General features: G+C 32.0%; 1 pseudogene; it reads right to left on the minus strand.

The window, feature by feature from the left end:
- Positions 1-16,088: 16,088 nt before the first annotated feature.
- Positions 16,089-39,195, minus strand: LOC114097607 (hepatoma-derived growth factor-related protein 3 pseudogene; annotated as a pseudogene).
- Positions 39,196-72,089: the final 32,894 nt, after the last annotated feature.

The raw sequence follows: 72,089 nt of genomic DNA on the forward strand, positions 1-72,089 counted from the left end.
ACAACCTAATAATTTCTCCTCTGAAACTTCTTGCATTGTCTCACACATGAGCTTTTGGGGGTCACCTCACATCCAAATCCTAACATTCTGCTCCTGGCCCCTAAAAGCTCACAACCACCTCACAATGTGAAATATATTTTGTTCATTTCCAAGAGTCCCCATAGTCTTGACAGTTCCAAGATTGCTCAAAGTTCAAGTTCAAAGTCTTTTCTGAGGCTCCAGGCAATCTTGCATTGAGAGTTCCTATAAAATTAAAAACAATTTACAAATACCCAATATATAAAGATACTGAGTAAACATTCTCAACTACAAAAATAAAGGCATGGAAAGAAGGGATGGGAACAAAGCAAGACTGAAATTCAGATGGGCAAACAAGTCTTGTAGTTCTGTGTTTGTCATCTGGAGCACAGGGCATGATGTCCTCTCCAAAGGACTCATGTAGCTCAGCCCTGGTGGCCTTGTTTGTTGTAGCCCAGTGGCCTTTCTTTGGCTTGTTTCTGCATGATTCCTGCAGCTTTCCTCAGATGATCTCCCACACAATTGGCCTTTGTTAATCATGGTGTCTTCTTGGCACCTTTGGCTTCCTCCTCTCATCTCCATTTGACTTCTCAGGGGGTGCCCACAGGGCTCTGACTCTATACTTTGCCTGACTTCCCAGACCTCCCTTTGAAATCTTGGTGGAAATCTCCATGAACCCCTAATTCCAGCATCCTGCATTCCTGCAGAACCAGCACCAAAACCCCATGGTTGATGCCAAGGTCTGCCCTCATCTAGAGCACAAAATGTATGTGAGTCTACTTTGTGTACAATCAGAGATATGAAGCATTGTGCTCTATATGTATAATATGAATTGTAATGCATTCTGTTATCATATATAACAAATTAAAATTAAAATACAAAAAGATAAAAAAAGTTATAAAAAATGTAGTTTATTTTTTTTACATGCATAAAGACTGAACACAGAAAAAATGTTTTAGGATAGTCAACATTTCACTTTTCACAGCCATTTCTGAATGCCTAGTTGAAATCTCAGACTTCTCACCCATACCATTACCAGTGTGCAGTAAGTCAAATTGTGCGCTCCACCAAATTGGGTCTAAGTGAGGTCTGATATCCCACTAAAAGACAATGAGGGGTGAATGTTGATTACTACCTTATTGTGAAAGTGTTAACAGGACCAAAAAGGAAGTGAAACATTAACCCCATCTATCTGCAAATAGGTGCTAGTGGATGTCAAGCAGACCTAACAGAAAGATGAAAATGTACCTGTATACTTATAACACCTAAAAAATAAGTATTAAACATCAGAAAAGAGGACTACATAAGGTCTTACTGAAGGAAATACTTAAGACAATTATATTTCAGGAAATGGTAAAATAACTAAATGTAAATAGATTTATGAAATTCACTTGAATTTTTAAAATATTGATATTTAAAATACTGATATTTTAAAATACTGATAAAATAAGATTATGATGTTACATCTATATAAGAACAAGAGCAACCACTAAGAAACCCTTGAAACAAACAAACAAAAACTGAATGAACACTAGAATTAAATAAAAATGAAATCCTAAAGAAATAAAATAATTTAACTCACAGGAAGGCAATACAAGAGAAAGAGAAGAATGACAACCTGAAGAAACAAGTGAAAAACAAAAAAATAAAATACTGGTCTTAAGTTCTACTATATCAATAATTACCTTAAATGTAAATGGTATAAATTGCCACTTAAAAGGTAGATGTTGGCCAAACTCTTAATTTTACTCTTGGTAATTAAGAAATTTGTCTCAAATATATACAAACTGCCAAAATATCATTTAAAATATAGTGTATTGTTAGGTTGAAAGCAAGCATGTGGAAGGAGATACACTATATAAATATCAATTTTAAAAGCAAACAAAGAAAAAGTAGACATGTTTATATTTTATTAGGTAAAGTAGAATTCAGAGCAAAGGAAATCATTAGAGATGAAAAGTGATATTATATAATCAAAATATAAACTTATAAGTACAACCTAATTATTCTAAATATGTATTATCCAAATAACACAGCCTCAAAGTACAGTGAGTAAAAATACATTTTTAATGGAAATAAAGAAAAATAGCATGCAAAAGATAGTGTAAAGAGAATATCAAATATAGTATAAAATAAAGAAAAAAAACAGATGTAATCCCAATAGTACTATGGGAACTAATTTCTACAATTAAAATAAAAGATAGTAAGTGCTGGGGATCTAGATCAATCACAGGGTGTAAGCATTTCATGCTAAAAGACGTGGGTTCAATCTCAGCACCAAAACAAAACTAAGATTAAATAGTAAAAACTTAGCAATTTATTTTAAAAAGGAATTAATAAAACAAAAGTTAACATGTCCAAAAGTTATATATGTATATAGTATGTATACATATATACTATGTATGTATTTATCATAGTAATATGTATGCATATATGTGTGTGTATATATATATATATACACACACACACACACACACACACTTGCATTACCTATGTATATCTTCCATATATATATATATATATATATATATTTATTTATAAAATGTCATTATATTGAGATTTCTGAGTGTATCCCTAAATTTTTGATAGGTCAAACAAAAATTTAGTAATAATAAAAAGGTAACAACATCACTGTAAACAAACTATTAATCTGTCTGCAGTCCTTCAAAAAACCTTTTACTTTAATTTTGTTTCTCTTCCATAGTCATTTTTTTTTAAAAATGATAATGGAGGAGGCCACAGAGCTAATAACAAAGAATTTCAAAGACTTTATTTTACACAGATATTTTATGAATTATAATTAAATTAGAATTTCATTTCAAGGAAGTAAAAATAATAACCATATGTTGTGAGCTGAATTGTGTCCAGTCAAAGGATATGTTGAAATTGCAATACCAGGTATCTATGAGTATGACCTCTATGAGAAATAGGAGAAAGCTGACATAATTCAGTTAATAAGAGATCATAGTAGGTTAAGGTGAGCATTAATTCCATGTCTAATGGCTTTTTAAGAAGAGAAAAAGTTGGACACAGAAATTTACCAATTTAAGACAATGTGAGGATATAGTTACACAGAGGACTATCATGTGAAGACAGAGGTTGAGATTGGGGTGGTAAAAGTACAAAAAAAAAAAAAAAAAAAGCCATACCAAGAACTGTTAGCAAAGGCAGCATGCAATGAAAGAGGTAATGGCAGATTCTCCCTTGGAATCTCTAGAATTAACAACTCCTTCTGACACCTGGATTTTGTTGTTCTGGTTTCCAGAACTGGGAGATTATATTTTCATTTGTTGTAGTCACGCAGTTTGTGGTAATTTGTTATGGCAATTCTTCAAAAGTAATGCATGATAATTTTGAATATTAAAAGAAAACAATAGTAAACAAGTATTTGAGTACAGAACTAATTAAGCTGAAAAGTTAAAAACACATAACTAAAAATAATTTCATATGATTCAATTGTATATGTGAAATTCACCAGAAAATAAAAGAAACCAGAACATCAACAATTTTTTTAATTAATTTGAAATCACTAGAAACATACATATATATGATCTGACATGTACATTAAGATATCTAATTATGTAAAACTTTCTAATATTTAAAATCTAATTATACCTTTCCTAAAAATACCAGATTACAGAATAAATATTATGTATTTCTTAATTTACTAATAATAAATGTATAGCATTTTAGAATTTAGGATACATTTAAGCATTCTGTATTTCAAAATGTATAACTACTCTCTGTCATGTTGGCTTAGGAACCAAATTCCTCAATAAGACTGCTAAAGTGCAATAAGTAAAATCAAGAATCAATAAATAGGGTGTTATCAAACTAAAAAGCTTTTTCACTGCAAAGGAAACAATCAAGAATGTGAACAGAGAGACTTTCTGAATGGGAGAAAATTTTTACCACCTCACATCTGATAGAGCATTAATCTCCAGGGTATACAAAGAACTAAAACAAACAAACAAAAATAATTAATGCAACCCGTCCCCAAAAAAAACCTAATCAATAAATGGGGAGAGAAAATGAACAAGTGCTTCACAGAAGAATAAAATCAAATGGTCAAAAATATATATGAAAAAAAATTGTCAACTTCTTTAGCAAGTAGAGAAATGAAATTAAAACTACACTGAGATTCAATCTCATTCCAGTCAGAATGACAATTATCAAGAATACAAGTAACAATAAATGTTGGTGAGGGTGGGGGAGAAATGTACTCTCCTATATTGCTGGTGGGACTGCACATTGGTACAACCACTCTGAAAAGCAGTATGGAGATTCCTCAGAAAAGTTGGAATGGAACCAACATTTGAACCAGTCACCCCATTCTTCCATCTATACCCAAAGGAGTTAAAATCAGCATACTCCAATGACATAACCACAACAATGTTTATAGCAGCTCAATTCACAATGGCCAAGCAATGGAACCAACTTAGGTGCCCTTCAACAGATGAATGGATGAAGAAAATGTAGTATATATACACAATGGAATATTACTCAGCCATAAAGAAAAATTAATTTATGGCATTTGCCAGTAAATGGATGTAAGTAGAGAAAGTCATGCTAGGTGAAATAAGCCAATCATTAAAAACAAAGACAAAATTTTCTCTCTAATGTGTGGATGCTTGCCCACAACAAGGGAGACTGGGGAGGGGAAGAATAAAATCCTTTGGACAGTAGAATTAATCAAAAATAAATCATCTATTTATTTTATGTTTATTTTGGTTAGTTATAATTTTGTAACAGTATGCCCTTTAAAATAGATGATTTAACCATTCTTATTGATTCAAATAACTTAATTCTTAATTAAAAATTTTTACACAGATTAAACTACATACTCAGATATTTTCTCTTTCTTTGTTGAATTCAGTCAAATACATAATGAATGTGATTTAAGTTTGAAATTTCAAAAATGTGATAACTTTCCCAATATATACATAAATCAAAACCATATAAGGTACCTCAAGTATATCTAAAATATTATTTGTAACTCAAAACAATATGATGGATTTTCAAGAAATAAAATGATGAAGAAAACACTGTTTAAGGGCTGTGGCTGTGGCTCAGGGGTAGAGCACTTGCCTAGCACATATGAGGCACTGGGTTCAATCCTCAGCACTACATAAAATTAAATATATAAAATCAAGTAATTGTGTCCATCTACAACCAAAAACAAATAAAAAAGAAAACATTATTTAAATGTTGATTTTTTTGAGGACAACAGGGAAAAATAATGTGTGTGTGTGCGTGTGTGTGTTTTCTCAGAAACATATGGGTGAAAAACAGAAAATCACTATTGCTTCAATTGAACTATGTTTTTTTTTAAATATATTCCTATCCCACATGCTTAGGAATCAGCACAAACTAAAAGATTAAAGTGAAAGAAAAAAAGCATTAAATTAATGTAATTTTGAAGAGTAAATATAATTGCCATATTAGAACCAAACCTAATTTTAAAATAACATTTACTTTATATTCTGATGCAACATAATGCTGAATCCAAGTCTTTCAAAAATACAAGTGTAGCCTTAATCTGTGGAACACAGTAATTAATTGTAAGAGAAACTGTTTTTTCAAGTGAAATGATCTATTCTGTAACAAAAGTCATTTCAGTCTTGCAGAAATAAGTCTTTATTGTGTATCCAATTGATATTTAACCTATTGAAACTTTGACTCCTTCATATGCAATGAATAGGTATCTTTTCTTGGATATCTACTCATTAAAATTAAGATAAAAATGCAAAACACTTACAATGTTATACATTAGGTTACAAATGAGCATTATTTAAGCAGTTACATCTTTCAGCTTTTCAAAATCTCAATATATTCTACACAAATTAGAGATCACACTCCTTAGGTATTTGGTTTTCTAACTGCCTTGTATTCTCATAGTTGTATTGCATTTTTGAATCAGAAGTACTTGTTGTTTCTTTACACCCTATCCAAATGCTTTCTCTTTTCACATTTATTTTCATACATAAGCAAGTATCATCCCAAATATTAAGCAACACTCTCACTCCCACAGTTTTTATTATGTATAATATAACCTCTGATATGTACATTTCAAATATAGTTGCAAAGAACAAGGCATTAGTGATAGTTCCACACATGAACACTCATATTTTATGTTTCTGAAGGATTCTTGTCATTTTAAATGAGTATTTTCTTTCCTTCAAATTTACTTTGAGCCTTTTTAGTACAATGTTTTAGTCAAATTTACATTGATGAGACCAATATACCTGAAAGGAAAAACTTAAGAGATGGAAAAGTTTATTGCATTTCAAGGTTTCACAGGTTCAGTCCATGGCCAGTTGATCCCATAACTCTGGGAGTGAGTTGAGGCAGAAAAGAACAGTAGAGAAAAGCTGCTCAGTTCACTATAGCCACAAATGTGGGGGCAGGGAGAGACCAGGAACAAAATGTAAATGAAAATGACAGGCCTCAAGTGACATGATTTCTCTAGACACACCTAACAACTCTACAGTCTACCACCCAGTTAGTCCATTCCAGTGTATCAATTCACTAATCAGACTATAGCTCTCATAATCTAATCATTTCACCTCTAAACATTCTTGCATTTTCTCACACAGGACATTTTGGTAGATACCTCATATCTAAATCATGACGTTCTTCCACTGGCCCTTGAAAACTTGTGCCCACCTCATAATGAAAATCACTTAGTCCATTTTCAGGGGTACCCATACTCTTAACAGTTCAACATTGCCCAAAAGACAAAGTCCAAAATCTCATCTGAGACTCAAGGGGAATTCTTGGATATTCTCTCCTAGAAAGCTCAAAAGGAAGTTAAGTATTTTTAATATATAATGGTACAGAGTAAATATTTACATTCCATTAGTGAGAAATGGTGGCATAGAAGAAAGGATGGGACCAAAGCTGGACAAACAAATATAGTAGCTTCTTGTCTAGCACCTGGGGCACCTGTCACTGTGACATTCCCTACAAAGGGCTGTGTTTCCAAAACTATGACCTCTGTGGTTTCATCCCACATTACCTTTCTCTTTGGTTTTATGTGGCTTGATTCCTTTAGCTTTCAGCAACAGATATTACACATTACTGTCAGGTATAAATAATAGGGCTCTCCACAACAGTTGTAGTTTCCTTCTTACGTCTTCAGGCACAGCCCACTTGGGGGTTGCTTTCCAGGATTCCAATCCTGCCATACTTTGCCTGTCTCAAAGGCCTTCCTTGAAATCTCAGTGGTAACCTTCATGACCCCTTATCTCTAGAATCCTTCCTTCCTGAAGAACTAGCACCTAGTGGATGATGCCAAGGACTACCACAATCCCATTCAGTAGCCAAGCCTCCTGGGACCATGGCTGCAGTTGCCTCTGAGAGCCTGAAAACTGAGTATAATGAAACAAATTCCTCATGTTCTACTCCCTACCCCTGTGAAAGCAAAGTACTCCACTAGTCTTAAAGGAATTTTTACTTTATGCTGCTGCAAAAATCAAAGCCATATATTATGGATGTGGTCTTGCCGAGTCCTGACATGCCATTAACTATCTTTCCTATTTTCTTAGTGTAAATAAATTATCATCTCTTTCATATTTCGAATCACTTCAATAACCACACCTTCCTGAACTTATTAAAAGTTTTTTTTTTTCCCCCTCTGCTTTATACTCCTTATTTTCAGAGTGAACTTGGCTCAAACCCAAGAACAATACCCATTCCACTGGCTGAATGTTGTGCTGTCTGAAAATTTCCTTCACCAGATTATTTAGTTTATCACATTTAAATTTATCCTCACAGAAAATCTCAGGACATGGGTCAAATATACGCAAATTCTTCACCAGGATATAACATGAATAGCCTCTAGTTCAATTTCTAGTAGAGTTCTTCCCCTCTGAAACCTCATGGGCCCAATCTTTGCTGTCCGGTCCTTTTAGCATTCTAAACTTCTGAGCTCCCACCAGGATTACCCATTAAACTCTGATTAAAAAAGGTTTTAATAAAACCTCCTCCATCCTGCATCTCCAAAATTTTCTAAATTCTTCCCTCAAACCCATTTCAAGTGTTTCTGAATCACATGGTCTGGTTGGTCACAGCAATGACCCTAGTCCCAGTCACAATTTCTGTTTTAGCTGACTTTGTTTAGGTGTGACAACATTTTGGTTTAGATATTAAATATTTCCCAAAAGCTCATTAATGAAATAATCAAGAAAGCTTAAAGGTGAAATTATTGGATTATGAGAATCTTATCAGTAAATTAATCCCTGATAGGGATTAATTGAGTGGTAGCTAAAGGCAGTTAGATGTGGCTAGAGGAGATTGGTCACTGGGGATATGTCTTTCAGATATATATTTGTCCCTGGCCACTGAAATCTCTCTCTGTTCTCCTAGTGCACTGTCCTGAGCCACTTTCCTGTGCCGTATTATTCCACCATGATGTTCTGCCTCACCTTGGGCTCTGAGGATTGCAGTCAGCCATCTGAAACCATGAGTGACAAATAAAATTTTCCTCTAAAATTTTTCTTGTCGGGTTTTATGGTCACAGCAGGGAAAAAAATTGAGAAAAACAGTCCAATACACTTGACAAAAATGACTTAGAGGAGGAAATGTTAATTCTGTCTCACAGTTCCATAAATTCAATCTATGCTTGGCCAACTCCATAGCTTTTGGCCCAAGTTGAAGCAGAACATCATGGGAGAGGGTATGGGGGAGGAAACCTGCTCAGTTCACAATAGCCAAAGGTACACACCCAGTAATCTATTTCCTCCAGCAACATCATGCCTTTTTATACTCAGCACCCAGTTGATCTAGTTCATTGGCTCAATCCACTCATTAGGGAACAAATCTTATAATCTAATGGTTTCACCTTTGATCATTCTTGCATTGTCATACATAAACTTTTGGGGATACAATGTATCTAAACCATAATACATATAATATAGTTTACAACTAACCAAGAAAAAAACAAAAACACAAGGAATTCAACATCTCCCAATCATTTCAGTTTTAAATGTATTGTAGTTGAATTCTTATCACCATGTGATGAAATATTAGCATTCTTTATATTGAAAATAGGGATTACATTTTGTGCAATTTTTATGTTCTATCATGATTTTTTATGTTTTTGCATAAAACAATTACTGTTTCATTAATAGTTCACCAATATATTTCTGCTTCAACTTTGAAATCTTTCGAGCCCTAATTTCCCACAACAGGAATTTCAAAATCTCTTTTATTTGCCCCTTGAAGGAAATATCACACATCATTGCATGTTATGTATTTACCACCACCACCATTGCCTCTGAATACTGACAGTTAACATCTTGGAGGACCCCTCTGTAGAATGTATAGAATTCTTCTTTGAGTAGAGGTGGAGTTAGAAAAAACTGCATCTTTTCTGAGTCGACAGAAAGTGAAATAAAACAGATTTCTCTCAGATCATGTGGCCAGAGCTAAGAGAGAGTGATTTTGAAAGCACTTCTCCAAGTATATGAAACCAGAATCAAGGAAGTCACTTATACTCTCCTGATCTCATGTTAATTAAAAAATCCCTACTGCATACCATAGAAATCCAAGAGAATCAGATGGTAGTTGTCAGAGTTACACTGTATACTCTTTTTCATGTTTAATTCATATATTTTGTTTCATAGATTTTTTAAACACAAAATATGTTGTACAATAAAAAATATACAATTAGCCACTGACAATAAATAAAATTTAAAAATAATAGCTCTGAAAAATTCCACATATATACATCTATATGTGTGTGCTTAAATATGTAGATATATGTATGTGTATGTGTATGTATATATGTTTTGTGAGTTTTTTAAATAATATTTTTAATAAAAGATGTATTTTCAAAATGTATGCTGAAAAACATTATTGTCATTTTTAACCTGTGTGAAAATTGAAAATATTTAAACTCTCATGGGTGGATATATCATCTCCAGTTTTAAAGCTACTGGAGCTTGTATATAATACATATTGCTGAATAGTGGTTAACACATAATGACTTCAAGGTCCTAAAATAAAGGACTTGTACAACAGGATACTTTAAGAAAAATGAGTTCTCTCTGCTCCATCCCTCTGGTATACTGACAAGGCATAGGGTTACTAAGATAAATAAGAATCTAGAAAACACTGAATAACTGTTGACTTGGTCCTTACTTTCTGAGCACTGGAAAAGAAAAAAAAATAAAGATGGAATTTGGTGCAGAATAGATCTGGGGAGATAATAGAAAATATTTAGCAATGTACTACATAACTTGTGAGAATCATCACCTGAATTTTGTAGATTAATAGTTTTTGTCTCTAACTCAAAGGATGTATCCAGTTTCAGTTGCAAACATAATAATGTTTGTTAGGTATTAGCTCAGCCATATTACTACCTGAAAAATTAAATGATAGCTTTATATAATATTTTTTACATAAGATTATACAGTCAATAGGTGTTCAAATAAAAGGTGAATAGCATAGAATATGGTTCACATATTGTTTTTACCCAGGATGTTGACCTAAATTTCTACTCATTTCTACATTTTCCTGCTAAACATTATATTTCCCCCTTACCATCCTCTAACACTTTGACTATCTACTTGATCATGTGACCCAAATTATTATTCCTACTTAATTAAATTCTTTTGTGTCCTTGTCTTTATTAGAGATCTGAAGATTTCCATTGAATTATATTATTGGACAAATAAGTAGTAAGAACAATCACTATTTAATCTACAGTTGCCAACAATTTCCTTCCTGCTAATATGAAAAATGTTCATTCACAATCATCAATATTTCCAACACACAGACACCTTTCCATTTTATAGTGTGGCCCCATTCATTAACAATTTGAATATATTTCTTTATCTGTTGATTACCGGTAAGCCTTTGGATTTGTTTTGGCAATAAAATACATCAGATTTGACATGTGTGATTTAAATGCAGGTCTCTAGGTAGCTTCTTTATTGCTGACCTCCTTAAAGGAATTTTGTTGAATTGCCATTTTCAAAGCACTAAATAATTGAACGATTAAATTTCAGACAAAATAATCAGTGAACTTTGCATTATTCAAATAGATGAATTAAAAGGAAAAAATATCACCTATACATTTCTAAAGACATCAGTTGGCTTTTATAGTTTTTGGAAACTTTCTGCAGTTTCCCCATAAATATGGCATTGTTTTAAATTCACTACTTTGACTGAAGGACTTCCATTTGGTCATGTTATAATAATCTCCCTCACTTCATGGGGTAGGTAACCAAACTGAGAATTCTGAAAATGTGCAAAGTCCAACTATAAATTTAAATAAAAATAGAAAATAATTTGAGGGGAAAACCCTGATCCCATTTAATCTGCTTGAACTCTAATAATTCATTTATCAGATAATTTTCACAAAACTTTACACTGAGTCAAAAAGTATAGTAACTCTTTTAGAGTGATCAAAATTCATTGTACATTTGAGGTCTATTTTTATCATCCGTTAAAAGGTTATTAGAGTAATCATTCCTATGGTCAAGTTAGTTTCTGCTCAGCAAATAGAATTATTCTTGCAATACTTTCAGACACTAAAATTCTGTTTAATTTCTAGGAAACTTAAGTTCATTTTGCTATTGTTACAAATCCTTGAGCTTAAATACACCTAATTATATTTATGCTAATGTAGCTTAATTTGGGTAATTGCACTCATGCTGTCCCTGATGGTTTACTATTGCCATCTGGCCCCTTATATCTCTAGATCCTATTATTCCCAAGATATCAGGCTACTTTGTCTAGTGTATTATAGTCTAGACTCAGTATAATGTGGCATACAGAGCACTTTGAGAATTAGGGACACACCCTGAAAAAAAAAAGTCACACCTAATGTTTGATAAAGAAAGGCCTTATTAGAAGATATGCTTGGAAAATGCTGAGCAATGTTCATATAATAGATTGATTTAAATATTTTGAAGTTCCTAACTCCTATAACTCCATTGTTTTCAATATAAAAGAAAATTTCAAAATTTTCATGCTATTAATTACTGCTATATTTGAATTTGGCTTTGAATAGCACTTTTAATAGACTATTAGACCCCTGTTAATTAAATCAAAACTTTAATCTCAAATTCTGAGTCCCCTTTTTAAAATACATTTGTCTAAATCAAGTCTTTATGAAGTTTAATTTGGGGTATCTCACTATAATCATTTCTGAAAATGCCTTCAAGTTTTAATTCTTTGAATATCAAGGCAATTTTCTCAAGGTTCAGGACTTGAACTTCTCTATCAAAGCTCTATTGTGTTTTACTTTCATTAGGGACTTGTCAACAATGAAAGTTACATCTAACAGTAATTGGCCCCAGTTTGGGAGGAAACTGTCACATGTAGCAACTGAAATGCTTGTAGGCAGAGATCATGTCCCTGGGTAGGGGTAGAAGACAAAGGAAATTCAGAAAAAATCTTGAACTACAATGTTCCTAAACTCATCCAAGTCTTCAGTTATCATCCCTTTTCTTAGGGTCCCATTTCTGTAGCAAGCAGTATAATGTAAGTATTTAAGGGAAAAATGTCTAGAGTGATAGTAAGTTTAATTCCTACTGAAATTCTGCAAGTTTTATAGACTTGCTTCTAACCCTAACCCTTATTATTATAGAAAGTGAGGGGCCCCTTCAAATCTTCTGCTTCAACACATATTCTTAATTGTATATTGATAGCCCTTATTTTTTTGTTTTGTTTTTCTGTACTTGTTCTGTAGAACTATGAGAAGAAATCAGGTGATTTTACTGCCTTTATAATCACTCTTGTTGCCATAGTAACTAAATACCACAAGCACTTGTTCTCTTATTATTTTGCTCCTACCTATAATTCATCCCATGTCACTGCTTGTGACAATATGAGCAATTGTGAGATGCCTTCCTCATGCCATTGCCCAATTTTCTGTTGAGAAACAGATTTGCCTTAAATATTTCAGGGATCCAAAACAAAAATCCCATTTTGAGTTCATTTCCTGGAATATACTTAATATCAGTTATTATATCAATTACAATAATAACTGGATAAATATAGTACAATCATATTGGGATGACTATTAAATTATAAAAGTATAGGTGGGGTGAAAGTAACCACAAAGATTAGTGTGGCAATGTAGAATTAGACAAAATGGACTATCACTTCCTTCAAGTCTGAAGAAACAAAGGGAAGGTGAGCTTACTAGAATTCAGAATAGGTCAGTAAAATTGAGAATGTTTTCTTGAAAGGAGTGATCTTCTGCCAAAGGAATATAATGAATCCCTATAAGCTATACTTCAGATACTTGGTAAATGAAAAAAAGACACAGGGTACAGAATCCACTGATATAATTAAGCATAGTGATCTCTTCTTGAGGAGAAAACAAGATGGACAAAGGTGAACAACACATAAGAAAAGATAGAAAGCATTTAGCATGCATTTATAAAACTTTTGTGAAAATAAATATACCCAGAGTTTTCTGTAGAATGATGAATCTCCTAGGAGAAAATCTGGAGAGCAAGAGTTAATGTTACTTGAAATAAGAATAAATAATCAGTATTTTTAAAATAATTCATATGGATATTATTGCAAATATATATGCACATACACATACAAATACAGACAATTACACTATTGCACACACACATGAGCACAAGAGTATGTGTATGTGTGTCTACATGTATGTGTATACATATATATACACCCACACATATGACCTTGACATATATATATATATATATATATATATATACATACATACATACACACACATGTGAATGAATATATGTGTATTACCAAAAATGAAGTTATGAACATACAACTATGTATACATATGGCACTTGAGGTCAAGAGATACTCTTGGCCATGATGGCATGTTAATGACTACAGTAACTATCACCAATTCTGCCCACATTAGCATATTGTCACAGGTACCTACATTGTTTTGAAGTATGAGATAATCTGATATCAAAACAGCTCGATGTACGTTTTCAGCTGTGGCAGCTAACATGAAGAAAATATATGAACAAATAAGTAGGCAGAGACAATTCAGGTAGTTGAGAAGATATCACATACTTACGGGTAAAATTTCTACTCAAAAAATACAAACACATTACAGACACAATATCTAATAAATAAGTAAATATTTACATTAATTATTTTTAAATTTCCCATGTTTATACTTAAGAAAAAATATGGTACTTTGGTATATTAATTTTTATGTATCTAGATATCTAATTAATTTTATATATCTAGATATCTATATCCATTTATATGTATATCTATCTATCTATCTATCTATATAGATATATAGATTAGGTAGATAAATATATATATATATATATATATATATATATATATATACACACATATATACATATATCTATGTGTACAACAGATACACATATATTAATTTTTTCAAGATATGGCATGGTATGATATGTTCATCAAATAGCTTACTTCATCTTCTAGCAATAGCTAAGGTGTACTTTCATTGTTGTGCTAATCAACTTTTCATCACTATAATAAAAAATAGAAGACAATCAAATTATAAATAGAAAAGGTACATTTTAGCTCCTATTTTGGGAGTTTTCAGCTCATGATTGGTTAGTTCTGTTGGGGCCTGGGCGAAGTAGCATACCATGGGGAAAGCACCATGTAGTTCAGCAACACAACTAACCTCATGGCGGGGAAGTAATGAAGAGAAGGAAGAAAAGACCAGGGTTACACAATCACCATTGAGGGCATTTCCTCAGTGACCTAAAGAAAGACCTAAAGAACTAGACACTACCTCTTAAAGTTAGCAGCTGATAGTGCCAAGCTGAGACTAAGTAAGCCTTTACATTGTGGGCCTTTGAGAGACATTGACAATATAAACAATAGCACATGCTTGATTTACTTAGTATAAATTATCATGATCAATATACCTCAGATACATACATTTGTTTCCAGGCTAGATTAATACCTTAAACTAAATTACTAAGACTTGAGGCTAAGTCATAAAACTGATATATTATAAAAATAATCCCAAAATGGCACACTATGAGATGCTTACAATTTGCTTCAAAAATATTGCCTCCAAAAATATTATTGTTTTTGATTTTTTTAACAGTAAACTCTTTAAGTACAAACCTTGAATATGCAAATGATGTTCCAAGGACAAGTATAACATGATTAATAAAACTCTAATTGATTAAATGTATTTTTACAATATAAGCTGGCATAAAAAATTCTCTATTATTACAACAGCAACAATAATGTACACATAATAATGGTTTATGGGTAAATATTAACTATTCCAATTCTAGTTCCCAAATAAAAGAGTTCATTTTAAAAGTCTCTTTTTAAAAGTCCATGCTTTGTCTTGTTTCCCACAGGGCTGCTGGTGATTCCAGCCTTAAAATATAAAGTATCTACCTTGAGTGACTGACTCAAATTGTGCTGGCACTGGAAAAAAATAAATCACTGCCTTTATTTTGTAGTAACACAAAAAGACTAACTTCATATATACAAACTCAGCTTGTGTACATAATTATATGAGTTTTGAGAAATATAAGCTCTCAACTAGCTATTTCTAATACAGAACAGATGTTGTAAAATATAGTTAAAACCTTACACAAGGTCTCAGAACTGAAGGAAAATTTTAATTTCATCTTTGATATAACAACATATGCCAACATTATATATCTAGTAATTACTTCCTGGGTTCTGTCAAAAAGAGGAAATCCCATCTTTGAGCATTTTGGCATGGTCATCTAAAATAATGCTAATTAATATGTAACCAAATGTTTGGTGGTTGTAGGGTACAGGCAGGAAAATGATGAACATAATCGCCTTGCTAAAAGGATCCTAGAGGTGTAGTCTGTGCAAAAATCTTGACAATTCTTAGTGTTAAGGGCAACTGCATGCAACCAAATAACATGAAATTAAATCAATAACCTTTTTAAAAAGATTATAAGTTCTCTTTTCCCAACAAAACAGAGAGGAATGTGAATAATGTACATACAAAATGGGGTTCTGTCAATGACAACAAGGACTATGTGTTGGTTCATATCAAATCCAAGAATATTAGACAACCAAACATTTAAACTTCTGTTTCTCTTAATATGCAGCATTCTTTACAGTAATTCAGTCCCTTCACTGATTTTCTGCAAGTCTGAAGTGCTGTTTCTTGTGTCCCTGCTGGCACCTCCACCCTCAGAGATGCTTTTGTTTCTTCTTCTTTGCAGTTTTTATTATTATCTTCAACTTCTGGAGTTTTCCGGGATTGTTTTGAGGATTTCTTTGATGTATATGACTTTTTCTGTTTTGAGGCCCTTTTTTTTTCATTTTTTACTTTTTCTTTTTTTTCCCATCTTCTACTCTATCACCTTCTTCCTCACTGATTGCATCTGCAGTGTTTCCACCTTCTCTCAGGTTTTGGAGAGCTCTGTTTCTGAATTGCCTGATATTCAGTAAACTTGACTCCTGCGTTATTTTCTCTTTCTCACAATCCTTCATTTAATCCTTTCCCTTTGACTTCCCAAACTTGTCTTTGTATTCCTTATATGGAAAAAGGTCTTTGGGACCTAAAAAATCAGTTTCATGTGTGCCTAAAGCGACAGGATACTTGTTTGCTGGAGACTTCATAGCTTTTTCTGGGACTTCATCCATCCAAGCTGGCCCGTGCCATTATCTCTTCATTTTGCAAAGACGAGGTCGCCTGGTTTGTACCGAAGGGGCCACAGACTCCCATCCTGAATGCCTCTTCCCAGCTACTCTTTGGTCACTGTGAAGATAATTGTCATTTTTATACTTTGATTTTTTTTTTTTTGTCATGAGAAGTCTTTTCAATGTTTTAACTTCTATCACATGGAAGAAGTTTGTGAGTTTTGTAATATGTAATTTCTTATAATGTTTTTATTATTATTTCAAAGATAATTTTTTTTGTGTTTATACTAGTATTTTGGATTTTCTATTTTAACAAAGTTGTATTAAATAACAGTAGACTAATGTTTTCATTCTACATGAAGTGTCAACTTAGCTTTAATGTGGTGGATCTCACTCATTGATTTTAATTATTCATCAATATACAATATATATTGTATGTATATGAACACTCTGACCAGGTAGTTCAGTATTTAACTAATCCATGTCAATAGCTGGCATATATACATTAGGATATGAACAAAAATACAGCCACAGCAATACTGAAATTTCGGTTTTTTAGACCTCAGTTCCTCTGGCTTTTGCTTTCAAAATCAAGTGGGAAGAATTACATTTTAATTAATGTTCACTCTTTTAATTAATTTATTGATTTCCAAGGTGCTTCCATTATATTACTGAAATTTTTAGTGTCCCACCCTGTATCCTCAATATAGTATATCTAATTAAATGGCATCAAGAAAGTGCTAAATAAGCACTTAAAATTCAGCCTCTAGACTGTAATAACTTAATAGTACAAATAACTACTTGATCACTTACCTGTGAGAAGCACCATACTAGTTTATATATATATATATATATATATATATATATATATATATATATATATATATATAATGTAATATTGCTTTCAGTGCTTATAATAATCTATTTTGAGGTGAGCAAATTGAGAGCTTAAAAAGTGGTATAATTTAGTCTAAATATTACTGTCATAATAGAAAAATGGAAATTAGACTTCTCTTATCCATCATGCATGTTTTTAAGTTAGCCAAAAGTATATATGCACATATATTAATAACTGTTTGGGTTTTTTTTTTTTTTGTATCCCAGGAGATTATATAGTACATGAAAGGACAAAGGTTGTACTTTGACTACTTTATTCAGAGAAACTTGAACAGCACTTGGAATATGTTACAGTATTTTTGAATCACAAGTATACTATTTACTAAATTTTACTCTGAATTCACATTGTGGAATTGTGTGGATATAATACATAAATTCAAAGTTGTATTCTGAAAAATGGGCTTGAACATGTTTCAACATATATGTTTGTGTGCATGTGCACATGTGTGCAAATGATACACAGCTACATTCTGAATTCCTGAGTTGAAACTACAACTTCTTCACTATCTTTGTTGTTGTTGTGGTTTTATTTGTGGTTGTTTTTATTTTCTTTTTTCTTTTATAGTGCTGGCAATCAAACCCAGGGCCTCCAACATTCAAGGCAAATACTCTACCACTGAACTATGTTCCCCAGCCCCATCACCTTTTAATAGTTTTATCTTGGTTGAAATACACTGATTCTCTTTTGGCTAAGAACACAACACTTTTGGCTAACTTAAGTACATGTAGGATGAATAAGAGAAGAATGACTTCCATTTTTCTATAGGGACAATAATATTTAGAGTAATTTTTTCCAGTTTTTTAAGCCTCAATTTCTTCACTTCAAAATAGGTCATTATAAGCACTGAAAACAATAATCCATAAAATATATATTCTCAGCCTAAACCAAATAATAAAAATAATAAAGCATTTAAGAAGGTAGTTGAAAATAATGGGATAATAGAAAAGAAAGTGTTTTTTTAATGAAAATTAATCTATAACTGTTTGCTCTGATTATTACAATATCTCTGTTGTTTAAAAATTTTTAAAAATTGTGGTGGCAGGAGATACATTTGTTAGGAACAAAAAAGCTTTTGAAAAGGGAATGGGAAGAGACTGTTCTGTAAGGAGTTTTCATCAGGGCTAGAGGATAACATCTGTCTTATATTCTGAAAAGTCAAACAGCCTGGCAGAGAATAGCAAAATGAATGAGTTTGCTAATGAGCACTAATTAACCTGTTTGGGTGGAAAATTTGGTTTAATTTGGTGGATCTACCACATGCTGATATCAGACTGAAGTTTTATACTAAGTATGACTCTTAGTAATTTACTTGATCAAAGTTTGAATCTGTAAACATTTATTTGATCATATGTATACAGATTTAATAATTAGCTACAACCCTAAAAATCAAGGAAAATATTTTATTATTGCTGTTTTTATTGTAAATACACATCTTAAAGGAGTTTTTATTTTTTATTTGATACTGAAAATGCAATTTGAATAATTCAAGGAAAATGACTGTTGTTGGTAATTTCATCCTGACAAAAATAAATTGTATTAGCAGTTTAACACTTGCTTTGGAATGTTTTATAGATGATACACATTTTTGATGTGGAATAGATACTTACTTTGCTTTCTGGCTTTCAAAATACAAATGTATTCTGAGTGAAAAAACTTAAATAACCAATAATTCACTATTTTTTACTTAGAATGTAAATTAAGAGATTCTCTATATAAGCACTTTCTGTAGTTATTAAGAGTCTTCCTTAATTTTCTCTCAGTTTTCATCAAAATACACATATTGCTTTAAACCAAGCAAATAACTATAGTTAAAAAGTTTTAACTTGATTAATGTGATATTCACACATATTATATTTGCACAAATATCATCCTACAACTTACAGGAAAAAAGGTAGTTTTTATTTTTAAAATATATTATAATTTCTGTTTAAATACTTTGTTTCTGAAAGCATGGTTATTATTCAGTCTCTATGTATAGGGCTTTAATATCTGCGACAATCCCTTGGGATTATGAAACTGTTGTTAGGGACATAACCAGTCTGCATTAATAATGCCACAAGGTATTCATATGATCTTATTCTTTGATTGTAGAAGATTTTTTTTTCCTATTTGAATACAAGTACAGTGAATAGAAAACATTCTGTAGCCCGTATGTCAAACTGTGACAAAAGTAACTATGGCATGATTGAAAGTTTTATTTTGCACAAAGCCGTGTTTTTGTTTTGTTTTATTTTGTTTTTTCTTTTCATCTTGATGTCTTCCCATGATGGTATAGGGGAATTTTGTTTCAGAGCTCCTTCATTTGTGATATTTTCAGATTTACATTCTTAAAATATCATATTATCTGTATCAAAGAACTTATTGAATTTGGGAAAAAGAGTTAATGCAGAGAAACTTGCTAAAATGATCTGTTAGAAACACTGTTGCCTGGTACTAATAGAGGAAAACAGAAACCTTCTTTTCTTCTTTCTTTCTTCCTGTCTCTCCTGCCTCCATCCCTTCCTCCTTTCTTCCCTCTCCTACATTCCATGTCTTCAAATTTGACTTTTACAAAATAGATTTAGTTAAAATGATATTCAATCTTGCCTCCCAACTTTTACTCTAAGTTGGAAGAAATTCCTGGGTCTTTGAGAAGATAAAATTTTCAGATTAAAAAAAATTAAGATGGTATGGATATTTCTGAATCCAAGATTTATGCTGTCTCTATCCTGCTCTCTGGTTTACGTTCCTAATAAGCTTAAAAAAAAAAAAAAAAACATGAAATTTGTGTGTGTTGGGAGGAAAGATCTATCTGTGAAGTAGAGGGAGGGGATTAAAGGGTAGGGAAAAGGGACTTGATAAGGAAAAAATAATGGAATGAATCACCAAACTATTCATGTTTACATTCTCTACAATGTTTTATGCTCCACCTTACTTCCCTTCTTTCAGACTAAGAATTTAATTAACCATTTACCAAAAGAGTTCAATAATTCATGTGATCAATCTCTTCCTATAAATGAGTATGGGGACTCCACACAGAGAAGATTGCTCATGGTAAGAGGAAGTATTTAAACAAGTGGCTCTTTTGTGAGCTGAAATTCCTTTTCATTCAGTCGCTCTTTTTTCCTTACTTTCTATATTTCAAATTTGGTTGCAAACATTTTGACTTATACATTTCCTTCACTTTGAACTTTTTAAAATGGGATTTTATGTTTCACTAATTGGCTTCAAGTAATTTAATTCTTTTATATATATATTGATACTTAGTTTTTAATTTTTCCCGTGTTCTCTCACCTAATATATGAGTTATTTGAGTTCTGGTTTAAATTGTTTTTCAGGTCTGATATTTTTCTTTTGCTGACTGACTGTTTTTAGCTGTTTTGAAATAGTAGGATATAACTTTATCTCATTAATGGAAACACCTCTCTGACTTAAATCTTAAGTGGGATGCCCTTCTGTGTTGTATTCTTTGTCGTGTTTTATTAATAAACACGAGATTTTACTACAATAATATTTTAATGTCTATTTTTTTATGTAAAATTAGTTTTATGGAATGTGAAAAATGAAGCAGGGTTCAAAATTATTTCAGTTCTGCCCTACTACCTGCGGGGACTTCCTGACTTTATTTTGGTCTAGAGCCTTCTCTTTTCTCCATTTCAGTTGTCACTCTCCTATTCAATTTGATCGGACAACCAAAGGCTTGTTTGCCAATGTTTCTTCCTGTCTTAGAGTGAATCAATTACAGGGAAGGGTGAGTAGCCCTGAGGACTAGATATTTCAGCCTATCAGCTCATCTTGCTGTAGGATCTTACAGTCACCCCTTATTGCAGAAGCTTGCTGCGTCTAACAACTAAACCGGTCAGGGTCCCTCCAAGTGAATTTGGGGACTACAGACAGACACAGACACAGAAAGTACCTGTTTTGGGGGGTTCAGTGACTGCTCCTCAGCCACAGCTCCCACAAGGGGGCAAGGCAAGCAAGAAAGAAAGCGAGGAGCACCTGCGGAACCCTTTTATTGGGAGAAGCCATTCAGATGAGGCAAAGGAGCAGGTTTTAGGGGGTTGAGTCTAGCTTCCTGATGGCTTGCTGTCAGCAGTTTGACTGACATCTAGGAAGGCCACGCCCTTCTCATGTGCTGTGTGAGGATTATAGGCAGAGCAAGAGAAAAGATGTGCTCCTTGCCTGCCCAAACATAGAGGCAATGTATGTTCAGTCCACTTTGTGTGCTCAATGCTTATAGTTCTCAAACACAGCTCATGGCTGACTTGCCACATCTCCACGCTCTCATTGCTCAAAGCTAAGGGGCACTCGGTTCCTAAGTGGCAGCTTCGGACAGAAGCCAAAATGCACTTTTATGTTCCTGTTCTTCTTCAAGATGTTCATACATATCTGTTGCTTATTTTGAATTGCGTTTTTAGGTGTCAAGTACATTATTCTTCTGCAAAAACATTACAAACAGTACATCTACATAATTTGTGAGACTTAGTTCAAAACTGAAAATGTGGGACTCCTTATTCCAAAATAATTAAGAATTTGAATATAAGAGTAGAGCATTAAACCAACTCTGAGACTCTTCCAAGCAAAAGGTGAAATTTCTGGCTGACATCGTGTATGTATATCTTGGACCTGTTGATGATTGGACTTCTCTCACTGTTATTTTGTTTTTCCTAGGGAAATCTTTCAGTTCTAGTTTTGCTGATAGGATTTAGTTTTGCTGTGGTGTGAGTCTTTCTTAAAAGTTATCATGCATTGAAATACCACACTTTTGTCACTGTACCATCATCTCAAATACATTTTAAATAAACAAACAAATAAATAAAACAGCAAAAACATAAAAAATACCCCACTGAAAGAGTTGAGTTTTAAAGTCCCCTTTAGTTAAAAAATAAATTTATCTATTGAATTAAAATCATCATATTTGAAAGTTGCTTTGTACATAATAAAGTTTTCATTTTATTTTATTTTAAAAAAGTATAACTACACTTTCATAAGTTGTTATTGCATGTAATAATGAAAATAGTTTACCATAACATACTATGAATCTTTGCAACTGCACTTCCATACTTCAAATCTTCAGTTTATTATTTAATACAAAACATAAAATTATAACAGCATAGTAAAATAGAAGGCTATTTCTTGCAAACATAATGGTTGAATGCAGCACTGTAGCTCAGCAGTTTCAAGGGCTATATTTCATGGAAACCTGAGGACTGAAGGCTGATATATCACAAGATTATCCTAGTAGGCTATCAAGCTAGAACAGAGCAAAGATGAAAAATTGAGTACAATATCTTATGTCTCATCATTTAGTCACACTCATTGTTTCCCCTATATTCCATTAGTCAGAAATCAGTCAGATGGTCAAAACCAAGATAATTTGGAAAATGTTGTCCAATAGCATACCCAAGAAGGAAAGCATATAGATTTAAGGAAGAGTGAATATGTTATTTTCTCAGGGCTACCAAAACAAATTGTCACAAACCAAGTGACTTAAAAAACATAAATTTATTCTCTTACAGTTCCAAGGCTTTAAATTTGAAATCCAGGGGTCACTGTATTACACTCTTTCTATCTACTTTAGAGAAAAAATCCACCCATCACTATTTTGACTTCTGATAATTGCTGTTGATCCTTGACATTCCTTGGTTTGTGACAGTGTAACTCCATGCTATGCCTCTGTCTTTGCATGGTCTTGTGTGTGAAACTCTCTATGTCCCTTTGTCTCCTAATATCTTTTTCCTTATGAGAACACTGACCACTGGAATCAGGACCGACCCCAATCTGATACTTTTATCTTGATTTTATCTGAAAAGTCCCCATTTCCAAATGAAGTGGCATTCACAGGTACAAAGGATATTCAATATTTTCTTTTTGGGGGAAACCCAATTCAGCCCATACCACTCCAATCATCTCTGCCCCATAAAGTTGTGACCTCAGCTTTCTTATGGGTAAAGTAAATTCTCTTCAATTTGAAAAGAGACACCAAAGATTTTATTTGACCAATAGCATAAAACTATTTTTAGTTTTATCTGGGCCCAATGGTGCCTGCCTCTAATCCCAGTGTATGGAAGACTGAGACAGAAGGATCACAAATTCAAGACCAATCTCTGCGAATTAGCAAGGTCCTGGCTCAAAAGTAACAGAATAAAAAGTGATGGTATGTAGTTTAGTGGTATAACAACTTTAAATTCAATCCCTAGTACAGGGTTAAAAAAAAAAAAGATTCCCTAAGACCTTAGTTGTGAATGTTCTCTTCAGTTTAAAAGAGTTCAATTTAAATTTCTATAAAGATCACATTGTCACATTTGCAATGTAATGATATCTAGAAAGAATGTGATAAGTCCTTTTTCTTGTCCATTAATATCCTGCCAAGAGAATATGAATACTTCCAAAGTTGAAAATTAAAAAATAAATCAATAGTAACAGTATATTTTTCTGCTGAAAAAAATAATGATAAAACCAAATTACATCTTGAAGTCTAGCATCATACTTCTGGGTTGAATACTTAGAAAAAAGAAATTATTATTGAAATTTCTCCTTGACGAGGACTAAGATTTAAGCTACCTATTTGAAGAACAAAATTACTGAAAATGATTCCATTTGTCAGCTGTTCACCAGGTAATGACTTTTCCTTTTCTAGGAATGAACCCTTAATAATATGACACCATATTATAGTATAAACTTTTTTTTTTTACTTACCATCCAAATAACTAGATTAACCTTTGACTTTACTTCCCAACTGAAATGATCCTTTTTTTGTTTTTTTGCTAGCCACATGATAGTATTCCAATGAAGAATAAACAATCAACTTTTTACATGATATGCAAGTGGCCCACAAAGTAACATTTAAAGAAATAAAATTCTCAAACATTACTTTTTGTATATTTCATGCATTACATATCTTAGAATTGTTATGTCAAAAAACAGGTTATGTCAAAGGCTTCTGGCTCTTTTACTTTTCCATAAATAAATCTCTTAATTTCCAAAACAAATTCCCAACTATCTTGAATTGAAGTGCATCATACCTGCTGGAGTACAAACAAAGAACATGTTGGTACTCATTGTCATGTTTAAAATGTTATAATATTAATTTTCTGGGTAAATACTTTGACTTATTTTAATGTGTTTTCCAGGTTTTTGCTTTCAAAAATCCTAAGGGAGTATATAATTATGTGGTAAACTGATGGAAAATTTAAAAAATCATAGATCACTGTATGACTGCTTAGAATTTGAAAGATGTTTGAAGTTACAATCATCACTGTTGTAAAAAAAATCCTCCATTCTTATGGTCTTGTTTATTCGAGCAAAGGTTTTCAGCATTTATATGTATTAAGACTGAAAAAAGAATTAATGTTATATTGAAAATTGTTTAATTCTAAAATTTTAAGACTAATAGTATCTACAGTGTATAAAATACACAAATAAATGAGAATTCCATGTAGTGAGGGTGTGGGTTGCAAATGAGAAACACAAGTGTTTGTTTTGGTTATGGGTAGAGGTGTTGAATTGCCAGTCCACACTAATACAGCTTGGTTGAGATGTGCCATTTTTAAAATTGATATATGTTTAAAATAAATGGGCATCAGTGAAAATGATGAAGTAATAAGCTCTACCCCTTTATAAAAAGAATGAAAGAACTGGCAAAAAAAGAAAGAAAGAAAGAGAGAGAGAGAGAGAGAGAGAGAGAGAGAGAGAGAAAGAAAGAAGGAAAGAAAGAAAGAAAGAAAGAAAGAAAGAAAGAAAGAAAGAAAGAAAGAAAGAAAGAAAGAAAGACACCAACAAAATTCATGATATTTCAACTTACCATACTGCCATTTTCAAATCAGTGGTAGCTCTGGAAATACCAGTCAACATTTTCAGCAACAGTGCCAGAGAGAACATAATGGACGTCATTTTCAAAGAATTGTGATTTTTGTTTTGACCTATAGGGAGCCTCCCTAGAAGGCTGACTTAAAAATGAATGTCTTTATCTTGTCTAAATGGAATGTGCCCAGTGCTAAAATGACTAACCAGGGATGTTTTAAGAAACATAAGCAAAAGTTGTAGTCAATTCTTTCTGATACAAAAGACTTCAGTTGGAGCAAATAATACATTAAAAGTTTGGAAGAAAAGGCAGAGGAATAAGATGTTTTGGGGAATGAGTATTTTTAAAAGATGTAACATATTAACAGGAATTTATAGGATCAGACACAAAACTAAGAACTGGAAATTCAGGACATTTATTTGATGTAATAATACCGTTATAGAATTACATATGATAATGGGTGCATAAGTTTGTGACTACACTTAAAAACACTGAATTTTATATTTAAAAATCTTTAAAATTATAGATTTATATCATATAAATTTTTATACAAAATTAATAATCATACCTACCTTAATTATATCCAAAGTCTTTGTGGGATGTTTATGTGAAAAAATAAATAAATAAATAAATAATAAATAAATAATAACAGAATCATTAGTATCCAAAATAATATTTCGAACCATTGCAGAAAAAATAAACATCTTACTTTCATAAGATATTTGCAGTAGGCACCATTCTTTTTTTCCCATAATTTTGTTCCTTCCTTAATTTAAGGCAATGTATGGAAAAGTAGAAGGCACTTGATGCAATCAGATTTGCACACATTGAAAAGAAAATTTCAGGAAATTTTTATGTACCGGTATGTATTTTAGAACATTGGGATGCATTAATGAACAGATTTATATCTTGTCCTCAATGATCTTATATTTTTAATTCAGAAAGAAAACCAATAGCTGATAATAATATAAAGGAATAAACATCTATTACATAGCATGGAATAAGTATCTAATTGCTACCCAATGAAAGGAAAACATTAAGGTATATTTTAGGAGACTGAGAAAACTAGGTTGGTAAGGATATGAGGCATAAAAGAATCATGGAATTTTGGAGTTGTTTCTCATGTACTTACTCAGATAAGCCTGCATCATGTCCAGTTCTGATAGTCCTTACATTCCTTATTCCCTGTGCCATTACTCATAGTCATTGACACAAATATCTGAGTCTAATAAACCTAGTTTGTACTGTTGATAGCAATACTAATTCTTCTCTGTCTCTCCACACCCAAACCTTCACCACACTCTCCAGATTATAGGAACTAATCTTCTTTTTTCTTTGGCATTAATACCTTGATCACATACTGAAATTTTGTAAGAAACATCCTAATTATGTCTTTCTGCCTCCAGGCGTCTCGCTTTTCTTTCTTAGTCTGTCTTGTAGTCATAATGAATAAAAAACACAAATGATTTGACTGTCTCTCTCTGTATGGGTTAAAGCACCCAGTGGCTCTAAGTTGCTCAGAACACGTTTTAAATAGTTTCACAAGGAACCTGTCGCTTTACTTCATTTCTTGCATCAACCCATTTCAATGTCTTCTTTCTTTATTTATCCATATCACCACTATATCAGATATCGTTTTCCAATCTATATATAACAAAATTTTTCTGTCTCTTGTTTATACTAGGAAATAGATGTTTTCTCTTGCTGAGAATGCCTTTTCGTCTACTTTCCGTAATTATAAGAAAGTTGTGAACCATTTATATGGATGGGTGCAATAAAAATAAATTTTAGTTAAATATAGTATAAATCAAACATTCATGTAATTCTTCCCTAGTCCGGAAGACAAGCAGAGAAAATCCAGAAGTTACAAGAATTTAGTTCTCTTACATAAGCTTTAAAACTTCTCATAGATAAAACTACTTTGATCTTTTTAAATTATTATTATTTTATTTGCTTTAATTAGTCATACATGACAATAGAATGCAGTCATGTACTTTGATATATCATACATAGATGGGATATAATTTCTCATTTTTTCTGAGTGTACGGTGCAGAATCATATTGGTCATGTAATCACATATATACATATAGTAATAATGTATGTTTCATTCTACTATCTTTTCTATCCCCTCCCTCATCACTTCTCTCTACTTAATCTAAGGTAACAATATTCTTCTCTAGTGCCCCCCACCTTATTGTGAATTAACATCCATATATTAGAGAAAACATTCAGTCTTTGGTTTTGGGATTGGTTTATTTCGCTTAGCATGACATTCTCCAATTCCATCCATTGACTGGCAAATGCCATAATTTCACTCTTTTTTAAAGCTAAGTAATATTCCATTGAGTATTCCACATTTTATTTTCCATTCATCTATTGAAGGACATCTATGTTGTTTCCATAGTTTAGCAATTGTGAATTGAGCTGCTATAAATATTGATTTGGCTGCATTACTGTAGTATGTTGGTTTTAAGTCATTTGGGTATTTAAAGAGTTTAAATACGTAGGAAATATCCCTACATATTACAACTGATGATTGCTTATTGTTGAATATTATATAAATTATATTACACTGAATTCATCTTCTTGTAATATGCTATTCTGCACTAATATTTTTTGTGAGATTCATCTGTATTTTTACATGTAGTTGTTCATCATGTTTTTAAATATTTAATCACTGTTAATGGGTCCCAATTTATCTATCTAGCATAATCTTGCTGAACATGTAGGTTGATTCTTTCTTTGCTTGTTATGAAATATCAAGATATCATTTTCTTCGTTAAATAAATCATAGAAACCTGAAGGTATTTACATATAGATTCTATATTTTCTGTATCTAGTAGTGAAATTGCTTATATATACATAGAGGTTCTTGAAAGTTAATAAAGAAATATACTAAAGATTCATATTGAATGAAATATTATTTCTTTTTCTTTCTTTTTTTTCATTTCTATTAGAGTTGTTAGAATCAGTCTGTACTTTTTTAGTCTTGTGTTTGTAATAGTTATACATTGTGTTTAACTGCTGGACATGTAATTCATATACTGTACTAGGAAGCCATTTAAATTATACAACACTATTAAAACATTTAAAAGTTTCTACTAAAATTCTTTAGATTTAAATAGATATGTGCAACCATTACCACAATTTTAGAACTTTTTATTACCTGAAAAACCAATCTCTTCACTTTAAACTATTATTTTCTTAATTTCCCCACACTCCTCAACACATCCTTAAGCAGGTATTAATCTATATTCTATCTTTGCATATTTTCCTATACTGGAAATTTATATGAATGGAATCATATAATATGTGGATTTTTGTTATAAGCTTTTTAAACTTAGAATAATATTTCAAAGTTGTCTAATATTAGAACATATTTAGGATTTAATATTTTTAATGTTCAAATAATATTACATTGTGTTTATATATCATATCACACTTTGTTTATGTATTATCAATTGTTGGGAATTTGTATCACTTCAACCTTTAAAGTGTGAAGAATGCTGCTAATGATATTCATGTATAAGTAAGAACACATGATTTCATTCATCCTGAGTATATATCTACAAGTGAAATAACCACACCAAAAGGTAACTGTGTTTACTAAGTGTCAAATGCTTTTTCCATCTTACATGCACCCTTTTTTCATTTGTACCAACAAGGTATGAGATTTTAACTACTCCAAATTCTTAATAACATCTATTAGTACCTTACTTTTTGATTCTAGCTACCATAGTGGCTTTAAAATAGTAGCTCACTGGAGTTTCAATTTGCATTTCCTTCATGAGTAATAATGCTGATCATCTTTACATGAATTTAATTGGCTGACCATTTGTCTTCCTTGCAGAAATGTCTACTCAGAGCTTTGATTAATTATTTTAGTTGGGTGAGTTATTTTTTTTAAGTTAACTTTTTCCTTTATATATTTTAGAGATAATTCCCTCATCAGTTAGATGAATTGCAAATAGTTTATCCCATTCTGTGTATAGTCCTTTATCTTTTTAGATAACGTCCTTTGAAACATAAGCATTTTTAATTTTAATTAAATCCTACTTGCCCATTTTTTTCTTTTCTTCTCCGTTTTATTTTTATATCTAACAATATTATACTTTTTCACTAGAAAAATTTCAAACTATTTTCTATTTCAAAATATTTACTCTTAAAGTGTAAATATTCAGGTATTTTATATTTTAGTACTATTTACAATGAACTATATTTTATTGATGTGATAAAAGCATATTCCTTTCTTCTGTTTTGTTCTGTGATTGAGTAATGCCCACATGGCTATGATATTAATGATGATCACTTGCATTCCAGGCAGAGTGAATAATGCAGTGGTTGGAAACATCCTCAGATAGTATTCTGAGTTTAAGAAGTGTTGGGAGAACTTCTTATCCTGAGTCTCATTTTCTTTGTATAAAAATTGGAAATAAGAACATAAATAGCATAATGAAAGACAAAAGCTCAACAGAGGAGATGATAATGGATAGTAACTGCTTGATAAATCAGTATCATCACCATCACCACCACCAACATCACCATAATCTGCTTTCCAGAAATTAATAAAATGTAAATTAATAAAATGTAAATATATTTTTGTCCATTTATTCAGTAAAATTCTTAGTGCTGTCTTTCTTTTAATGAAACAAATCACAAAAATTAATGGCCCAAATTCATGAAATCACAATCTATTTAAAAATATGATGACAATATTTCTGTAAACTGTTCTATTTAACATTCTGTAATTCTGTTACATACTAACTCAGAAACAATTATCTTTTTAATTTGTGTCAATAATATTATATACTTTGGAATTGGATTTATTTATTTCAGGTAGTGTGCCTCCCTGGGTGTCTTAGCTAGCTTTCTTTACCCTTTCAAGTCTCACTATTATACAGTGGATCTGGAAAGCCCCCAAATGTTCAATTGTTGAAAGCTTGGACCCCAGCTAATAGCATTACTAGGAGTTTCTGAAATCTATAGTAGTAGAGTCTGGTTGGAAGAAGTATGGGATATGCCTTTGAAGGGTTTATTTCTTTCATGGCATACCCCTCCCCTATCTTTCCTGGCTGGCATTTGGTAAGCAACTTCTCTGTAGTACATACTCCTCATCATAATGTTTTCCATATCAGGCCTAGAAATGAAGGAACTAAGTAACCATGGATTAAATTATCTGCAAACACGAGCCAACATGAATCTTTCCTGCTTTAAAAATTTGATTTTCTTGGGCATTTTGTCATAATAGCAGAAAGCTGACTAAAAAACTATTGAAGATAATCTATGTTAAAATATTGTATTAGTACAGTATACAATGCTAGGTTTAATTTATAATTTCAAGTTATTTGTATTATAATTTTATATCCACTCCCTGACATATTATTCCTATCACTAGAACTTCTCCTTCTTTTCATCTCATGTATCTGTGTTTACCATCACACAAATATCATGTATTTTTTACTCCGCAGAGCAACTTCAACACTGCAGGATGGTAGCTTCAGACTTTCTTCTTTTTATTATTGCTTTAGATTAAATAGTTTTCATATTTATTATGCTTATTTTTGTATCATGATGAGCTGAAGAGCAACATTTTAAAGCTTCTTTTCATCTAAAAAAGTAAAATGAAACAAATCTATTTTTCAATTTAATATAAAAATCAAGCTGGCCACAGTGGCACATGCCTGTAATCCCAGTGACTTGGGAGGCTGAGGCAGGAGGATCAAGAGTTGAATGCCAGCCTCAGCAACAGCGAGGTGCTAAGCAGCTCAATGAGACCCTATCTCTAAATAAAATACAAAATAGGGATGGGGATGTGGTTCAGTGGCTGAGTGCCCCTGAGTTTAATGCCTGGTACCCAAATAATTAAAAAAAAAAGAAAGAAAATTGAGCTCACACAACTGAATTGGAGTAAGCATAAAGATAATTATATTTAATTTACTAATATTTGGTTTGATATATTTAGTCCCTTGTATAATTAAAGGCATATGAACTCAAATTTCAAGTTTATTTTCTTTATAATAATCTGTAATATTAAATGATTATGAAAGAATGATTTTCTTTAAATAAAAGACACTCATTCTTTCACAGAGCTAATGTCATTAAGCTTGATTTTGTACTATTGGTCATTGCTATAATATTGATTTAATGTCATTAGATTTTATAAAAATTCAATCTAATAAATCTCTACACTATTTTCTTGGAAAACTTATAAATGATGTTATGTCTCATGTCATCCAATGTAAAATATACAATATTTAATTGGAAAAGAGGATTTTTAATCAGTATGTTAAGCACATAGTTCGGAATTACTTTGGAAATTTATGAACACCCATGAAGAATTATCTTTTGTGTACTGGGAAAAGAAAATTTTAGTACTTGTCTTCCTTAAATACTTCTTTTTATGGGACACCACTGCATACCTAATGAATCTCTAAATTAAAAGAAAATAAAAAGTGAAACTTTCATTTGCTATTGAGGATGCAGAACAAAAGAAATAGTTCACTGTCAGAATACGAAATCATATGGATGCTTTAGAAAACAATTGGACAATTTCATACATAGCTAAGCATAATCTTACCTTGTTGCTATGTAGTAATAATCCCTAAGTATTTTCCTAGATGTTTATTAACTGTTTCTACAAAAATATGCAGAAATATTTATTTTTAGTTTATTCACAATTACTCTAATCTGTAAGCAACCAAGATATCTTTCAATAGGTACATTCATCTGAAAACTGTGACTCCAAACAGTGAAATATTATTCAGCAAAAAAAAAGAATGAACTGTGAAGCCATCCAAACACATGTGTAAATGCACGCCTGTTTCTAAGTGAAAAAATGATATAAAATGATATATTGTATAATTCTAATCATATAGTATTCTTCAAAAAGGTAGTTTTATAAATATGACAAACTGATTGGTTGCCATTGTTCATGTTGAGTGTGAGTTTGGAAGGGTGTCTGAACAAATAAAAAGCAATAAATTTTTAGGGATCATATGAAATATAACGTTCATTTAACTATTTCAAATGATCCTAGAATGAAATTACATTGTGCATTTTTCAAAAGCCATTAGCAAAGAATAAACTATGTTGTATGCAAATTTAATTATTTAGGAGATTAAGGATTCTAGGGTGAATTCACACTGTAATAAAATCATCTATTTTATATATGTATGAAACAACCCCACTGAAGAAGGTGGAGAGTTGCCACCCTATGTAATTGATGACTATAACACTAAAATACAAAGGTGCTCTCTACAAATTAATATATTCTAGTTGATAGTATTGTTCCTATGACAGAAGTGTGATTAATAATTATGATTTTTCTGTACCCGTATAAAACGAACTAAATGGCTTGTGAATATTAAGAGCTGATTTTTTACTTTCTTAGTAAGAGGTTAAAGATTAGTAATGGGTAAGGGAAAATGCATGTGTAATGGACTAGACTTGGGAACATTTGTATGAACTCATGTTTTGCTTGATGTAGAATGGGATGCTTAAATACAGAAATACTTTTAAGTATGTGTACAAATGCACAGAAGTTAGTACATACACAAATATGACTTCCCTACCAGAAAAACATTCCTACATATAATGCCAGCTATTAGCGATGAGGACAACCTACGCCCCAGATCTTGGTTTAGAATACCATTCTTAAACAAACAAACAAACAACAAACAAACAAAAAAACCGCAAGTATCTATGGAGAATGGCTGAATCTAAGACGAGGGGAGGAAATCTATAAGATGAGCCTGCAGCATGTTATGTTAGTAGAAGTTAATGAAGTTCTTCACACATATACTCATTCTTTAACATTCTTAGCATCAAGGGTATGTCAAAGAGAGACAGAGTCAACTGAAAGATCTTCTAATGTCCAAAGCTGGTACAATTTGAGTAATAAATTAAGAAAGTTAGTATTGGATTGCAGTTCTAAGTGTAAAGTAGATGTCTATGAATACAACAGATATAAGTAAATGACTGAATACATTTAAAAAAGAAGAGAACATACCAAACTCCTGTGCAAAATTCTAAAGAACTTATCTAGCTTCTCCTCTCTCAAGATGTCCAGTATTGCTCCCTCTTCCTTAATTGTGTGTTGCAACCATAATGATGTATTTCCCAACTGTACAGGGTGGGAAGAAGTATAAAAGAGCAGCTTTACCGTGGAGATTACCACTAAACACTACCTCAGTCATCAGGCTTAAAACTTGAAGTTTGTCCTGTTGATACTTAATACTGGTCATATTACATGATGAGAATGACATGTTTCTTCTTAATTATTCCTGTACTCCCAAAGTGCTAAACATAGCATCATCATGAGAAACATGACACACAAATTCCATTTGATGGACATTGTAGTGTTCCTTAAAATTGTCAAAGTAATCAAAACTATGAAATTCTACAAAAATTGTCACAGCTAGAAAAGCCTATGAAGACAATTGAAATGCACACACACACACACACACACACACACACACGCCTGGCCTGTAAAGTCATTATAACTAGTGTTCTTCCTGGAGTAACCTTTTTATTCATTTAAAGTTAGCAGCTGCCTGCACATAAGCTATTATGACAGTATAACATGTAACATAATTTTGAAGAATAAATAAAATTCCTCATAATATATGAATTTTTTGTTTTTATCTGAATTCATGCATTGATTTCCACTGCTTTAATCACTAAGATATTTTAGAATAATATTCTTGCCTAAATACTGTGGAAGTTTAAATTATCTGACCCAGTTTTCACTTTCTATTTAAATTCTACTTTCCAGGGTTTAAAATGCGCCATTTATTTTCATCTCTCATTATTAAATGGAAAAAGGGATACTGAAAAAAAGTAATAATAATATATGTCCAACTCCATTTTTTTCTCATTCTTTTTTGTCACTATCCTTCTGACGAGACACAGAAATAGAAGAGAAGCAGAAGAGGGAAGAAGGAGAGGACAAGAAAAGTTTTCCTTTTTCCTGTCTTCCAAATATTACATTCTATTTTTATCTAGTGAATTAATTATTTATGTTTGATATGAAGTAAAATAAGATCTTGACATATATGTTTTGTACATGGAATCATTGAACATATTTTTCCATGTGAAGCTAAAGGGTTAAATGGTGGTACCATATATACATATGTCTTACCTTTAGAGACTGCATTACATTGTTGAACGTGCAAACGAGAAAAAGCAAATAAATCACAAACTTTTAATACCCGATGATAGACAGAATTCTCATGTTCATTTGTAGAGAAATGAAGGATATTTTTGTACTGTCTTGCTTTTTTGTACTGAGTTCTTCATGTTCCTGTCACAAATTTAAGAGTTATGAAATCTCATGAATTTAAATGCATGTACAAACACATGATCTCTCCATAGGCAGAAGTAAAGGTCATGCCAAGAAAATATGCCCTTTTTTGATCTATCAAAGGCCAGTAATGCCTGTCAAAACTTAATTCACATTATTCTAATTGAATTCTTATATGGTTGATAGCTTCTAGATCATTGAGCATATTTATGTACCTTCGTCAACATTGAAATACGAATTTTATAATAAAAATTTGACCTCTCCATTTATATCTTAATTAAAATTCAAATATATTTTAGAAAATGTATTGAACATTATAGGGGAAATGAGTGAGAGCCTATGTGGAGTTCTAAAACACAATTGAGTCATTTCGTTCTATGGAATTATGTGGCTGTGTCAGAAATATTTTAAAAGGTCACATAATGTTTTTAAAAGCTCATGCAAGAATGCAAGTTTGTGAACGGACAGTCTGATGTTACATCCGCTGTAACAAACTACCAGTGTACTAGATTTCTTTATCTACATTAGATTTCTTAGTATCACATTTTCTGATTGTATGTTATTGATTAGGAAAAAAAAACAAAAGCAAAAATCAGAAACATATGAGTAATCTGTCTGTCCAGCTGAATATTTAGTCCTGTGTCTTCATAGAAAATAACAAATCTAGGCTACTATTAATATATGGATAATAAATATCTAAAATCACAATCAGGTCTTTTGTCTTAGGTTACACTATTGGGACTTAAATCAATTATTTTTTAATTGTAATACATAAATATTAATCATAATAAGATGTTAATCATCTTTCTGTCACTGTGAGGAAACAACTGAGAGGATGAAAAATTTATTATGAGCTCATGGTTTCAGAGGTTCAGTTCATGATGGGCTGCCTTCATTGCTGTAGGTCCAAATTATTGTAGCACATCATGCTATAAGGATGAGACAAAGTAAAGCTGTTTAGCTTATGGCCCACAGGAAGCAGAGGGAGAGGGAGTGGAAGGTACCATGGATGGATATCTTTGAGGGTACACTCTCAGTGGCCTACTTTCTCCTGCATATGGTTACCACTGATAGTCTATCCAGAGTTTTAGTCCATCAAATGGATATATCCACTGATGTGGGTCCAATTCTCAGTCTAACCAATTCACCTATGAACCTTGCTGCATTGCTGAACATACGAGGCCTTTGGGGAATATTTTTACTTCCAAAGTAGAAGTACACTATTACAAAATTATTTCCATATGTTTTAAAAAATAACATCCATTCATTTGATAAATATTTAGAATATCCTTTTATATGCTACACACTTTCTTTTCTCCTCCCTTGTTTTATTTCAGTTTGATTGACAAATAATAATATGTATTTGTGTGGTATAATGTGTTGTTTTCATATAGTTGTAAAAGGTATAATATTCAAATTGATCATTTTTTTGTAGTATGAGCACTCAATATTCTCTTTTCCAGGTGTTATGGAATATATGATAATGCATTGTTAACTACAGTCACAGTTCTGTACAATAAAGCACTAGAATGTATTCTTCTTTTCTAACTCCAATGTTGTACCTGTTGACCAATCTAACCCCATCTGTTCTCCCCAGTCTCCGGTAGTCACTACTCTGTTCTCAGCTTCTTACTTTTTAGATCCCACATGAATCAATAGCATCTGTTTTTCTGTGTCTGTGTGATTTCATTTAGCATAAAGTACTCAATTTCATCTGTGTTGTTGCTACTGATAAGATAGCATTTTCTCTGAGTGACAATGGTATTCCATTGTGTATATATACCACCTTCTTCATGCATTCATCCACCAATGGAAGATTAGACTGCATTTTTAGCTATTTCCAATATTTAATGAGTTATGTTCATACCATTGTCATCCTGCATATATTCAGAATCTAAATCACTTATATTAATGTCCTTTGATACTCTTCTGTTATTTATTCCATTCATTTTTCTGTACTAGTTTTATTCTCCCTCAGATGTACTATTCTTTAAAAATTGTCCAACATATATCTTATTTTGCATGAGTATATTGCATAAAAGTTATTTTTGTAGTACAATACTGAAAGGTTAATTCCAAACATAATCTTCACTGACCAAATTCAAGCCCATTACTATTTGTAGACATATAGCAGTTTCACAAAACAAAATTTAACAAAAAATATTTTATTACACCAGCATGTCCCTTCTAGATTGAATAACTAGTTTAACATAATTCTAATATTTTAAGAAAGAGGGATTTCAAAATGATCAAAATGTCTAGAGATTATTAATACATAAGAGGCTAGTGAAGATTTTCAATACTTCCATATATTTTAAAATCTATTTTAAACACAAAACCCATCATAAAGTGGAGAGTTTCAGAAGTTTTTTTCATAGTTACCAAAAATATAAATATATTATACTAGTATATTGTCAGGAATGTCACATAAAACAAAAGAACTGATTGTGATTTTAAATATTTATTAACCATATATTAATAGTAGCCTAGATTTGTCATTTTCTATGAAGACTTAGTACTAAACATTCAACTGGGCAGATGGGATTACTCATATGATTCTGTTTTTTGCTTTTGTTTTTTTTCTAATCGATAAAATACAGTCAGAACATGTGATACTAAGAAATCTAAATGAAGTTGATAATTTTTCATTCCTGTTCCAGGGTTATTTTCTTTCTTTGATTTTCTCTTGACAAATATTTTGATTCAAAAATATAAATCAAAAATACAGCTTAATTAAAACACTGAGTAAAAAAAAAAAGATACAATAACATAGTACATAGTCAAACAGAAGTTAGAAATTGACAATTTTTTTGATTTTTTTTCAAATATTTTTTACTACTTGGTTATCAGGTAATTCCTAAAGTAATAGATATGAATAAGCATAAAGTTTAAAAATAATTTATCTTTAAATAGCAAGAATATAGAGTACTGAGATTTCATATACTTTCGTAACATCCTTAACATTAGAACATATATCATTCAAAAAACTAATAAATATTCATTCAGTTTTTGTACTATGCCTATCACCATGGAAGTAACAAATATGCAGAATATAGTTTCTGAAGTCTTAATAATTTTTATCTCATGATATTACTATTGAATTCCTCATGGCTACTTCATTGGAAATATTTACTTGATAAGTTGAATATTATTAATAAGGTTTTCACCAAGAATAACCAAGTTATCAATACTAGTTCAGAAATACAATTTCTGAAAACAAACACAATTTTTTTCTAGCATCACTAGAAATGTTATTTCTGTTAGTTGCATGATTCCAGGAAATGTGTTAATTTGTCATATTTACATTGATTAAAGGTAATGCTTTCTTGATAGACACAGTCTAAAGCATGTCACATGCTGATGACTATTTTGGCTAAAATTTGTATTGGTTAAATCTATTAATTACTAAAAATGACCGTTATTAGTGACATTATTTTAATACTAAAATTAATGCTTGTCTTTTTCACCATATTATATTTATGATATATTTATGATATGACCAATACTTAGTATTTGTCCTGAGACTGCATTAGAAAATATTAATGACCTAAATGAAAATGGTTACATGTGTATTCAGGAAATGTAAATAAACTATATCAAAGTTATTGCAGTTCTCATTACCTAAAAGTTCTGACTTAAGTAGACGTTGGAACCACAAAAACTTTTTTTTTATATATATATACTAAACCAGGAATATACCTAGGATCCAGTTTCCAAAACATCCAAATGCTATTTCTTGGGAATTAGTAATATTTTACAGAAGAAAATTAAAAAAATATATGTATGGCATTTGAATTTTAAAAAGTAGAGGAGAACATTATATGGAGTAGAATAGAACCACAACAACTTTTCTGCTGCCTCCTCCTTTCATGTCATCAGGAATGGAAAGAATATGTGAAGTTTAAGTGTGTTCTTTCTGTCATTCACTCTGTTCCTACACAAATATTTGCTGTTTTCAGAGGTAAACATAAAAGCTCCATTTTTGACACTATATTCTTCAAAATTATGAATTAACAAATGTAAACTCTGATTTTTCTCATCTACCAATAAATTTTAAAATACACCCAAGAATCTAGCAAGAAAAATAAAAGTTTAATTACTGACTGGATAGTATGCGTGACAATAAGTTGCAGAATTTAATAGTTTCTCTCAAATTGATTCCATATTTGTCTAAAAGGTTTCAATAAGTATTTATATGTATGTGTTCTGTTAATTATTTTCCTATGTGTAAGGCAGAAAAGATGTGCAAGATCAGGAACAACGAAACAAGAATAAGACACCAAAAGAAGATTTATTGGGGGGCGCTCCCAGGTGAGGTTCACTGGGTCCCCTAATGAGTAAGGGCTGCGAAAGTCACAGGCCAGAAAAGCCAGAACAATGTTTATAAGAGAAGCTGGAGGTAGGAGGGCCTAGGCCATCTGAATTGTCGCTACCAACAGCCTATTGGCCAAGCTGAGTTTAGGGGCATCGGTGGCTGGTTGGTCAGGGCTGAGATGAGTTGACAGGGTGATTGCTTCAGCTGGTGGGAACCCGAGGTCACTGGGGTCTGTTGCTGTGTCAGCTTCTGATTGGCCATCTCGCACAGCTGCCATGGAAGGGGGAGCATGAAGGGAAGGCTGCCAACCCAACACTATGCATTACATTTTTTTAAAAAATAAAATTGATGAATCCTTCATTTTTTTTTATAAATTTAAGAGCTGTTTTCACTTTTTTTTTCTAACATGACTACTGACTCTTCATATTTCTTGATTCACCAAAGTATATGAGCAACTTTTTCCCCCACACCTTTTAAAATATAAGTATTGTATAGAGGTAGACTATAAATTCTTATTAATATTAAGTAAAATATCATCATTGCTCCAATTTTTATCCTTGTTGTCAGTAAATATGACCATCTCCTTGCTTCTGCTGCAATTTGAAAATTTGTAAAATTACTTTTCATAAATCAACAAAATCTCTATTGAATTTGCTTAGTTTTTTCTCATCAATATTGAAGTGTTATTTGTATAAAATAGAAATTTCAACACCAGGTTATTCATTAGAACATAAACTTTAAAATTTATCTCTTCACTATTTATGCATAACCGAGTTTTAAATTAACTATAATACTTATTCATAGCTGACATTTTAAAAGTCATTACAATACCTTTTTCATTATCTCCTACTTTTTTATAGGTTTTGAAAACGACAAAAAAAGAAAACTCCTTTTTGAGAAAATTTCCAACACAACTATAATATTTGACACATATTCTGTAAGACTGTTTATTCACTCTAGAAATATATCTTAGATCAAATACATCTCAACCTTAATTGAACTTGTCATTGGATAGATTAGGTCATATTCTGTATCAGAGATAAGAAAACTTATTTTTAAATTACACTTCTGATTACTGTTCTTTCCATAATCACAAAAACATCTGAGCTACCTGACATTACTATATCCTCAACCTAGGGAATTACTTCCTGGTTCTCTTATTAGCAGAAGTAGTTCAGGTCCAAATTAAATTTTCTTTATTTTCAAAAGGTCAGTTGAACCGTCACAAAGATGACATGAGCATATTAAAAGAATATCTATTAATATAACAATTTTGATCGTGTTTAAATTATATTTTGTTATCTCTACAAACATAAATTCGTTAAAATATTCATTGCTTTCAGAAAAGTCCATGTTAATGGCAAATTTTCTATTTATTTTTTATATTTACATAATAAAATTCAATTTTTTGCATTTTGTTTTTATAAGTAATTGTAAACACTTTTTTGGTCAAATATATCTATAATACATACTTATTTTGTAGCAAGGGAACATATTCTTATTCATACTTTGATTTCACAATCTGATATAGTGTATAATTCTACAATAAACATGGATTGCAGGTGGCATTTAGAATGCCAATTTCTTCCTTTGGGCATATAATCACTAGTGAAACTGTTGGATTTTAACCTAATTAAAAAAAAGAAAGAAAGAAGAAATAAAAGGATAAAAAGTATCAACATACCCCTCCCAACAGTTTGGTGCCATAAGTAGAATTATACTCCTCAGCAAAAATTGAGAATTAACACTATGTCAATTGCATTAAACTTAGAAATATTGAATTGCAGAGACATAAAAAAATGTGCAATTTTGAACTACAAAGAAAGTACATTTTAAAATGTTCTAAGATGATCTTTGCAAAATTCAAGAAGAAAGCAATATTGTGCTAGAAATTAAGAATTGCTTGAGGAAGAGAAAATGGCAGATTAGAGGACAGGTGTACTTCCCAGAAATTTCTTAACTCATGATTTCAAAAGCAGGAATATTGTTCCTCAGTGAGTTGAGAAACTAAGAGAAATCCAATAATGTACAGGAAAAGAATAGAGACACAGAAAGTTGGAAACTTTAAATATAAGAAATAACACATTAGAGATGTACTAGCATGACTGGTGGTGGTGACTGTGGTAGTCTTATGCACTAAGGAGGGAGAGCAGATAGGGAGTGAAAGGAGAGCACTGTGGGGGAAAAAATGGCTTGGGGGAAACTAGAATAAAGGGGTGGCTGGTGTTAATGTACTCAGTTGGTGGGGAAAGTTTTTTGGTGAAAAGCAATCAAAATTGCAAAGCCAATGGGTGAAAAGTCTTATGGGAACCAGGGCTGTTCAGACAGGATCTATTTATAAGCACTTTACAGCAGTGAGCAGAGGGGGGATATCAGGAACTCATAAAGGAACTCACCCAGAAGTCTACTTATTGTCAGCTCCAGAGTGTGCCTGTAGCCGTGTTAAGTGCAACAAGCACAAAAATAATCGTGTCACAAGTATCTAGGCTTGGGATACTAATAGAGAGTTTTCTTTGTTGCTGGCATTCCATAAAAACTATTAAAAAGTCACCAATAATGGCCACATAGGTAGATCTGCACTCTTGTACTAATTCTGGGTAATTCAATCCATGGCAGTGAATGTGAGATCTGTAGAGGTTTAGCTTCTGCACCCTAAAGTGAAATTTGTGGGAGGTCCTTGAGACTCAGACGTCCATCTCCTCAGTAACAGGGAATATGGATCAAATCTCAAATATACACAGAGTTCCAAAGGTCAACAGAAACTAAAGTTTAACTACCAAAATTTCCAATTTAAAAATCTTCATCAGTCCTGCTATGGGAATACACAGTTTTTCAACACTTCCCACTTTTCCCCATCCTATGCTGGGAGATGAGAAGCAAAGAGATAGTAAACCAGTATTGGTTTCTGGCCTCAATGCCTGGCAACTTGGCAAATACAAAGTCATTGGACTTAACAACTCCCAGCACTTGACTCAAGGGTTACAGAAGCCAAAAATAAAAACAAAAGTGAGAATCTATCCTTATCATCAGTTTTGATCACCTCAGCAGAAACAAACCCTTAATTTCTCATTAAGAATTTATATATTATTTTTCCAATCCTCACCATTTTTCCTCTATTTGAATTTTAATTGTTAATTTTTTAAAATTTTTTATTTTATTTTTTACTTTTTTTTAATTTATTTTTTTATTGGTTGTTCAAAACATTACAAAACTCTTGACATATAATATTTCATACATTACATTCAAGTGGGTTATGAACTCCAATTTTTACCCCAAATACAAATTGCAGAATCACATCAGTTACACATCCACATTTTCACTTAATGCCATATTAGTAACTGTTGTATTCTGCTACCTTTCCTATCCTCTACTATCCCCCCTCCCCTCCCCTCCCATCTTCTCTCTCTACCCCATCTACTGTAATTCATTTCTCTCCTTGTTTTTTTTTCCCATTCCCCTCACAATCTCTTATATGTAATTTTGTGTAACAATGAGGGTCTCCTTCCATTTCCATGCAATTTCCCTTTTCTCTCCCTTTCCCTCCCACCTCATGTCTCTGTTTAATGTTAATCTTTTCCTCCTGCTCTTCCTCCCTGCTCTGTTCTTGGTTGCTCTCATTATATCAAAGAAGACATTTGGCATTTGTTTTTTAGGGATTGGCTAGCTTCACTTAGCATAATCTGCTCTAATGCCATCCATTTCCCTGCAAATTCCATGATTTGTCATTTTTTAGTGCAGAGTAATACTCCATTGTGTATAAATGCCACATTTTTTTTTTATCCATTCATCTATTGAAGGGCATCTGGGTTGGTTCCACAGTCTAGCTATTGTGAATTGTGCTGCTATGAACATCAATGTGGCAGTATCCCTGTAGTATGCTCTTTTAAGGTCTTCAGGGAATAGTCCGAGAAGGGCAATAGCTGGTTCAAATGGTGGTTCCATTCCAAGTTTTCCCAGGAAAATCCATACTGCTTTCCAAATTGGCTGCACCAATTTGAAGTCCCACCAGCAATGTACAAGAGTACCCTTTTCGCCACATCCTGGCCAGCACTTGTTGTTGTTTGACTTCATAATGGCTGTCAATCTTACTGGAGTGAGATGGTATCTTAGGGTGTTTTGATTTGCATTTCTCTGACTGCTAGAGATGGTGAGCATTTTTTCATATACTTGTTGATTGATTGTATGTCCTCCTCTGAGAAGTGTCTGTTCAGGTCCTTGGCCCATTTGTTGATTGGGTTATTAGTTATCTTATTGTTTAATTTTTTGAGTTCTTTGTATACTCTGGATATTAGGGCTCTATCTGAAGTGTGAGGAGTAAAAATGTGTTCCCATGATGTAGGCTCCCTATTTACCTCTCTTATTGTTTCTCTTGCTGAGAAAAAACTTTTTAGTTTAAGTAAGTCCCATTTGTTGATTCTCGTTATTAACTCTTGTGCTATGGGTGTCCTATTAAGGAATTTGGAGCCTGACCCCACAATATGTAGATCAGAGCCAACTTTTTCTTCTATCAGACACAGAGTCTCTGATTTGATATCAAGCTCCTTGATCCATTTTGAGTTAACTTTTGTGCATGGTGAGAGAAGGGGATTCAGTTTCATTTTGTTGCATATGGATTTCCAGTTTTCCCAGCACCATTTGTTGAAGATGCTATCCTTCCTCCATTGCATGCTTTTAGCCCATTTATCAAATATAAGATAGTTGTAACTTTGTGGATTAATCTCTGTGTCCTCTATTCTGTACCATTGTTCCACCCGCCTGTTTTGGTACCAGTACCATGCTGTTTTTGTTACTATTGCTCTGTAGTATAGTTTGAATTCTGGTATCATTATGCCTCCTGATTAGAGCAATTAGACAGACAAAAGAAATTAAAGGCATAAAAATAGGAAAAGAAGAACTTAAATTATCACTATTTGCAGATGATATGATCCTTTACCTAGAGAACCAAAAGGGTCTACAAAGAAACTACTAGAACTAATAAATGAATTCAGCAAAGTGGCAGGATATAAAATCAACATGCATAAATAAAAGGCATTTCTGTATATCAGCGACAAAACATCTGAAACGGAAATGAGGAAAAACACCCCATTCACAATATCCTCAAAAAAAAATACTTGGGAATCAACCTAACAAAAGAGGTGAAAGACTTATACAATGAAAACTACAGAACCCTAAAGAGAGAAATAGAAGAAGATCTTAGAAGATGGAAAAATATACCCTGTTCATGGATAGGCAGAACTAACATCATCAAAATGGCGATATTACCAAAAGTTCTCTATAGGTTTAATGCAATGCCAATCAAAATCCCAACCGCATTTCTTGTAGAAATAGAGAAAGCAATCATGAAATTCATATGGAAAAATAAAAGACCCAGAATAGCAAAAACAATGCTAAGCAGGAAGTGTGAATCAGGCGGTATAGCGATACCAGACTTCAAACTATACTACAGAGCAATAGTAACAAAAACAGCATGGTACTGGTACCAAAACAGGCGGGTGGACCAATGGTACAGAATAGAGGACAGAGAAACCAATCCACAAAACTACAACTATCTTATATTTGATAAAGGGGCTAAAAGCATGCAATGGAGGAAGGATAGCATCTTCAACAAATGGTGCTGGGAAAACTGGAAATCCATATGCAACAAAATGAAACTGAATCCCTTTCTCTCGCCATGCACAAAAGTGAATTCAAAATGGATCAAGGAGCTTGATATCAAATCAGAGACGCGCTGTCTGATAGAAGAAAAAGTTGGCTACGATCTACAGTCGGTGGGGTCGGGCTCCAAATTCCTCAATAGGACACCCATAGCACAAAAGTTAATAACTAGAATCAACAAATGGGACTTACTCAAACTAAAAAGTTTTTTCTCAGCAAAAGAAACAATAAGAGAGGTAAATAGGGAGCCTACACCCTGGGAACAAATCTTTACTCCTCACACTTCAGATAGAGCCCTAATATCCAGAGTATACAAAGAACTCAAAAAATTAGACAATAAGAAAACAAACAACCCAATCAACAAATGGGCCAAGGACCTGAACAGACACCTCTCAGAGGAGGACATACAGTCAATCAACAAGTACATGAAAAAATGCTCAACATCTCTAGCTGTCAGAGAAATGCAAATCAAAACCACCCTAAGATACCATCTCACTCCAGTAAGATTGGCAGCCATTAGGAAGTCAAACAACAACAAGTGCTGGCGAGGATGTGGGGAAAAGGGTACACTTGTACATTGCTGGTGGGACTGCAGATTGGTGCAGGCAATTTGGAAAGCAGAATGGAGATTTCTTGGAAAGCTGGGAATGGAGCCACCATTTGACCCAGCCATTCCCCTTCTTGGTCTATTCCCTAAAGACCTAAAAAGAGCATGCTACAGGGACACTGCTACATCGATGTTCATAGCAGCACAGTTCACAATAGCAAGACTGTGGAACCAACCTAGATGCCCTTCAATAGACGAATGGATAAAAAAAATGTGGCATTTATACACAATGGAGTATTACTCTGCATTAAAAAATGACAAAATCATAGAATTTACAGGGAAATGGATGGCATTAGAGCAGATTATGCTAAGTGAAGCTAGCCAATCCCTAAAAAACAAATGCCAAATGTCTTCTTTGATATAAGGAGAGTAACTAAGAACAGTGTAGGGACGAAGAACAGGAGAAGAAGATTAACATTTAACAGGGATGAGAGGTGGGAGGGAAAGGGAGAGAGAAGGGAAATTGCATGGTAATGGAAGGAGACCCTCAGGGTTATACAGTGGAGGAGGTAGAGAGAGAGGAGGGGAGGGGAGGGGAGAGGTGGGGAGGGGGGAGGGTGGAGGATGGGAAAGGCAGTGGAGCACAACAGACACTAGTATGGCAATTTGTAAATCAATGGATGTGTAACTGATGTGATTCTGCAATCTGTGTATGGGGTTAAGGTGGGAGTTCATAACCCACTTGAATCAAAGTGTGGAATATGATATGTCAAGAAATTTGTAATGTTTTGAACAACCCACAATAAAAAATTAAAAAAAAAAAGAAATAGAGAAAGCAATCATGAAATTCATATGGAAAAATAAAAGACCCAGAATAGCAAAAGCAACTCTATTTTTTTACTTTTTTTCTATTCTGAGAGAGAGAGAGAGAGAGAGAGAGAGAGAGAGAAAGAGAGAATGTGTTAGTTCTTACTATGCAGATAGGATCAAGCAGACCACATACTTTTATTTTAACTGTTTCTTTATCCATTTCTTATATAAACTTAATTTGACCATGCTGGGGTAAAATTATATATGTGTTTCAGTTGTTTGGATCATACATTTGTTAGTTTTTTTATACATCTTTTTTTGTTTCTCTTATCACACCTTATCCACTATCTTTCCCCAATAATAGCCAAATTATCTTTTTTCCTTTTCTTCTCTTTCATTATTTTATTGCTTTTAGTTATTTTCTCTCCACTTTCTTTATGACCATCATCTGCTAACTATCTCCTGCCTATACTCTGTTTTAAATAATATTTCAAACTTCCTCTTGCCTTCCTACCCTATTTTTTCTTCACCAAAAGAACCCTGCAATTCTACTATCTAATAAAATTATAAACTTTATATAATTCCTACTCCATTTATCTTGTATTGATTATTAACATAGCAAATGATGGAGTCAACACCTGCCGTTTAATGTCTAACTTATGGTTATTTGTTGGTGGTGCTAATGTTAAATGCTGAATTCAGGTATTATTAGTAGTAGTATTATAGATGTCAAAGTAGACACTGAACGTTTATTGAATCTTGTTCATCAGTTACTAACATTGCTATTCCTTCCTCCCCCTTTCTCTAAGAGGATCTGGAAAGTGACTGGAATACTTCAAGTTCACAGAATAGAGATTCTGCTGCCAAACAAAACTCACAACTCAGTTAACTCACAGCAAACTTACTTCACGCACATTCAAAGTCCACCCAGGCATCAACAATACATTGACACATAAAGTTAGGTGACAAACCCCCAAACCAACAACTGGATCCAAAGTAGGAATAACCAAAGGAGGACCTCAGGTTCTTTACCTGAATATCGAATCATACATCAAAAACAGGAAGAAGTTTCAGAATGAAAAAAGACGATTATACATAAAAGGACATGTTTACTAAAGAAGAAGGGGAATCCATATTAATTTATGTGTAAGTCTACAAACTCTGAAAACATGTGGAACCAAATCTTACCGTCAAATTCACAGTCCCTCCACAAAGCAACTCACAAATATGGAAGTGGATGAAATTCCTAAGAAAGAAAACAAAAATGTTTGTTGAAAAGGGACTAATCAGAGATGCCAGAAATGCAAGACAAGAGCAAATCAATTTAAAATTTTACTTTAAAGCATCATCAAAATATTAGATTGCATAGAAAATAGAAATTTAGATCTTAAAGACAAAACTTCATTCAGTATGTATTAAAGGAAAAAAAGTAAGAGGCCATGAATGGAATACATAAGGACTCTTGGAAAACATCTAGATAATAAAACAGAGGTACATTATGATAGAACAGAACATGAAGAATATAGGCTGAAAGATGAAGAAATTATTCCATAAAATAGTACCATTTTTTTTCTCACATTATAAGTGATATTGACAACCACATAAAGGACACATATAGGACCCCATATAGACAAGATCAAAGCAGAATTTCTCTAAGACATATTACAATCAAAATGCCATACATAGAAAATAAGAAAAGAATATTAACATTTGCAAGTTAAAATGTCAGGTCACATTTAGAGGCAAAGCCATAAGTCTAACTTAAGAATTTTCAACTGAGACACCCAAATCAACCAGAAAATAATTTCCATCCAAGATATCTATATCCAGCAAAGTCATCTTTCAAAATCCATTAGGACATAAAATCTTTCTGCAACAAGGATAAACTACAATAACCCATGAATACCAAGACAGCACTATAAAGAATACTAATAATATATGGAACACAGTGGAACTCAAAAACAAACCCCAAAGCTCCCAAATAGATGAAGATCAGTAGAAAAGCAACAATTAAATGGAAATCAATATAAAATTAAATTTCAAACAAACAAAAATGGCAGGAAATAACAAGCATCTATTTATAAAAACTCAGAATGTAAATGGTTCACATGCCCCAATTAAAAGACAAAGATTTGCAGAGTGGATTAAAAAAAAGGATCCAAATATATGCTGTTTGTAAAAATTCATAAACTATTTACACACAGGCGAGCTGGAAAAAATATTACTTGCAACAGGAGTCTGGAAATAATAAAGAGTAGCTATTCTCATGTTTAATAAAGCTGATTTCAGGCAAAAATTCATCAAAAGAGATAAGGAATACCACTAAGTATTGGTAAAAAGAATAATCTAACAAGATGATAAAATGGTAGTAAATATGTATGCCTCAAATGTTGTAATTAAAATTTTAAAAATGCTTCTAGACTTTAAATCTAATTAAGACCTCTTTATAATAATACTAACAGATTTCAACAAACCCCTATCACCATTAGACAGATCATAGAAACTTTATAAAATCAATAAAGATATTTCCAACCTAAATTACACTATAAGTAAAATGAAGGTGGCAGACATTTCTTTAAAATATACACCCAAATAGCTGAATTAACCTTTTCAGAAACTCTTGGAATTTTTCCAAAATAGACCATATTCTAGGTCACAACGTAAATCTTAGAAAATAAAAAAATATATATAGTTTCTGGCATCTTATCAGATCATAATGGAAAGAAATTAGAAGTCAACAGCAAGAAATCTAATAGAAGCCATAAAAACACATGAATATTGAAAAATATTCTTTTAAATTAAGCATGGATCATAGAAGAAATGAAAAAATAAAGAACTTCTTAGAAACAAAATGAGAACACTTATATAGCAATTCAATTTATCAGGGACAGTATGAAGACAATTCTAAGAATAAAATTTACAGTACTGTGTGCCTATATGAAACTAAAGATTCCAAATAATCTATTGCTTCACTTCAATGTTTAGAAACAAACAAACAAAAAAAATCGAATTCCAAAATTATGAAAATAATTAAAGTTCAGGGTCAAAACACAGTTGAGAATTAAAAAAAATACACTCAGAATTAATATAACAAACAATTGGTCTCTTAAAAGATGATTGACAATCTCTTAGCCAAACTCGTCCAAAGTGAGAGAAGACCCAAATGAATAAAAATAGAAATTTCAAATAGAGATATCACCAAAGACACTTATGGAATCCAGAGGATCATTAGAAACTATTTGAAAAACCTGTAGTCCAAATGGAAAATATAGAAGACATTTACACATTTCTAGACACATATGAACTGCTCAATTTGAAACTAAACAGACCTATATCATATAATGAAATGGGAATAGTAAATAAAAATCCTCCAAGTAAGGAAAGCCCAGACTACATGGATTCTCAGGTGAGTTCTACCAAATACTAAAGAAGAAATAACAACAGTATTTCTTGAATTAGCCCATTGATTTAAAAGGAAGGAAATACTTTCAAATACATTCTTTGAAGCCCGTATAACCCTGATACCAAAACCAGACAAAGACACATCTAGAAAAGAAAACTACAGACCAATATCCCTGATAACATAGATGCAAAAATCCTTTATAAAATATTAGCAAACTTCATTCAAAAACAAATTAAGAATAAAATACAATATGATCAAGTGAGCTTCATCCAAGAGAAGCTTGGTTCAGTATATGCAAATGAATAAATGTAATTCACCACATAAGTAGAAGTAAAGACAAAAAAATGTTATAATATCAGTAGATGGAAAAAGGCATTTAATAAAATCCAGCATACATTCATGTTAAAAATGCTATAGAATCTAAAGATACAAGGAATTTATCCCAATATTATAAAGACTATATATGACAAATTCAAAGCCAACATCAAAATAAAAGGAGAAGGTCTGCAAGCCCTTCTTCTAGAATTAAGAATGATACAAGGATACAGACTCTCACTGCCCCTATTCATGCGGTTCTTGAAACTGAAGCTGGAGAAATCAGAAAAGAGAAGGAAATTAAAGTGTTGGAAATTTGAAAAGAAAAAAAAATCCAAATTATCTGTTTGCTAATGACAAAATCCTATATTTTGAAGAACCCCCCCCCAAAAAAAACCCAAACAACAAAAACAACAACAAAAAGAAGACTCCATAAGAAAATATATATATAGTTGAAAATGACGTAAGATCAACAGTCATAAATCAATAGCTTTATTATATTCCAATAATGATTCTACTGAAAAAGAAATGAGGAAAACTAGCCCATTCACAATAATTGGATGAACAACAAAAATTTGGGAAATAGTCCAACCAAGGAGAGAAGGAGCTCAAAACTGAAAACTATGGGACACCGAAGAAAGAAACGAAAGGAAACCTAAGAAGATGGAACATCAAGGTGGTGATGCATGCCTGTAATCCCAAAAGCTCAGGAGGCTGAGACAAGAGGATCATGAGTTCAAAACCAGCCTCAGCAACAGTGAGGCACTAAACAACTCAGTGAGACCCTCTCTCTAAATTAAATACAAAATAGGGCTGGGGATATGGCTCAGTGGTTGAGTGTCCCTGAGTTCAATCCCCAGTACTGCCACCACCCAAAAAAGAAGATGGAACAACCTCCTATGTTTTTGGATAGACAGAACTAATATTGTCAAAATGACCATATGACCCAAAGCACCATCAATTTCAATTCAATCTCAATCAAAATACCAATAATACTCTTTATAGAACCAGAAAAAAAACAGTCCAAGAATTAATTTGGAAAAATAAGAGATCCAAAATAGGCAAAACAATATTGAGAGAGAATAACAGTGAAGGAATTATAACAACACCTGATCTCAAATCATCCACCAGAGTATAGCAACAAAAATATCATGGTATTGGCATAAAAATATACATGAAGACCAGTGGAATAGAGTAGGGGACACAGAGACAAATCTGCATACTTATAGCCATCTGATACTTGACAATAGAGCCTAAAATATATGTTGGAGAAAATACAACACCATAAACAAATGGTACTGGCAAAATCAGATATCTATTTTTAGAAGAATAAAATTAAATTTCTCACCTTAAACAAAAATCGAATAGAAATGGATAAAAGATTTTGGAATTAGACCAGAATCATGCAAATGTTAGAAGAAAGCATAGGGCCAATCCTCCATTATATTGTTGCAAGTACTGAATTCCTTAACAAGACCCTTCAGTTCAAGAAATAAAACCAATTATCAATGTGTGGAATTGCATCAGATTAACAAACTTCTGCACAGCAAAGAAAATGAGTAAGAACATAAAGTTAGAGCCTAAGAATGGAAGAAAATTATTGCCAGATACTCCTGTGAAATAGAATTAATATCCAGAATATATCAAGAACTGAAAAAGCTTAACATAAAAACAAAACAAAATAATTCACTCAATAAAAGTGCAAAGGAACTAAACAGACTCTTCTCAAAAGTGGAAACATGAATGAGCAATAAATATATAAAGAAACGTTTAACGTCTCTAGCAATCAGGAAAATGCAAATCTAAACTACATTGAGATTTCATCTCACTCCTGTCTATGGCAATTAGCAAGTATACAAATAATAACTTTAAAGGCTGGCAAGAATGTGGGGAACATTGTTGGTGGGACTGCAATTTAATATAACCACTCTAGAAAGCAGTAGATAGATTCCCCCAAATCAGGAATGGAACATCTATATGATGCAGCTATCCCACTCCTTAGTATTTGTCCAAAAGGCCTAAAATCAGATTACTATACTGATACAGTCACTTAAATGTTTATAGAAACAGAATTTACAATAGTCAGATTATGGTATCAGCCCAGATATCCATCAACAGATAAACGAATTAAGGAAATGTCATATATGCACACAATGAACTTTTACTCACTCAAAAAGAATGAAATTATGGTATTTGTTGATATGCAGATAAGAATGGAGAACGTCAATGCTAAGTGAAATAAGCCAGACTTAAAAAAATCAGGTGTCAAATGCTTTCTCTCATATGCAAAAACTAGAGCAAAATAAGGTGAAAAGAGAAGAGGATTAGATAGCTTAAAGATATAGGAATAATCCGTGAAATAGAGGCAGGAGATCAACTAGGAGGGAGTAGGGATGGGAAATGGGAGGGAATATAGAACAAATTTATAACATATAAATGTATAAATATACACAGTGAATTCCACCTATATGTTTATATCTATAAAACACCAAACAAAAATAAATAAATAAATAAATAAATAAATGGCCAATAGATTAAAGGAAGGAGAATAGAGGGAGGGAGAGGGATGGAAATGAAATATAATTTCTTGCATATATGATTTTGTCAAAATGGACCCATATTTTCTATAAAACTATTATATGCTAATAAAAATAAAGAAAGAAGATTTGCTGAATGTTCCAATGTACATATACAAAATGCATAAATATGCATTATATGCAGAAATCACATGCATGTTATTTAAACATATTGCCTAAACATAGAAACTTTAGAAATAAGATAACAAATATAGATTTACTTTCATTTTGAATTTCATTAACATACCAAAATTAAAAACAGACAAAATATCATTCTAGGTTTTCTTTCAGTCCTGGATATAAATTACTATTTTATTAAAGTATAACAATGCCATAATTAATTCATCAGTTTAGTCATGAAAATTAAGGTAAAGACATGAAAATTTGTGAATTTTTAGATATTTCTTCTTAGGAAAAAATATATATTAATAAAAAGATAAAATGATGGATGCTATCTTTCTGTGTTATCCAGAAAATTTTAGAATTTACACATCTTGAAATGTTTGACCTAGAAACACAGATAAAATATCAAAAAGAATAAATCCTCTTGTGCACACACCACTTCTAAGAATAAATTTCATCAGGAGAAAATAGCCTTCATTTATTAAACCCCTCATCTCTCTATATGTGTACACTGAAATGTCCACATCTTGAAATGACTAGGAGAGGAAAAACCTGAAGACTTATTACATAATTCTGGAAATTTACGTAATATGCAAAATCAGATACTTTTGTAATATCAGAATATAAATTAAAGTGTCTTTTTTAAAAAGAAATTTGCTCTGGCCTGCCATCATTCTTTATTGAAAGATTATATAGTAACTAGGTCAATTCTGAGATCAGTCTGGAAATTTTCAGTATCTATGACCTACATGGATATATCTTTTTTTATCTGTTATAAAAATAAAAACGCTCTCCATTTTCTATTTACATTCCTGAGTTTCCACACGATTTCTACCAAATGAAAATGAGTAGTAAATAAAATAGAATTTTTATAATTCTTTGACTTGTTTAATCCATGTTTTGTTTGCTTAGGCCATAAGTTATGATAATTAATGAATTATTCTGTTTCATAAAGGTTCGTCTTTCTTTATCAGAACTGAAGGTACATTTTAAGAAACAATTTTAGAACAGTAATACAATTCAAAATTTTGACATGTAAATCTGAAAACAATTTTGGAGATATCTATTTCATTATTCATGTTACATGTAAGCAAAGAAAGATGATGAGCCCATTTAGTGTCTCACAACTAGAACACGGATTTTATTACATAATTGTCCTTATTTTTTTCTTTTTAGTGAATACAACTTCTGAAATATAGTTTTACATTCCAAATGGTTTTCAAATATATATTTAATGTGACTTTATTTAGAAAATATGAAAAAATAGCAATAGTGATTTCATTATTCAATAAACACAGTCCCTAAAATTTTTCACAGAAATGTATGTATAACTCTTTTTTGAGACTTCTATGTTAAACTAACATTTCCTCAAAAGGGAAACATACAAAAATGATAATGTTTGTAAATGATGAATCAATTTAAGTAAATAAGGTGAATGTGAAACATTATTTGGAACAATTATTTTTATAAGTATTAAAAATTATAAGTCAAAAGTAGCCCACAGTTTTTTTTTTCTATTAAATCTTTAGCCTCTCCAAAATCAGTATCCCCAACAGCTGTATGAGACTTAAATTAGAGGACAGGTGCTGGAAAATGTACAGTCTTATTGCCTTTTGGACTCCACTACAGAGATAACCCAAGTGGCTGTAGAATACTGAAATACTACAGAGTATTTCAATTATACTTGGATTTATTTATAAGATTAGCTAGTCAAATTCTACTTCTAGTTTTCCATAGTTTCGGAGGAGGACATCTAGAAGAACATCTTATTTTATTGTTTACTTTTATTACCAAGTAAAACTCAACTAAGAAATCACTAAAACCAAAATTGGAAAAATGCATTTGTAAAAGCTATATATTAAAGGAAAAATATAATATCTTTGAGCAAATCAATTGGACTAAATCAATAATAAATATCCCCCACTATTCCATAAACATGTTTGTATACATAAAGTTATTAATATTAAACAGAGTTTATGTGGTGTTTTTAACACAAGGTGAGCAATGCAGATTACATTTAGTTTTTTTTATTGACTTAAAAAATAAAAGACAAGGGAATGCATTACAATTCTTATTATATTTATACAGCACAATTTTTCATATATCTGCTTGCATATAAAGTATGTTGACACCAATTCCTGTCTTCATACATGAACTCTGGATAATGATGTATATCACATTCCACCATCCTTGCTAACCCCCTGAGCCCTCTCTTTCCCTCCTATCCCTCTGCCCTATCTAGAATTCCTCTATTTCTCCCATGCTCCCCCTCCCTACCACACTATGAATCAGCCTCATTATATCAGAGAAAACATCCAGTATTTGTTTTTGGGGGGATTGGCTAACTTCATTTAGCATTATCTTCTCAAACTCCAACTATTTACCTGCAAATGTCATGATTTTATTCTTTTTTATTGCTGAGTAAAATTCCATTGTGTATATATGTCACATTTTTTTTTAATTCCATTCATCCACTGAAGGGCATCTAGGTTGGCTCCACAGTTTAGCTATTGTGAATTGTGCTGCTATACACAGTGATGTGGCTGTGTCCCTGAAGTATGTTTAAGTCCTTTGAGTATAGACTGAGGAGAGGGATAGCTGGGTCAAATGGTGGTTCCATTCCCAGATTCCAAGGAACTTCCATACTGGTTTCCATATTGTTGGCACCAATTTGCAGTCCCACCAGCAATGTATGAGTGTACCATTTCCCCCACATCCTTGCCAACACTTATTGTCATTTGTCTTCCTAACAGCTGCCATTCTGACTGGAGTGAGATGATATCTTAGAGTAGTTTTGATTTGCATTTCTCTAATTGCTAGAGATGATGAACATTTTTTTCATATTTTTGTTGATTGATTGTATACCCTTTTCTGAGAAGTGTCTGTTCAGGTCTTGACCCATTTATTGATTGGGCTATTTGTTTGGTGCTTAGCTTTCTGATTTCTTTATATACCCTAGAGATTAGTGCTCTATCTGATGTGTGAGGGATTAAAAAATTGCTTCTAGGAAGTAGGCTCTCTGTTCACCTCACAGATTGTTTATTTTGCTGAAAAAAAACTTTTTAGTTTGAATCCATCCCATTTATTGATTCTTGGTTTTAATTCTTATGCTATAGGAGTCTTACTAAGGAAGCTGGGTCCTACTCTCACATGATGAAGATTAGGGCGTACTTTTTCTTCTATTAGATGCAGAGTCTGTGGTGGACAAAAATTATTCATGATATTATCCTGAGCCATTAATAATACAGTAATAAATATAAAAATTTTCATCATTTGATTGTTCTGAAATTTATTGAGAAAGCCCTCAAATATATCTATGTATTAGTTTACCATCAGCAATGTAAAAAATAAATTAAATGTTAAGAATACAATTACTGATAAATTTATTTATTTTTAACTTAGTGTAGTTGATTATAGGTAACCAAAAAAGATCTCAAGGTCTTTGTAAGAGAGTGGGGTTTTCCCATTCAAATATAAAGCCAAATTTAATTGGCAGTAATTTCACTCTTTGCAAATAAATGCAATGGTATTTGCAAATCTGAAACTATTTAAAAATACTCAGAACATCTTTACAGTCTCTTGAGTAAAATCCCTGAGAGGCAGAATGAAGGGGAAAAGCAACTTAGTAAACTGAAACCCATTTACTCTGTTGTCACTTCTCCATAAAAAGATTTTAAAGTGCACCAGGTGGCGGTGAGGTAAACAGAACACAGATAAAGCTTCAAAAGCCTCAAGATAGCAATTGGTACCCCAAATTATTAATGCAAGGGGTTTCCTGGCTCTTGTATTTTAAGAACCATGGTCTCTGGAATGATAATATTCCTCCTCCATAGATAAATGTGTCAGGATATTGTAAATTACCAGTAAAAGTTGACTGACAATATGGGTGAGGAATTGGTTTAACCAGTTTTAACTTCTGAAACAATTATGTAGGTAGATGACAATCACAATCAGCTTTGTACAGTCAAACAGAAAAATGTGGAGCAGTTAAGTAACCAAGGTGACAGAGGTTGGCAGCATCAGAGCCAGGAATTGAATTCACTGTGGGCTCCAAGTCCATGACCTTTAAGCATCATCTATATTGGCTCCATAACTGCCTCTAATGGCTTTGAACATTACACTGCTTTCCTGGCTCATTTTAAATTCATGGTCATCTAGCACCTTTCTGACTCTTGTTTAACTTTGTATGAGAATGCACCAATAGAGATATAATATGCCTTCAATTACAATTTAAATGTCTGATTCTTGTGATATACGTATGCATTTAATTAATAATGTAGATATGAAATAGTAAATGTCATCATTTATTTACTGCACAAGTACATTAAAGTGGAGATCTCAAATATTTTGGCTATCTCAAAAATAAGCCAAATAATGTTTTCTTGCCCAAAGTAAACGTTAAACTAAAATTTAAAAAAAAAATAAACTTGTTTTTGTCCACAGCATCCTTTTCTTTTCTCTTTCTCCCTACTTCTTTCTTAAGTTTTTGAATCAAATATTAACAAACAGAGTTTTTCAGTCCTTCAAAAAGAAATTGTGTATTTTAAATATTAAACCTCCAGTTTTAATAGAGTGATTAGTAGCTTTTAGGAGAAAAGTATATGTGTATTAATTAATTCATTTAATTATTAACTAATTAATTATTTATTAACAAAATAGAAAGAAATTTTCTTTAGCCAATTAGTACCTGAGAAATATATGAGGTTTCTTGCTCTTGATTAATATTTAGATATTTTCTATGGAATTTATTTCCCATATATATTAAAGATTACACTGTCCTATGGGCTTATTTTTATTTTTTCCACTTTACTATGATGAAAAAATGCCTGAAATCAAGATTTTGATGCTTATCTCTTTCATTTTCTACTAGGTATAAATTCAAAACTTCTATTTCTTCTCCACATCCTGAAGTCTAATGTACTGAAGCTAATATATGAGAAGAAAATATTTCATAACCTGCAGAAGGGTAAAACAAATCTCTGAGCTTCCCTTACCATGGAAATTTGAAAAAAAATATTAAGGAATTCAATTGTAGCACAACAAAAATATAATGAAATTTAAAGACTGTAAGGTAGAATCAAATGAAGGACAGACTCTAATTAATGACTCAGAAGAGAGACATTTCTAAGATAGAGAAAATGGTTCATGAAGACAGAAATGAAAGAGTCTATGAAAAGAAATTTGGCTGTCCTGAAGTTTTTTATTCAAAGCAGCAACCATGCAGACAGCATCTCCTTGAGGGAAAATAACTTCATGACTGTGTATATGCTAAACTGACTATGAAAAACTTACTATTATAATTGTTTTTTTAAAAAAAACCTCATTCTCTTGTAGAACCTGAAATGTTTAGAAGCATGTTAAAGACAGTTTTTCACATTTCTCTGAATCTATGTGTTTGTTTATTTCACAATAAGATCATTTGCAATCAGTAGTTTTCCTCTTTTTTTTTTCACTTGGTCACATTATTTTTCAGTAATCTTAGTTAAGAGAAACAGGGATTTTTTGCCAAAGGAGCTCTGTTAGCACAAATAATCAGCTAAGTCATAGAAAGTGGACAAATTTCTTATAATGTCTTATGATCATTAAAGAAATGAGATAAATAATAATGCTGTAAAAATGTTTTGTTCCAGCTATTAGCATGTTTTCTGAAGAAAAGTCTGAAATATAATGTAGATTTTTAAGAGTGTGATATAAGATTAGGATGTTGAAAACTATTTTGAATTTATTGGAATGCCTGTGAAGAGAATTCTATAATTCTCATCCAAACTCTATTAAAATCTTACAAATTTGGTCTTAATTTTTCCCCTTAATGAACAAATCTTTTTATTGATATAGTTGATCATATATTCTAGCACAGGAATTATAATGTTAATGACATCATCCAGACTTTCTCATGTACTTGTCTTTTCTTCCTTTTCTATTTTTAACATTTCATGTGCTAAAATTTTTCTAAATAATTAAGTCTGCATTGTCATTATTATTGTGTTATTCCACTTTGATCTGTGTTTGCAATGCTAACCTTAGTAAGTTAATCCAAATGAAGAAGGCAAAGGGGAAAAAAAGTCATGGGACATATAAAAGTAAATAGGAAGATGGTCCACTAAAACCCAGACAGACTGATAGTCATATTAAATAAAAGTGATATAAACATTGAAATAAAGACTAATATTGTCTTGATTAGCTGTTTAAAAAAACTGCCCTAAGTATAAAAAAATTTCCAAAAGATGAGATGAAATTACATTTAAAAACGATGACTTAAACATGGAATGATGATAAAAGATGCATTATGCAAATGTTATTCATAAGTTGAAGAGCTATACATATTAAAGGCACATTATATTATAACAGAATGTTGCATCATGATAAAACATTCAATTCATTAGACATAAAATTCCTTAATACATATGTGTCTAAGCACAGAAGTTGACAATATTTAGGGCTAATTTTGAAAAACCTAAAGTATCCAAAACAAATCTTTAATAGTAGTTAGAAACTAGGATATTCCAAATAATTGAGTTCATAAATTTACACCTACATGCACATAAACATGTGGATTTATTTGTCTATTCATCTGTCCTACACATATCCATACACGATCAAGAATATATAAAATGTGAGTCTGACAATAAAAAGCTTGATCTAAGTGACATGGATGCAACACTACCACTAACAACTATAAGAAAAATTTCAAGAATACATTGAACATTTTACAATATTTAGAACAAGTATCACCATTAAAAAATAAAGTATCAACAGATTTTCCAAAAATATTGAGCCATGGGCAGTGGTGCATGTCTCTAATCCCAGCAGCTCAGGAGACTGAGGCAGGAGGATTATGAGTTCAAAGCCAGCCTTAGCAACTGTGAGGCACTAAGCAACTCAGTGAGTCCCTATCTCTAAATAAAATACAAAATAGATCTGAGGGTGTGGCTCAGTGGTTGAGTGCACCTAGTTCATTCCCCAGAACCATAAAAAAATTGAAATTATCTATATTCTATTCTCTGACCAATATACAATTGATTTATATACTGGTATCAAGATGATATATAAAAACTGGAATATATGAAGTTGGCTTTAGTAGATTCCATACCTTCATTCTTTCTGTTTATATGTCTGAAAACCTTGAAAGTGTATAAGATGAATAGGCTCACGTAAGCTTCATGGTTTAAAACACACAAAGAAAGTTACCAAAATTCCCAGTTGCTTTTCAAGTGTGAATAAAGTTTCCTTTCTTATTTAGTAATTAATCATTGCATGCACAGCCCTCTTTTCAAGAAAACTTGAGAGTAGAATTCATGTGTGAAGACCATTCAGAATTAACTACAAGATCATATTAGAAAATTAAGGAGATGAAAAAAGTTTTTTAGAATAGTCCAAGATTTGTTTGGGTACAAGGGAGATAAAACTTGTTGCTAGCTAATTTTGTTGTATAAATTTTGACTGTAAAATTCATTTTTCTCTTTTATGAGTTCTCAGACAAAATTAGTAAATAATTCTGTATCAATTTCAGAAATTTTATAATTAGGTCATAATTTATTTCTTTATCTAGCTTTCACTTTACTAATTTATGTTTTTTAAATATTATGATTATATATATATATATATATATATATATATATATATATATATATATCTTACATTATATAAAATATTTCTCATAAATACCTGAGAAAAATATCAGAGTTCTTTTGTTGAACTGACATAAAAATATATCATATTAGAGATTCACAAAAATTTCTGTGTATAATTATCTGTTTGTTAACATCTTTGAAACCTATAAGGATACCTTATAAGGTGGATCAAAGGGACAGTAAGAAAGTAGTAGAAAAAATAGTCAAGTGGCCTATATATTTAATTGTTTTCTATTTTATCTTAATCGTTTCATGCATAGGAATACTCTGTCTATTTTAGGTTAAAATAAAATATTTGTAATTTTAAAATACAAGCAAGCTGGTTTTCTCTTTGTTCATTATTATATAGTGCTGTTTTAACAAGCTGGTTTGAATTTTTGGCAAGCTGACAACCTAACTAAAAATAAGTGGTGTCATCATAATGTGAAACTATTGAAATTTTTAAAAAATTATTTCATTGAAAAAATTTATAATTTACCTTATATGAAATCTATAATATGTTTGAATCTTCATTCTTCTCTTGAAACATGTAGCTATGTTCATATTTGTTTTGTAATTTTTAAATAGTCATATTGGTATACTCAGCTATCATGTTTTCTGAAAAAAAAAAATGGCCATGTCTCCATTTCAACAATTACAAAGGCTTCAGTTAATTCTGTAGTTTCTACTATGGTAGCCTCCAACTAAATATGAACTTGAAAAAAAATGTAAATTTTCTCTAAATTCACATGAAATGTTGTTCTTAATTATAATAAGAATATGGAAAATTGCTTTCATGAAGTAAAATAGTAGTATCTGAAATTGCCAATACAGTTGGCCATCCACAACTGGATAACACAATTGGGTTACTCACACAATGAGTAACCATTATACATATACTTAAAACCAGAACTAATGTGAGCCAGAACTCTGTAGCTTATTCAACTGATGAGGTAACTTAATATTTGTTTTATTTGACTTTAGTATGTTCTCTTTATCCACTGAATGACTGAATATAATTATTCATTTTTAAAACGTGTTATTTTAAAGCACACATTTGTGTTTTGTGTGTTCTGTTTCAAGACTTAAATTCCACATTGAAATAAATTAATTAAGGAATAAAATATAGTATAAAAGTATTGTTTCTGGAGAACTATTTGTAAGAGAGAATATGGGAAAGAGAAAGACATGAAAGTCACAATGCTTACCTAGAGGAAATTGAAATGTTTAAAGAAACTTTTTTTTTTTTTATATCAACTATTCTGGATCAATGAGACAGAAAGAGAACCAAGTATTTGAGAGGAGAGAGAGAGGAAGGGAGAGATAAAACTGTGACAGGAAAAAATGTGCAGAGATATGGGACATGTTTAATTGTTTAAATAACTCAAGTGGGGGTTGCCAAAGTTCTAGTATTATTTCCATAAGATAAAATAAGAAACTGGGTCAAGGATGCCATATTTCCTTCCTCATTATCTTGGTAATAGACACCCTATTTTTCAATATTGAAACTATCCTGAAAAACACTGCATGCCAAGAAAAGAATACTATGATTTGAACTGTACTTAAACATGACCTAGTTAATTGCAACTTAGAAGAAGTTTGGAAGAAATGTTTGGATAGAGGCTTTCCACACAAAAAGATATAGTATCTTGTAGAGGAAGGATATGATTTTTGATCTTATATGTGTTGACTAAAACCCATGAGCCAAAAGAAATCTTCCAACTTTTGCTGTCCTCTTGCTTCAGTTCTGTTACAGGCTTTAGTTGATGTTAATAACAACTTATTTATCAAGTAATTTTATGGCCAAGCTTCACACATAGAATTCCATGATGGTTAAAATTGATTTTCAACTTTATTAAACTAACAAAGGCCTAAGATTAAGATACTTTGGGGTGGTCTATAGGGTGTTTAAAAGATACCTGCCATAAAAGGAAGTAAACTAAGGGGGGAAAACTGACCCTAAATGTGAATGACACTGCCCATTAGGTTGGGGAACTGAGTGGAACCAAACACAGAAGAAGGAGGAAACATAGGGATAGAAGTTTTAGTTTTCTTGAGGGAGTACATCTGTTATTGCTGTCATCACCAGGGACATTGGACTCCTTTATTCTCCCGACAAGGACTCTGACAAGTGACTCTCCAGGGAGTTCCCAGATCTTCAGTATGGACTAAGACTGCATTATATATTTTTTTCTTAATATGAGACTTTGGCTTCTTAGACTGAGAAGCTATTGATTCTTGTGGCTCTCCTCCTTGTAAACCCTCATCTCCTGATCATGTAAACCATTCTAATAAAATCCGTCTTATAATCATACATATGCTTATCCCATTGGTTTTATTCCTCTAGAGAGCCCTAATACTATTTCTCATTTATCCTGTTTCTTAAGTAAAACCTCAGTGTCTTTTCCATTTGTGCTACTATATCAAAATATCGAATACTAAGTAATTTACAAATAATAGAAATTCATTTCTCACAGCTCTGGAGCTGGGAAATACAAGATCAAAGTTTCAGTGTCTGGTGAGAAGCTGGTGTCTGCTTCCAAAATGGCATCTCTTGTTGTATCCTTGTATGGCAGGAGGACTGGAAGGGCAATGAGCAGAAAGAAAGAAGTTCAGGCCTCTTATAAAACCATTAATGCCATTCATGAGAGCTCTGGCCTTAATTGCTTCCTGAAGTCTCTACTTCACAATGGCTAAGTTTCAAATTTTGGGGGGATACATTCATACCACTTCACTTATATCAGAAATACAAAGTTGGGAAAACATAAATTTTTCCCTCTCCCAATAATCTATGTGGGGCTCCATGTAATCTAGGTAGGTTTTAACTCAGAAAACACTCCCTGCATTATGTTTAAAGGACTGAAAATTCTGATAGAGGAAGACTAACTAAGCAGTTAACAGTTTGACAGTGCACAAGCAGGTGTCAATTCAGAATCTGTGGGCCTAGAACACCAACCTGTAGTGATATGGACTTAGATGAATTCTGTCAGAGTCCAGCATGATTAACTGAAGTGTTTTCTCCTTAGTATTACTGTACTTGAATACAGTGATTCTTAGTTTATTGCAAGGGTATTTTAGAAATGGAAGAGTCATTTTTTTCCATCAAGCAAATAAGAAAGAAGTGGCCAGTTAGAGAAAAGTAATTATAATGGGAGAAACACAAGTTTTAAAAGTATAGTTAATATATATATATATATATATATATATATATATATATATATATATATATATATATACTGTTAGCTTTCAATCATGGTGACAAAATACCTAAGAAAATCTGCTTCCTGGTGCCATGTTCACAGCTACTTTCCTCTGCCATGATAGTCTACCTCTTCTCACACCTCTGAAACTGTGGACCCCAAATAAACTCTTCTTTTTCCAATTAAAAAAAAAGAAGAAAGAAAGAATATTTATTTGGGCTCATGGTTTCAACTGATTTTAATTTGATTTGTTGTTTCTGGGCCAGTGGTGAGCTGAACATTGTGGTGGATAGCTTGTGGTAGAGCAGAGAGAGAGGGAGAAAGAAAAGGGGATCCTTCAAGGACATGCACCCAGTGACCTATTTCCTCCAAATAGGCCATGCCTCTTAAAGTTTCCACCACATCCCAATAGCCCATTAAGTTAGAATTCCATCAGTGTATCTAACTATTAATAGGGTTAGAGTCATCATGATCCACAGTCACCTCCTCAAGGGCCTCACCTCTGAACACTATTATATTGGGCACCAGGCCTTCAATACGAGGCTTAGAAAGTAGGACAACAGAACAGAGGTTACATCTGAAACAAACAAACCTCAATGATATAAGGAGGGATTGAGTGATAAAATAAAGCCATTAAAAAAAACTTTATGTCAAGTTGCAAGAATAAAAAAGCACATGCCCCTCCACATTCATAATGCACAAGACATTCAAAACAATGCAATAATATTTGCATAGCATTTACATTGTACTATGTATCATAAGTAATCTAGAGATAATTTAAATAATTCAGGAATATATAATAGGTTATATGAAAATGTAAGACTATTTTATATTTAAAGCACACTTGATATTTGATGGGGGCATATATTGAAAATTCATTGTATTTTTTAAAGGAGAAGTATAGCATAAAAAGACTTTTTTTCCTCTTCTGCTTTCCACAATTATGTAATTCAACAAATTATACATGGGTCTGTTTGTTTAGCATGTGTTTAATTTACAGTATTTTCATGATTATAATATAATCACAATAAATCAGCTAATATAATCATATTCTGTTGATTGTACTTCTTAACAAAATAGTTTATAATTTACCAATATTTATGTTTTACCCATGTTTTCATACCAAACATTGCTTCCTTGAAAACCTCTTCCTTGTTAATATTTATCTCCTATTAAGAATAATAACAAATTACATTATGAGACCCTACTATTTTCAGTAGAATTTTGAAACTATTTTATGTTTTTATAGTATAAATCATGTGAGGTAAAATGATTTTTACAAAATTAAAACACCTGTGTGCACCTATATAACCACCTTACTTATTGAACTACTTTTCAGTATTTACCTTCTTCCAAGACTAACTACAATCTTCAACATTTTGTAATGTAACCATATGTTGTATTTTTGTCTGGATTTATTCAGATAATATTATAAAATGTGAAAGAATTATATATTAATATATTATTTTAAAACTACCTGAAGAATAAAAGCAACCAAATATTCTAAAATAGAAATTGATATTTGTCTTTAAAGTTGACACCCACACATTCAATGAATTCCATTTACTGGCCACTGATTAAAATCAAGTTGATTTTATCAAGTTGATTTAATCAAGTCCTATAAAAATTCCAAGAATGGTGAAATATGAAAATTTTAGTGCTTCATGTTGAGTTGTTTGTTAATATATTTTGTAATGAGATTTGAAAAATCAATACTCGATCTATATTCTGTAAAGTAAGAGGACCCAACCCTCCAAGCTACATTATTTATATTTATTTTTTTGCCATTTCCTTAATGGTTACTGTAAAACATTACATGCATATTTTATCAAAATTTATTTTAGTTTTATACTAATTTAATACTAGAAAGAAATAGGAATGTTAAAATATCACTTCATTACACATATCACATGTTACAACTGCCAAAATATATTTTTAAATTTTACTTTTATACTTATATTTTGTTAAAAGATATTACAAAATGAAAAAAACCAGTGATATATATTTACAGTACTTATATTTTTAACCTTCTTATTTATAATTTTAGTTTTTTTATTTTTGTAAATTTCTCTTATCTACGTGTATTATTTACTTACAGGCTTGCTTTTACTCCCATTCTTTGTCATGTTATTGGCCCTAAGAGAGAATTATACAATAAGAAATGTGAAGAGAGAATCTACAGAATGGGAGAAAAGTCTTTGCTAATTTTTTTTTTTTACAGATAATTAACATCCAGAACATATAAATAACTCAGAAAACTTAATACCAATAAATAAATAAATATAAATAAATAAATAAACCAATTAATATAAAAGGGGCAAATGAACTAAACAGATGCTTCTCAATATAATAATAATAATAATAATAATAATAATAATAATAATAATAATACAAAGGAACAAAAATATATGAAAAAAATGTTAGCCATTAGGCCAATACTATATGATAATGATTGTAGCACAGATCTCTCTCACTCTCTCTTTAACTGACTATATTCAGCTGAGAAGCTAAGTTAATTGGTACATGGTATCTATTACTTTAAATAATGACTGGGGGATATGTTGCTTTTAGATGCCATCTTCCTTTGTCCATTCTGTAAAGTTTGCTGGTTTATGGCTTACCTCATTTTTCTAATGAAACTCCCAGCTTTAATTGCTTTTCAGGTGAAATTACATTACTTTGACAGTACTCTTAAGCTCAATCTTCCCATTTTCTTTTTCAAATAAAGTCTCTTTTTATGATTCATGCTTTTAAATTTATTTAATGTTTTGCATATGAATTTATATATGCTATGTTTTATAAGAGTACACTCACCAATTGAACTTCAGGGGCATTTAAAGTGTACTCTACATCATGTGTCTATGTGCTTGAAATAGAAAATAAATATGAGTTATGTTAAATGATTTTCCTTGAAGAGAAAGTTATGTTTCACTCAAACATCATAAAAAGTCTACAGTTTTAAAGAATTTTTTAAAATTATCTACTCTCTAAAGGAATGAATTTCACTATATCCAAGATAGTTAATGTGACCAGTCTTTAAAAAATGTGAAGACCATTAAAAAACTTGCATGGTTGAAAGGAATGTTGACTGTTAGAGTCTGTAAACAAGTCAGGATGGCGCCTGGAAAATGTTAGAGTCTGTAAACAAGTCTGGATGGTGCCTGGCAAAATGCCAGAGGGAGTGGTTTGAGAAGTAACAAAAAACGAGCCATTAAGTGTGGAGATTCCTGATTGGTTGACTGCTGTATCGAGTTTATGTTAATTAGATAAGCTGTGTGGAATGTATAAATACTGCTCCTGTCCTGCAATAAACGGCTCCCACTCCTGCTGTATCAACGTACACAAGTTATTCGTCACCCCCCCGGTTATTTTGCTGCAGCCAGCCGGCCTTCTACAGATGGTGGCCCGTTACGGGGAGCCCCGGGACACTCGGGGGTAAGTGACGAAAAAAAGCTGCCCGTCCATAGATAGGACTGGAGCAAATCTGCTCGTCCCTAGACAGATAGGGCAAGAGGAAAAATGACCATTTCAAGAAAATGGAGAAGATTGATACAGTATGTTTGTGTCTTGTTTTGTCTCAGTGTATTATATTGTCTTTGTGATGAAAATATGGAAGGGGTGAGAAGTAAATTACTAAGGGAAGAAGGCACCCCAGTGGAACCAAGAATAGTTAGGACATGTGTTGATAAAAGCCCAGGAACTCTAGTCAGAAAGAAAAAGAAAGTTCAGAAGAAGAAGGATTATCAGGAAAAAAGTTGCAGCAAAAGGCTATTACTAAATACTTTTCGTTACCTGAGGGTGCGTGAAGCGGCGAGTCGGCTGCCGAGTGTGCAAGCAGGTCACAGCGCAGCAAGGATTTTCCAAGAGGCGGTGGCGACTGGCCCTTCCCCGCCTCCTGGCCGGGGAGCTGGCTCTTCCACTGCCTCGAACCCAAATCTAGACCTGACCTGGAGGCACAGTCTCACAGGCTCTTGCTCCCTGTGCCCAGTAGCAGTTTGAGTCCGGGACACTCCCCAGGGCCATCTGGGGCTGCCCAGGCACTACAGTCAGCAGAAGACACTACTGGTGTCCCTGATGTTTGGTCATTTTCAATGCCAATAACTAAGCTACAATGGTTCTCCCACACCTGGAAGCTGATGAGTAATGAGCACTATTAATGCTTATTTCAAATGCAAAAAAAACCTTGAGATAATGTACTAAATTGTTCAGAAGGTTGTTTTCTTAGTGCAATGCTACAGGATTTTCTTTAGCCATCCGGAGTTCCTGCCTTCCTCCCAGTGCGGGTGAAGACGAAGGTGGAAGAATTTCCAGTGTTGCTGAAAACCGGTCGAGACTTCGTCTGAGAAACGGACGAGACTTCGGATCAAGCTAGTTGCCTGCAGAACTTACCTGGACTGAGACAACAAACTGTAATCTACAACAAATTGTAACTCGGTATCTTTGCTAACTTACCTGGACTATGATTTAAGCTAGCTGCCTGCAGAACTTACCTGGACTGTGATTTACCTGGACTGTGAGTTAATCTATTTGAGACACTGCTTTACCTGGACTGAGACAACAAACTGTAATCTACAACAAATTGTAACTCGGTATCTTTGCAAATGGTGTCATTGCTGGTAAAATTTTTCCAAGGGCTTCTTACATGGAGCCATCGAATGGCTTGGTATTGTGACATTTTGTATCCTTCCTTTCTGTTTGTAACAGGTTATTTATGGTGTTTTTGTAAAAAACCACTATGGTCGTTATTTAAATTAAACAAAAGGGGGAAATGTTAGAGTCTGTAAACAAGTCAAAATAACACCTGGCATTTTGCCAGGCACCATCCAGACTTGTTTACAGACTCTAACATTTTCCAGGCGCCATCCTGACTTGTTTACAGACTCTAACAGTTGACATTTTTATCTGAAAAGTGTAACTGGACAAAATCACCTATAAGCTTGCCACATACAATATAAAGTCCTACCTGAGCTCATTGTCTCAATGTGCAATTTCTTTTAATAAGTGATTTGTGGTTATTACACCTAAGTGTCAGTAATAGTTTATTTCAAAGTAAATTGGGGCTAAATGAAGTGCAGTCTGCATGCCCACTTTTGGACACTGAATCATTGAAGTGGAAGCTACATCATCCCTGAAAGGACTGTGGAAGAACATGTGTGGGAATGATCAGAAACAATTCAGGAAAACACGATGAGCAAGCTAAAGTGGGACAGCCTGAAACTTACTCTGGAGCATCATCAACTGACTGACCATAAACTCATATTTCAGATGTTATCAGAAAAAAATGAAATGAATACATTGATTTGTTAATAAAAAATTTAATCATTGATTTTCCTATTCCACTCACATAAAAATAACACTGGCAATATAATTTGAAGGAGTCACTGTTATAATCATTATTGATTTTTAAAAATAAAAGGAGAAATCACAATAATCATTAAAGTTCTTAGCATTTTCTGATTTAATTAATATCGCCCATTATAAGATTGTACACATGCTAAAATGTTTTCTTACTTGCTGGAAAATTTGATGTTGAGATTGTCCTGGCAACATAAAGAAGGTAACCTTGAAAAAAGTATACAAGTCTGATTTTTATGTATTTTGCACAATGAGGAATCTGCAGAGCATTGCCAGATAAATCTAAACACTGTATATTTTACCTATAGAAGATAAATTTTTATTCAAAGTTTTTGAATAAAATTTCTAAGGCATAGTTTGTTTCGAACAATGATGGGTCTTGCTAAGCATTCAGAGAGAAAAAGGGCAAATTATATAAAAAATCAGTATAAATTAGAACTTATATTAGCTGTATAGAAGACATAATTGCTACATAAAAGAACAAAATTTGAGATTAAATTCAAGTAGGAGGTTTTTGTCAAGTAAAATGAACAACTGTGAATGTTCCATGTCATGTAATTAGCTTGTCTTCAAAATTATTTTATGGTAATTGTGTAATCATTATTTTGAGAGTTTTGTGATACTATACAAAATGCTGTTAACTAACAGCATTCTGTGGAAGAACATACATTATTTAATCACTATATTTTGACTAATAAAATTTTAAATAACCAAATTTCTTTGTATATTTGCTGATCATGAAGCAATTGACTTTAAATATGAGAAAAATATGCTGCCTGTTTGACACAGATGCTGATTAACTATTTTTAATGTAGTTGTTAATATTTTATTTTCTAAGTAATACTGATTAAAACTATTTGATACCTAATTTTAAGTCCATAGTTTAGCACTCTTATTTGTATGGCTTTAAAAGTTATAGCACAAGATCTTTACATTAAGAATTGGGGAAAACCATTCCATTCAAAACAAAGCCTGAATCTAATGTATGAAATATGGTATGTCAAGAGCTTTGTAATGTTTTGAACAACCAATAAAAAAATAAAATAAAATAAAAATTTTAAAAAAGCCTGATATATTAAATATATGTTGTCCTTTGTACTTTATTTTAAATACATTTATTAATTTGTTTAGGGATTTTAAGGTTTATTCTCAATCTCTATGCCCCCTCTTACTTTTTTTTTCAAATTTATATATGATAATGAAATGCATTACAATACTTATTACACATATAGAGCATAATTTTTCATATCTCTGGTATGCATGATAACTGCGTTTCTCTAATTGCTAGTGAAGATGAGCATATTTTCATGTATATGTTGATTGATTGTACATCATCTTCTGAAAACTATCTGTTCAGTTTCTTGGTCATTTATTTATTGTATTATATGTGGCTTGGTGTTTAGCTTTTTGAGTTCTTTATATACCCTTGAGAAAATCTGATGTGTGAGGGATAATGATTTGCTCCCAAGATGCAGGCTCTTTATTCACCTCACATATTGTTTCTTTTGCTGAGAAGAAACTTTTTAGTTTGAGTCCATCCCATTTATTAATTCTTTATTTTAATTCTTGTGCCACAGGAATCTTATTAAGAATTTGGGGTCTAATCCCACATGATAGAGCTTAGGTCCTATTTTTTTCTTCTATTAGATGCAGGGTATCTGGTTGCATTCCTAAATCCTTGATTCATTTTGAGTTGGTTTTGTGCATTGTGAGAGAGATGGCTTAATTTCATTTTGTTGCATATGGATTTCCAGTTTTCCCAGCACCAGTTATTGAAGAGGTTATTAATGATGGTGGAATCTGATGATCATTATTATCCAAATTACAGGTATGAAGACTCAAATTGATGTGGATATACTGTGTATACCACCAGAGATATGAAAAATTATGCTCTATTTGTTTCTCTTCCTGCTAAGCATTGCTTTAGCTATTCTGGACCTCTTATTTTTCCAGATGAATTTCATGATTGCCTTTTCTATTTCTATGAGGAATGTCGTTGGAATTGTGATCAGAATTGCATTAAATCTGTATACTGCTTTTGGAAGTTTGGTCATTTTGGTAATATTAATTCTGCCTATCTAAAAGCAAGGTATACCTTTCTATCTTCTAAGGTCTTCTTTGATTTATTTCTTAGAGTTCTGTAATTTTTCTTATATAGATCTTTCTGATTTAATTAAGTTGATTCCCAAATACTTACTTTTTAATTTTTTTTTTGCAGCTATTTATAAAGGGGAAGCTTTCCTCATTTCCCTTTCTGTGGATTTGTCACTGATAAACAGAAATCCCTTTCATTTATGGGTGTTGATTTTATATCCTGCTACTTTGCTGAATTCATTTACAAGTTCTAGAAGTTTTCTTGTGGAACATTTAGGATCTTCTAGGTATAGAATCATATCATCAGCAAATAGTGCCAATTTGAGTTCTTCTTTTTCAATGTGTATCACTTTAATTTCTTTCATCTGTCTAATTGTTCTGTCTAATCTGTCTAGAACTATGTTAAATGGAAGTGGTGAAAGAGGGCATCTCTGTTTTGTTCTAGTTTTTAGAGTGAATGCCTTCAATTTTTCTCCATTTAGAATGATGTTGGCCTGGGACTTATCATAGATAGCCTTTATGATGTTGAGATATGTTCCTGTTATCCCTAGTTTTTCTAGTGTTTTGAACAAAAAGTGTTGCTGTATTTTGTCAAACGCTTTTTCTGCACTATTGAGATGATCATATGATTGTTATCTTTTAAGTCTCTTCATGTGAAGTATTACATTTGTTGATTTACATATGTTGAACCAACCTTGCATTCATGGATGAGTCTCACTTAATCAAGGTGCACGATCCTCTCATATGTGTTTCTATTCGATTTGCCAGAATTTTATTGAGAATTTTTGCATCTATGTTCATTGGTCTGATCTTTCTTTCTTTCTTTCTTTCTTTCTTTCTTTCTTTCTTTCTTTCTTTCTTTCTTTCTTGTTTTGTTTTGATGTGTCTTTGCCTGGTTTTTTTAATCGAAGTGATATTGGCCTCATAGAATGAGTTGGGAAATGCTGCTCCTTTTTCTATTTTGTGAAATAAATTTGAGAGTATCTTAGTTCTTTTTAAAAGGTCTCATCCTGGGCTTATATTCCTTGTTAGACTTTTAATGGCGTCTGCTGTCTCCTCACTTGAAATTAATCTGTTTACATTGTGAATCATCCTGATTCAATTTGGGCAAATTATATGATTCTAGAAATTTGTCAATGACTTTGATATTTTCTAGTTTACTGGAGTACAAGTTTTCAAAATAATTTCTAATTATTTTCTGTATTTCTGTAGTGTCTGTTGTGATATTTTCTTTTTTATCATGTATTTGAGTTTTCTTTCTCCTGTTTGTTAGCATGGTTAAGGATCTTTTATTTATTTATTTTTTCAAAGAACCAACTTTTTGTTCTTTCAACGTTTTTAATTGTTTTTTGTTTCAATTTTATTGATTTTAGCTCTGATTTTAATTATTTCCTGTCTTCTTCTTTTGATGTTGATTTGTTCTTCCTTTTCTAGGGTTTTGAGATATAATGTTAAGTCATTTATTTGTTGAATTTTTCTTCTT

Source organism: Marmota flaviventris, chromosome 4 (assembly GCF_047511675.1).
Source record: "Marmota flaviventris isolate mMarFla1 chromosome 4, mMarFla1.hap1, whole genome shotgun sequence".
Taxonomy (NCBI): Eukaryota; Metazoa; Chordata; class Mammalia; order Rodentia; family Sciuridae; genus Marmota; species Marmota flaviventris.